Genomic DNA, 71,775 nt, shown 5'->3' with positions numbered 1-71,775 from the left:
TGTGAACTGCTCGGAGATACGCTTGAACAGCTCCTGGATTGCTGTGCTGTTGCCAATGAAGGTGGCGGCCATCTTGAGGCCACGCGGGGGAATGTCGCAGACGGCGGTCTTGACATTGTTGGGGATCCATTCAACGAAGTAGCTGCTGTTCTTGTTCTGCACGTTCAGCATCTGCTCGTCTACCTCCTTCATGGACATTCGCCCGCGGAAGATGGCAGCCACTGTAAGGTAGCGTCCGTGGCGGGGGTCGCAGGCGGCCATCATGTTCTTGGCGTCGAACATCTGCTGGGTGAGCTCGGGAACAGTGAGGGAGCGGTACTGCTGGCTTCCCCTGCTTGTGAGGGGGGCAAATCCGGGCATGAAGAAGTGGAGGCGGGGGAAGGGCACCATGTTGACGGCCAGCTTGCGGAGGTCAGCATTCAGCTGTCCTGGGAACCGCAGGCAGGTTGTGACGCCGCTCATTGTGGCCGACACCAGGTGGTTGAGGTCGCCGTAGGAGGGAGTAGTGAGTTTCAGGGTACGGAAGCAGATGTCGTAGAGAGCCTCGTTGTCAATACAGAAGGTCTCGTCAGTGTTTTCCACTAGCTGGTGGACTGACAGGGTGGCATTGTAGGGCTCCACCACAGTGTCTGATACTTTGGGTGAGGGCACCACGCTGAAGGTGTTCATGATGCGGTCGGGGTACTCTTCACGGATCTTGCTGATGAGCAGGGTGCCCATGCCAGAGCCAGTTCCACCTCCCAGGGAGTGGGTGAGCTGGAAGCCCTGCAGACAGTCACAGCTCTCTGCCTCCTTCCTCACAACATCCAGGACTGAGTCCACCAGCTCAGCTCCCTCTGTGTAGTGGCCCTTGGCCCAGTTGTTTCCAGCACCACTCTGGCCTGCAAAATAAGAGATGTGTAAATCATCTCTCCTTTCTTTGGTGACGTCATCTACAGTATCTTGCATCATATTCAAAAAGTAAAATAAGAAGCAAAGGGACCTACCAAACACAAAGTTGTCGGGTCTGAAGATCTGGCCGAAGGGTCCGGATCTCACAGAGTCCATGGTCCCTGGCTCCAAGTCGACAAGCACAGCGCGGGGCACGTATTTACCACCTAGACAACCATGAGGCAAAGAAAGGGAAATGTCAGAACCACACATATATTAAATTGAGAAGTATAACAGAACGTAATGAATGTGGTAATAAATTAGACAAACAAGGCTTACCTGAGGCTTCATTGTAGTACACGTTAATCCTATCTAGCTGGAGGTCACTGTCCCCATGGTATGTACCAGTTGGGTCAATGCCATGCTCGTCACTGATCACCTCCCAGAACTGCAAGAGGAGCATTAGGTTTAAGTCTAGAGCGCACAATATTAGCTAAGCTAATATGCCATTCAAAGTGGGATCCATCCATCAAATGCATGTAAACAATAAATACCATTACACTGGTAGGCCTATGCCATTATTACATAGGTTCAATATTCTGATTTGATCACCTCGTTGGATCAAATCTACTTTATTGCATTTAACGTTAGATAGGCCTACATACGTTTTTGAGTTAGGAGGGAGGTTTTCATTCCAGATGCCTATACAATTCCGCGCGCGCGGCATGACCTCCGATTGGTTGAAACGCATCAGTTGTAGTTTTGAAATTCTCAAATACGTCACTTGCTGAAACGCAGCCCACATCCGCCAGAAAAACGGGCGGGGCACGCGCTCAATGAATCGAAAAAAGTGTAGGCCATAATGTATCGTTGAACAAATGTCAAATTCGTTCCTTTTTAGGAGGGTAAGAATTCTTATGTATATTAAGACAACCGAATTGTATTCACTACTGAAGCGATTAGTTATAATATGGCCATGTTATTTGGCATCTGAACTACTTCCCATTTTGCGCATTGCAGTAGGTCGGTAAATTATGGTAATCCATAGGCCCACGTATATTCATATGTAATCGATCATTTTGATATCGTTAATACACATGTTTAAAAATGAAATTTCTTAATACCCATTCTCATGTGTATTGACGTCCTCGCTAATACAGTGTCAAGATTATTTCGAGACCAAATAAAACCGGTCGAATAAAAATATACAGAAGTGCATAAATAACACCAAAGCTCTTTTCATTTGTACACAACAAACAAACCAATAAATAGGTTAGGAATATAATTAACAGTAATTTTCATTAACAATACAGTTCTTTGGGTGGGGTTAACTGGACACATACAAAAGAACCGGCGATTTTACGCACGCCTATTTATCGCACGAGTTGCACCAATTTCATAAAAAAAAAAAAAATTGTACAAACCTTAGCTCCGATCTGGTTTCCACACTGTCCAGCCTGAAGATGCACAATTTCCCTCATTTTTACTTTGACTGTAGAACAACTCTTATGCGAATAAAAACCAGTTCTATCCTTTCTTAGACTGCGCTGAAAGAATGTGCTCCCACACTATATAAGAAGAACTTTGTGCCCTCCCCTTAAATTCCATGTCACCAAATCTGAAACATTTATTGGCTAATGCTTATCAGACCCAGTTATTGACACACTTCTACACCAATCATATTCATAAAGAATGAGTTTCGTTGGCCTGTTCTTTCTGTCATTCAAACTGAACGCAAACGTGTGATTCTCACATAATCTTGAAGATAGGTCCTACTTCCTTTATGCCGGCGAAAATCTTATCTCCTTTTAAACTATAAATTCGAACTATATTTTGTCCAATAAACCGCACAGATTACATGATTAAGAGAGACATCCGTTAACTCCCAAAAAATACGTGAAACGTTTTCACATTAAATGGTAAAACTACGAAATACCTCACCAATTTATTCCAAGTCCACGTGGCTCATTGTTACTTTGTAACCATTCCTGGCATTATTATTTTTGCTTCGTGGTGGTAAAAGGCAGCTATTTCGTTTTAAGATGTACATTTTGTTATAGAACATGTATCCAACTAAATATTATATGTGTTCTGTCAAGAAAGGGATCTAATATGTTATCGAACAGATGTCAGTTATTTTGTTATCTAATATAATAATCTAAATGCAAGAGGCTACAGCCTGTGGCACCAGGCCGGAAACATTCTATGAGATTAGTAACCCATAGTCATTTATTTCCCCAATTCTCAGTGTTATTGTTGTTACATATTTCTGATTATGGGCGACTCCCTTTTTGCGCACTGTTAAACATGGCTGCCTGGGCTGTGTCAGGTGCGACACACAGACATCTTGGCTGCTGCTCCTTTCCCTTTAAAGACCACAGTGAGAACTTCATCACAGGATTATCACACATAAAGCTAGAAGAAATCCTGCATTTACACAGCCTATTATTTGGAATTAATCCATGTCTGATAATATAATGTGTCTCTATGCAAATGCCAATGGCAGACTCTGACCTGTGAACCAAAGTATCCGGCTCCTTAGTATGTATTACTGTTCACAAGATAGTCTAGTCATAAAGTGACACAGTCCAGTAAAATGTTTAAGATGCCATGTTAAATTGTATAAATCATTGTATTGGCAAAGTCTCAATTATATAATATAAAACAACAGGTACATGGTGCAATGAAATAGCTCAATTCCAGTTTAGCATACACTATCGATCTCCTCACCCCAGGGAGACAGCCACAGTTTGGAAGGATGAACAGAACTGGGAGGGGTGCAGCAACAGGAGAGAGATAGTGGGCTTGGGAAGGGAGCAGTGCATGGCTGAGTCAGTGCTGGAATTAGGGCAGGGGGGCTTATTAATAGTTAAACTGTGTGCCAGGTGGAGAATGCTTCTGTGACGCCAGCACTCATCAACTGCATGGGCACAGAGCTGTGTGTTGGAGGACAGAGGAGCGACACCCTGTTTCTTTGTTAGTTATGAACGATATCCATTGAGCAGACCTTGATAGAGGACCTAGTTTGATGATAAAGGCCCACTTACAGCTCTTACCACTGTATGCATCACATGCATTTTCATGTAGATTAAGCCTTGAGATGGTTTGGGATGAGTTGGATCGTGGAGTGAAGGAAAAGCAGCCAACAAATGCTCAGCATATGTGGGAACTCCTTCAAGAATGTTGGAAAAGCATTCTTCATGAAGCTGGTTGAGATAATTTTTTAAATTTGATCTTTATCTAACTATGCAAGTCAGTTAGGAACAAATTCAGGGCAGAATGACAGATTTTTATTGGTGACAAATATGACCAACATGTAATCCGAATCTCAACCATAGTGTACTTTCAACTATAGTTTCATGGCCCCCTCCATTCTTCATACCCTGTTGTGGCCACAGTCACAGAGGACAGGGCACAGTCAGCTGGGTGTGTTAATAGTAACAAGGGGAAAACGGTGGGGCTTTCTTTGTTGGGGCTGACAGAAGAAGAGGAGAGACAAAAGTAATCAGTCACAAAGGCATTTCCATGAATAACATTCTACACAGTGGTAGCAGCTCATTATGGTTTCACACAATACTTCTCCCATACCATCCTCTGTCTGTCACACATATTATCCCCATTCTAGTTCTGTCTCAACCTAGCCTGTATCTTAGCCTTAGCTTCAATCTCAGTTAAAAGTAGCAGACAGAAAAGGGATGGGCCTATCCAACAATAGACAGCCTCAAGACAGGACTGCGGGAGTGACATTTCCTTTTCATCCAACCCATTTTTATCCCTCTGCAGTTGCTACTGCTCTGCAGTAAATTCATTATTCATCTGTTTGGAGGGGAATAGAATCTGACTGTACCCTGTGTGGTGTGCTGTCATTTGATGTGAGGCTGACAACAAGCTGAGTGTGTCTACTGTACATCCGCATAAAAGCCCCTCTGAGTCGAAAGGAGGGTATTTGCTGGCCTCTTTGTGGACTTGGGTAGCAATTTTCTCAAATTTGGCCATAATGATACCTCATTATCTGCTCACAGACAGCCTGGCTGTCCCACTAGACTAGAGCTCCCCAGAAGGTTGATGGTTAAATTGCCTTGTCCTGACTCTGCAGCTTTCCTGCATCTCCCCACCCTCTGCAGTATTGCACCCTATCCTCTCTGTGTACTGCCAGTTAGTGTTGCAGTGGTGCATTATGCTACACCCATAGCAAAAGGATTAGGACATTGTAGATATAACAGAATCCGTGTTATATCTTTATTACTACATTATTCTCAGGGTAGTGTGAGAAAGCGGTAGACAGAGCTGCACATCCACATGGTTTGCTCTTGTAATTGATCACCATAACAAAGAGACCATGACCATGCAAAAAAAAGACTCCCAGGCAGAATGCAAATGCTAGCTAGTCCACACTATTCGCAGTCGGAATGTCATGTTGCTATCCAAGCACTGCGTCCTGACCGTTTTCTACCAGTGCAGAACACGTACACCCAAGGCAATTTATAAATGGATTCTGATTTGCTACAGCTTGACAGTGGACATATATCTAAAAGATTGTAAAGCACTTGCCACTCCCAGTCCCGCCCAGCTTCAAGAGCTAGCCAGCATATTGGTACAGACAGATGGTTACTTGTTACAAGAGGGTTCTCCCAACAGTTATTTGGGTGACATTTAGTAGTCTAAAACCAAAAATCAGAGGTGGTCTGCCCTGGCCTGCACTATACACTACAATTGTGGGTGGAATGGGGGGTGGGACAAATATTACAGGGCAGGTGTTGGACAGGAACAGCTGTGTCTCACAATTATCATGTACTGCACCTTTGTCTCACGTCTGCACTGATCGGTTGAGGGACGGTCGTCGCGTAGGAGTGACGCCATCTGACGTGAGGCAGTGGTACTGTACAGTATGTCTACTCAGGGACCCCAGTGATTCAGCCACAACTCTCCTCAGTATTTACATTCACTCTGAGACACTGTTACAAGAAATAGATGTCTGATAGATGCCCTATCTCTAAGTGTAGTAAACTGTATCACCATATCTGTCCTTAATAGTTTCATTATTGTAAGAGAGAGGGAGGGCACTCCTTCAATGGTGGGGGAGTAGGCTAGGCTGCAGTATGAATAATGGAACAGTGCCCAGACGCAGAGAGGGTACGTATCCTTCGTCCATTGATTTTCCAGAGATTGGCCATGCATGCTTGCCTTTAACTGTGCTACTTTATCTGTCTCCATAGCTGGTCCCCTGGGAGAACAGTCAGTCAGGAAGCACAGCTGATGCTAATGCTGACGGACATTCAGCCCTAGACTATGCAGCACATCCACTGAGCTCACTGACGATGATGATGCGTACTCAGAGAACATAGTCAGCTGTGGCCCGGGGAAGTCCAGCCCTCCACTATGACACTTACCAAAACAGGCTTACAAAAACATCACATTACGGACAATATACTATACTGGTTATGTAGCGGGCTATCACTGCCACTGGCGGACTGACTGAGTGGGATGGTGGCTGAGATGGAAGGTAATGGGTGTGATTGAGGATGAGCCGGTACACTGGATCCATCTGGATTTGTAACCTTCTGGAGGGTGCTAATGTAATGCTGCTGCATCTGGGATTTTGAGATTAGAGTGAAAATACATATTTTCATGACCTCTTGTAATAAATACTGGCCCACTAGAGGGCACTCAGAATAAGCCTCATATCTGATTTATGGTACAATAGGTTGTGCCAGAGCAGATGTTGAGATGGTTCAATACTGTCCATTCATTAATAAATCAATTGCATGTACACTCTTTCAAGTCACTCTTTAATCAAATGAATATAGTCTCCCAATCAAATGTATTTTTCTCTGTGGCATTTTTTTTCTCTTTTCTAAGGGCAGAGATTATCTCCAAATGGTTTAAATGATCTCTGTGATAGTGACATAGATTTGAATCAATCAATCAATGATTTCAATAAATAAATATTGCTTACCATTTATAGTGTTTATTGAAGCATATTGGACACAACTACATTCTCCCATAAGAAAAAAAATATCTGGGATAGTTTACAAACATGTACTCATTTGGTTTGATGATCTCTTTCAGAGGCCTGCCACTGGAGGCAGCTGCTAAGCAGGCCATTGTGTGTCCGAGTCCAAACCCCTCCCTTATTCCACACCCACTCCCAACACTCCCTGAGAGCAATCACATACCAACCATCTACTGCCATCTACTGGCTGTATTGGAAACCATGGCTTTTTGTGGATGATTGGAAGAAGACATCCCAGCACACTGGCATTCTTGTATGGGTGTATGGATTCATCAAAACAAATCCTAGGTTTGTTAAAAATCATGATGAGAAAGTTGAAGAGCATGTAGGAATGCCATTGTGTTGGACTTTCTTTGTTTAATATTGAGTCATTTTCTCTGTGTACCCGAAGCAGTAGAAGATGTCTGTTAACAATCCTCCTCTTTCATTAGCTTGACTATGCAAGTGTCCCAGATATGGCTCATTGAAAGCAGAACAGACCATGAGTATGAGCATGCTGGATCATTTGAATATGTTAGATGTAGGGTTTTACACCCCGTTTATCTGAGGAGCAGATCATCCCGGTTGCCTAGTGACTGTCATCTAGGTTTGGAATGAACAAAACTCCAACGGTCTCAACAGTGAATATTGTATGTTTAGCTTATGACAACATTACAATTCAATACGGATGTCTTGTAAAGTAAAAGCAAAACTTTATTTTTCATTTAAAGTACACAAAACCGTACGTCTTTCTTACAGTGAAGGTGATTGGGGATGGTTTGTGTCGATTGGTACGCCTGTTACGGAGTGAAGCAGCTGCAGACCAATATGACCAACGATGAGGGTCCGTCGACATGCAGACAGGAGAAGGCTGATCACTATGGCTCCTATAGCACAGTGCATGTTGCCTCGGAGCGAGGTGGTTGGCTTGAGGTGTCTGAACCAGAGGTTCTCTTCTCGCCGCCACCTAACAATGCACAGCCTTTTATTACACTGGAAAGAGACAACGGAGCATAGTGAAGCATGAGCCTGCTGACATGAGGGGTTAGTAAACTGGGGTAACATGCAAGAGCAGCATGTACTGTGTACCAACACTGTACCCCATGACACTACAGTTACTGTAACAGAACATGACTGGCTTAGTTATCAATTCAGGTGTAGATCATTGATTTTTGAATAGACAATCAGTTACCTTCAGGGAGGACGTTATCTATAAAGTATCCCTCCATGTTCATGTTTCCTGCTGGGTTGTACTGGCCTACCACAAAGACAGTCTCGCCATTAATCCCCAGGCCCACCCCCACCTCAGTACTCTCCTTCCACACCACCTGGGTGAAATGGCCTATTGGAGAAATGCCACAATACATAAGGTTACGATTAAAGCGGCATCTCTGGGTCTTGGCTTTGTTATATCCAATATGGTTGAAAGCTTTCTGTTTAAGTTTGACAGAATTTGCGTTCTGAACACCTGATCTCAAACCACACATTTTCCAGAAAGATGTGTAATAACAGTGTACTAGTGTTTGAGGTGAATCCAGGTTCGCTGAAGTTGTAGTCTTTGATCTCGCTGTACCAGTTGTCGACAGCCTCCTTCCCTAAAACATGCAGTCAGGTACAAATGTAAGGACCCCTCCTACTTGACATGGCAAATACACACTGTAATCTGAATGAGTATTAGCACATCTACGGCGAGAGTACTAGTATCAAAGACCCATGAGCCCTCAAATTCTAAAACCCAACTTGACAGTGTCAAAGTGAAATATTGTAACCCACCTGTTAGAGTATTGGGGGCAGAGCTCCATGTGTAGTAGAGGTTCTCTCCATTGTTCGTGTTGCTGTGCTGCATGGTATTGATTGCTACCAAATGGTCTGCCCATTCCTGAGCAGAGTTGCACAGGTCTCTGCTCAGGGTCAGTTCAGGGGTGCCATGCTTTCTCCTGTATGCATTGTGGGTATCCAGAAACTCCTGCTCAAAGCTCGCACCTAATAAAATATGCCAATTTAGATGCCACTTTTTCTATTTTTTTAAGGATAGTTAGCTAAATACAGGGACATATTTTGAATTCATATATTTATGTTTATTTTATTCAGCAATACTTTTTAGTTATTTTGTCAGAATTTTGGAATTACACAGTCACCATAGACATCTTTCTTGAATATAGACCAGAGTAGAAAGAGGCAAATACTGACCTGCCATATTGCTTTTTATGTGTTAAGAGTTGCAAGACAAAAGTAGATAATGGTAAGACTCATTCAGCTGAAGAACACCAACAAATAAAGAGTAATAATGTTTTAATTCTGTGTATAATTCCATTATCAACGTCATTAAATTAATTCCATTATTGGATGTTGACTGTAAGAGGGATGCTCATAGTAATAATACATGCATTATTCTCTAACTGTATTATCCAAACACTCACCTGTATATCATGCAGCGGTTGTGGTCTGTCTTCTTTACCTCCGTGTCTCTATATGTTGAGACAGAGAAAGCACTTATATAGTTCAGCTGGATCATCTAAAACTGTATGTAGGAGACACCCTCTCTCCTCCCTGTAATTATCTGAACCATTTTGCATTTTGGTGACATCCAGGGAGGGACCTGCTCTTCCACTATGTTGCTGCTCTTCCACTATGTCCACTATGATGCTGAGAGACCAGAGACATGGCTGTTGATTTCACCGCTGAAACACAATAGCGAGACAATAATAAGATGTTCTGAGAAGGTTAATGATGCTTAGTGAATGTCCTTGATTCTGCCCCTCCTAATTATTTATATTATTATTATTATTATTCTAATCCATATTATTATTATATGATTTATATTATACTTGATGAAAGACAAGACAAAGACATTGAACATAGTCTTTGATCAAACCAATAACCAGTTCCTGATGGAATCATGCCTTGTGCTCTTTATTTCTTCTAATCCCTACATAACAAACAGATTAAGAGGCTCTTTTACCATTGTTCAATCTAGGTACCACACTGGTTGATTAACAACGGGGTGGGTCTAATCCTGAATGCTGATTGGTTAAAATCACATTCCAGCCAGTGTCTATTCCACAAGTTACCACCGGCTAAATCTATGATGTTAAAATGCCTATTTACTCTGTTCCATCTGACTGCGCAATCAACTGTCTCAGCCCAGCCAGGCAATTTATAAACTTGATCTCCACTATAAAAAGCATCTCGACATTATCTCACATTTTTTTAGACTAACATTTAGTTTTCAACGGTGGAGAATTGTATAAACCTTGCTCTCTGTCTTTCCGACATTTGCAACATTGTTTCAATATTCAAATCCGATCTCCAGCAATCTCATAATAATGAACGTGTTGGGAGTCGGAACGAGACAGCGTTTCTCAGACAGTCGAAATCATGAATCAGCTATACAGGTGAAGTCGGAAGTTTACATACAAATAGGTTGGAAAGAAGAAGCCACTGCTCCAAAACCGCCACAAAAAATAATATGGTTTGCAACTGTACATGAAGACAAATATCGAACTGTTTGGCCATAATGACTATCGTTATGTTTGGGAGGAAAATGGGAGAGGTTTGCAAGCCGAAGAACACCAACCCAACCATGAAGCACGGGAGTGGCAGCATCATGTTGTGGCGGTGCTTTGCTGCAGGAGGGACTGGTGCACGTCACAAAATAGATGGCATCATGAGGAGGAAAATTCTGTGGATATTTTGAAGCAACATCTCAAGACATCAGTTAAAGCTTGGTCGCAAATGGGTCTTCCAAATGGACAGTGACACCAAGCATACTTCCAAAGCTGTTGCAAAATGGCTTAAGGACAACAAAGTCAAGGTATTGGAGTGGCCATCACAAAGACCTGACCTCAATCCTATAGAAAATTTGTGGTCAGAACTGTGCGAGCAAGGAGGCCTACAAACCTGACTCAGTTACACCAGCTCTGTCTAGAGGAATGGGCCAAAATTCCCCCAATTTATTGTGGGATGCTTGTGGAAGGCTACCCGAAATGTTTGACCCAAGTTAAACAATTTGAAGGCAATGCTACCAAATACTTATTGAGTGTATGTAAACTTCTGACCCACTGGGAATGTGATGAAAGAAATAAAAGCTGAAATAAATCACTCTCTCTACTATTTTTCTGACACTTTACATTCTTAAAATAAAGTGGTGATCCTAACTGACCTAAAACAGGGAATATTTACTTGGATTAAATGTCAGTAATTGTGAAAAACTGAGTTTATATGTATTTGGCTAATTTTTATGTCAACTTCAACTATATATGCAAAGAAATGTCAATTGAAAAAAGGTCAAACGAAACGATGTGCAGCTAGTTTGTAGTTTTGTGCTGGTGGCTAGCTCCTCTGAACAACAGTGTCCTGACGAGAGAGCACATATTCTATGGATGTTTTCAAATAAATGTCACTAGAAAACAGCTTAAACATATGCAAATGCAACTACTTTGTTGTTATTCTGGCTGCACTTGACCGTAAGTTAGCTGTAGTTTTGCTAGCAAGCAACGGATAAGAACTTTGGAATGGAACATTTAGAACGAACAACTGGGTCGCATCCATAGCTACAGAACAAAAAGAATGAACAACTGGGTCACGTCTCTGGCAACCGAACCAATAGAACGAAAAACTAGCCGTCTTGGGTAGCAATCCAAGATTTGTTGTGGGACAATATCTTATGGAAGGATGAAATGGTGTGAATAAATTAATAAAAACAATGCCTAATATATCCTAATAATCTCAGCAAAAAAAGAAACCTTTTTCAGGACACTGTCTTTCAAAGATAATTCATAACAGCTTACAGAAGGTAGGCAATTAAGGTCACAGTTATGAAAACGTAGGACACTAAAGAGGCCTTTCTACTGACTCTGAAAAACACCAAAAGAAAGATGCCCAGGGTCCATGCTCATCTGCGTGAACATGCCTTAGGCATGCTGCAAGGAGGCATGAGGACTGCAGACGTGGCCAGGGCAATAAATTGCAATGTCCGTACTGCGAGAAGCCTAAGACAGCGCTACAGGGAGTCAGGACAGACAGCTGATCATCCTTGCAGTGGCAGACCACGTGTAACAACACCTGCACAGGATCGGTACATCCAAACATCACACCTGCGGGACAAGTACAGGATGGCAACAACTGCTCGAGTTACACCAGGAACGCACAATCCCTCCATCAGTGCTCAGACTGTCCCCAATTCGCTGAGAGAGGCTGGACTGAGGGCTTGTAGGCCTGTTGTAAGGCAGGTCCTCACCAGACATCACCGGGAACAACATCGCCTATGGGCACAAACCCACCGTCGCTGGCCCAGACAGGACTGGCAAAAAGTGCTCTTCGCTGATGAGTCGCGGTTTTGTCTCATCAGGGGTGATGGTTGGATTCGCGTTTATCGTCGAAGGAATGAGCATTACACCGAGGCCTGTACTCTGGAGCGGGATCGATTTGAAGGTGGAGGGTCCGTCATGGTCTGGGGCGGTGTATCACAGCATCATCGGACTGAGCTTGTTGTCTTTGCAGGCAGTCTCAACACTGTGCATTACAGGGAAGACATCCTCCTCCCTCATGTGGTACCCTTCCTTCAGGCTCATCCTGACATGACCCTCCAGCATGACAATGCCAACAGCCATGCTGCTTGTTCTATGCGTTATTTCCTATGCAGGTGCCTTGGTGGATGAGTGGGGTAACATCTCACAGCAAGAACTGGCAAATCTGGTGCTGTCCATGAGGATGAGATGCACTGCAGTACTTAATGCAGCTGGTGGCCACACCAGATACTGACTGTTACATTTGATTTTGAACCCCCCCTTTGTTCAGGGACACATTATACCATTTCTGTTAGTCACATGTCTGTGGAACTTGTTCAGTTTATGTCTCAGTTGTTGAATCTTGTCATGTTCGTACAGTTATTTACACATGTTAAGTTTGCTGAAAATAAACGCAGTTGACAGTGAGAGGATGTTTCTTTTTTTGCTGAGTTTATATCTGATAAACACTGGCTTCTCTGGCATTATCACTTAATTATACATACCAACACATTTGCCAATTGGAATGATGGTAAACGTTTCTAACCCTGTTCATTCCATTCCATCATCCTACCATGTTTGTGTTCAGTTGAATGAGCTTAATGTGCTTGAATCAAATGCAGACAAACAGAGCACTCCAATAGCACACGTCTCATTCGATGGCTGGTGAAAGTCCTGTGTAAGGTCATAATGTTTGGTTCAGTTACCACATATTTGCTTGCCTCACGACACATGTCTCATGATGACAGTATTCAAAGCAGCTGATTACATATCCATGGTTTATCCATGACAGACAGGTCAGTTATATAACATAAGCTAAAGTGGGGTTATCCGAGGATGGCCACGTTTACATGGCCCTATAGACTGATTTGCATAAAGTAGGCTGATCGTTGTGCCCTGTCGTGGGATGTTTTTTAATTGTCATCATATCTACTAGTCTGGTTTAATCATGAGACATACCTAGTGGGACAAAGGGTTTGAACCTACAATTACAAAGGAACCTTTTCTGAATGGAAATGATTTAGGCCTGTAAGTAGGTCTGTCAGTTTTTGTACTCCAGGCAAGTAACATCAAGTAAGTATCATTATACTGCACCTTAACTTAAATTATATGAATCAAACTGTACCTGCCCAAAGCCTAGAATGCCCTCAGGCATGCAAGTAAACAGGCACAAGCATGCATACATACAGTGGTGTCCGATAATATCGTCACCCTTGATAAACATGAGCGATACTGACTGTTTAACATAAATAATACAAATATTTAGCTGTATTGTATGCTCAAAAATATTTTTGATTTAACTAGGCATCAGTTAAGAACACATTTTTATGTACAATGACAGCCTTGAAACAGTGGGTTAACTTGCTTGTTCAGGGGCAGAATCACAGACTTTTACCTTATCAGCTCAGGATTTGATCTAGAAACCTTTCAGTTACTGGCCCAACACTCTAACCACTAGGCTACCTGCCACCCTGAAATATAATTATATTTTTTTACTAATACAATTGCTCAGAGAAAGAGATTTTGTTGAACAAGTAATATTTCTTTTCGCAAAAAGGTAGGGTTCAAAATGATTGACAACCATAAAGATTCTTGTAATTAAAGTAGTCAAAAGTTTAGTATTTGGGCCCATATTCCTTGCACACAATGACTACATCAAGCTTGTAACTCTACAAACTTGTTGGATGCATTTGCAGGTCGTTTTGGTTGTGTTTCAGATTATTTTGTGCCCAGTAGAAATTCATGATAATGTATTATGTCATTTGGGAGTCAGTTTTATTATAAATAAGAATAGACACTTCTACATTCATGTGGATGCTACCATGATTACAGATAATACTGAATGAATTGTGAACAATGATGCATGAGAATGTTACAGAGGGTGAAAGATCATATCCCCAAGACATGTTAACCTCTCACTACTACTGTACCAATAACAGGGGAGGTAAGCATATCTTGGGGGTATGATCTTTGACCCTCTGTAACTTTCTTACTCATTGTTATTCACGATTCATTCAGGATTATCCATAATCATGGTAGCATTCACATTAATGAAGATGTGCCCTGACCTTAGAGATCCTTATTATTCTCTATGTTTGGTTAGGTCAGGGTGTGACTCGGGTGGGAAAGACTATGTTTTCTATTTCTTTGTTTTCTGCCGTGTGTGTGTGTGGTTCCCAATCAGAGGCAGCTGTCTATCGTTGTCTCTGATTGGGGATCATATATAAGTTGTCATTTTCATTTGGGGTTTTGTGGGATCTTATTTTCTGTTTAGTGTCTGTGCCTGACAGAACTGTTCGCTTTCGCTTTTGTTTGAGAGTTTTTTGAATATGTTGAAATCATGAACACTTTCCACGGTGCGTCTCGATTCACTCTTCAAATGAGAGCCGTTACACATCATCTATTCTTATTTATAATACAAGTATTTGACTATGACTTGCACAATGTGTATCCCATGGCAGGTTGTGAGCATGTTGAGAAATATGTCAGTCTTACAGTTTCATTGTTCTTATACAGTACATATGTTGGATAAATCATCAGAAATAGGGGTATTGTAAAGCAGTTGGCTACTGTAAAAACGTAGCACAGTGTTGTATGCCATTTCTGTCCCATGCAGCATGTTACATGATCACCTCTGCTATCGCCTGTCTCTCTGCTTGAAATTAATCAGCTTGCAGTGTATCAATGAAATTCAGATAATGAGTGAAATATACTGTTAAATACAACCCAGGTATTTCAGCAGTGCATTGTATACTACACTATAATTCCAAATAGATAGATTGAATATTTATCCAAATTAAAAGAGTGATTTGTGACTTTGTGAATTTGTTTGTTGTACTCAGGCAATTGGTTGATATTTACTTTAAACTGTAATTATTATTCATCTTTATAAAGGGTGTCAATCATTTCGGACCCTACTGTACACACACACACACACACACACACACGCATGCACGCATTCACACACCACATACACACAAGACAAGCAGAAAAGGGATGCTTATTTTTCTTTTCTGCTTTGAATACAAGAGAACAGAAGTTTGTCACATCTCGTTCAGAGTAATGATTGTCATGGTAATTTCCTGTATTACTAAATGATGAGAGTTACAAACCACACACCAGTCAGAGTTATACTTAAACTTCATATTTTAATAATATGAGCTTCACCCTGTGACTCTCAGATCAATTCAGTGTCTATAAATGAATTCTTTGAGAGTCCTTACAAAATAATACTTAGTATCTTTTATAGCCAAGATACACCCCTCTCAACTCACATGACGAACCACAGATCTTAGGAACTTCACAAAGGGCCTTTTACTTGAGAGAGGAGTATCCCATAGCCAGATAGCATTAGCTATAAATGATCGTTCAGTTTGGTCACTTAGACGAGGTTCTACTTCTCGATCTTGGTACTTCATAGTACCAAAACATTGCCTCATCCAATGGCATAAATCAATTGTCAATTCTAGATACTTCCATCTCAAATACACCTCCTCCTGGGCAAGCTCACGGAGGGGAGTGAGCCTCTAGGTCATATACTAGGTCAAGATTCATGCAACATCAGAGGAGTAATAAAATGGTTCCAGACACTGCCATACTCCTCCCCCCAATGGGAAAAGGAGGGAGTGACTGGAGTATAGACATGGTGGAGCCCTTCACATAGTTTAGGAATAGTTACAGACACATTAAAATATAAAGACAATCCTGACCTCTCTGGGCCCCAAGTGACTATCTCACATAAGCATATTATGAAAGTAAATAAAACATCTTATTTTGTCACGTTCTGACCTTAGTTCTTTTGTTATGTCTTTGGTTTAGTATGGTCACGGCGTGAGTTGGGTGGGTTGTCTATGTTAGTTTTTCTATGATTTGCTATTTCTGTGTTTGGCCTGGTATCTTTTTTATTTTTTATTATTTTTTATTTCACCTTTATTTAACCAGGTAGGCTAGTTGAGAACAAGTTCTCATTTGCAACTGCGACCTGGCCAAGATAAAGCATAGCAGTGTGAACAGACAACACAGAGTTACACATGGAGTAAACAATTAACAAGTCAATAACACAGTAGAAAAAAAGGGGAGTCTATATACATTGTGTGCAAAAGGCATGAGGAGGTAGGCGAATAATTACAATTTTGCAGATTAACACTGGAGTGATAAATGATCAGATGGACATGTACAGGTAGAGATATTGGTGTGCAAAAGAGCAGAAAAGTAAATAAATAAAAACAGTATGGGGATGAGGTAGGTGAAAATGGGTGGGCTATTTACCAATAGACTATGTACAGCTGCAGCGATCGGTTAGCTGCTCAGATAGCAGATCTTTGAAGTTGGTGTGGGAGATAAAAGTCTCCAACTTCAGCAATTTTTGCAATTCGTTCCAGTCACAGGCAGCAGAGTGCTGGAATGAAAGGCGGCCAAATGAGGTGTTGGCTTTAGGGATGATCAGTGAGATACACCTGCTGGAGCGCGTGCTACGGATGGGTGTTGCCATCGTGACCAGTGAACTGAGATAAGGCGGAGCTTTACCTAGCATGGACTTGTAGATGACCTGGAGCCAGTGGGTCTGGCGACGAATATGTAGCGAGGGCCAGCCGACTAGAGCATACAAGTCGCAGTGGTGGGTGGTATAAGGTGCTTTAGTGACAAAACGGATGGCACTGTGATAAACTGCATCCAGTTTGCTGAGTAGAGTGTTGGAAGCAATTTTGTAGTTGACATCGCCAAAGTCGAGGATCGGTAGGATAGTCAGTTTTACTAGGGTAAGTTTGGCGGCGTGAGTGAAGGAGCTAGGACTTGACAACGGTTAATCAAATCTCTTCATTCTTGCTCAATTTTGCATGCCTTCTCAAACAGCTACAACTGTATATGCATTCGCACATCAAGTCTTCTCTTGAGTTGGGCTCAGGGATGGAACACCTGTTGAACATCTGAGCTTGTGGTTGTTTGTGGGGGAAGGATGGGGTGTGTGTGTGTGTGTGTGTGTGTGTGTGTGTGTGTGTGTGTGTGTGTGTGTGTGTGTGTGTGTGTGTGTGTGTGTGTGTCTGTGCGTGCATGTGTCTGTGTGTGTGTGTGTGTGTGTGTGTGTGTGTGTGTGAGCATCTATGCTATGGGGTAATGATGTTAGGGACAACACAGGATGAATCACAATAATTGCTTGTCAAAATAGTAATTGCTTACCAAAAATGTAGTTGTTGTAATGCCAATCCTGGTTATAGGTAACAATCATGGTTATAGGTAACAATCCTGGTTAGAGGTAACAATCATGGTTATAGGTAACAATCCTGGTTAGAGGTAACAATCATGGTTATAGGTAACCATCCTGGTTATAGGTAACAATCCTTCATATGAACTCCCTACATTATTACACATTTTATAAGCTTTTTTAATTGATACATTTTCAAATAATGCAATCGAGGTGAGGGTGAGGGAAAGGCTTTTGGCAGTTAATCTGCTTCTGTTCTGTGGGTGGCACTGTGTGCTCTTGTTAAAGTTATGGGCCCCAGTCTCAAAGGCCCTAGGATACAGGTGGACAGGGGTGGTCTGCCAGTCACTGGGACGACAATCCAAATTGGGATGGGGAGAAGTTTTAGCGGGTGGAATAGTGGAGAACAATTGGAGGTTTACTCAGTAGCAGTGTAAATACCATGGTATCGCTACATGGACACAATCATTATGGTCATTTTTAATGGTAAGTTTACCAACATATTATGATAAATAGAGTTTAAACTTCTATCTCAATATGGTAAATGGTTAAATAAGTTTAGCCAGTTATAATCGTAATGGCTTAGCAGATAATAAGAAAAGATTATCAGTATTTACCTGGCTAAAAGAGAAGGAATATAATATCTATTGTTTACAGGAAACTCATTCAACAATTGTAGATGGATGGAAAATGACTTGGGGTGGGGGGCAAAATTTACTTCTCCCATAGACCAAGAAACTCAAATGGGGTGATGATATTAATTAACATTCATTTTGATTAGAATATACAAATTCTTCAAACAGATCCGATAGATAGATGGATTCTATTAAATATGTTCTTGGACCATAAACAGATTTGGCTCCTTAATCTCTATATGGCTCAGATAATGATGATCCACGCTTATTTGAAAATATATATAATCATTTATCAAGCCTAAAAAGCAATACAAAACTCTATTATTATGGTGGGAGATTATTATATGTTTTTAAATACCTCAACGGACTGTAAAGGAAATTACACTGAAATTATCATCCTTTTGCACTTAAGGAAATAAAGAATATCATGGATATATTGGAACTCCTGACCTAGTGAGATACATGGTGGAGGCTCAATCAAGCTGGTCGTCTTAACTACCTCTTTATGTCATTATCGCTGGCACCAAAAGATTCAAGTGTTGATAGGGGACTGAATGCGGTCAGAACGTGACAGTCACTATTTTATTGGTCACATACACATGTTTAGCAGATGTTATTGTGGGTGTAGTGAAATCCCCTTATTGTATGGGACACTTTTAAATGTGCCTTTAGAGGCCATGCAATTCAATACTCATCTTTAAAACAAAAGAGATTAAGGTCAAATAATTCATATTTACCAAAGAAATAGAGGGACAAACAGTACAGATAGATAGCAATAAAAACTGTACCATAGAGGCACAGAATACGTTAGAGGAAAAACAAAAAGAAAAGGAGGAACTTATTCAAGAAAGATCAAGTGTAATATATTATAAAAGTAAAGCGAACTGGATAGAATATGGGACAAATGCAACATTTTTTTGTTTTATCTTCGTCATAGAGATTCTACCAAAAATAATTTACAGAAACTTGTCAAAATGATGCAGTCACCCATGATTCACCAAACAATATAGAAAGTACTTTAAGCATATGTTTTCATTTCAGTCTCCTCCATCTCCATTAACCAAAGTTAATTGTAGGGATTTGTTTTCTATTAATAACGTAAAATCAACAGCTGTACAGAAAGACTCGTGTGAAGGCCAAATTACAGAGGACGGACTTCTTAATGCAATTAAAGCCTGTAAGTCTGGTAAAACTCCAGGGCTGGATGGCATACCAGTTGAGATATACCACACTTTCTTTGATGTGCACAAAGGTCCATTATTAACATGTTTTAACCACTCCTTTAAAAATGGTAGATTATCAGATTCTCAACAAGAAGCTCTGATTTCATTATTCCTGAAACAGGACCCAAGTGGTAAATATAAAGATCCAGTCCGTTTAAAAAATTGGAGGCCCCTTACATGCAAAAATTCTAGCAAAATGCATAGTGCATAGAGTTAAAAAGGTATTGTCGAATATTGTTCATCCTAATCAGACATTTCTTTTTACATGGAAGACACATTGGAGATAAAATAAGACAAGTACTGGAAACAATAGAACACTAAGAAATCTCGGAAACCAGGCCTGGTATTCATAGCTGACTTTGAAAAGGCTTTTGATAAAGTACGACTGGAATTTATTTATAAATGCCTGGAATATTTCAATTTTGGATAATCTCTTATACAATGGGTTAAAGTTATGTATAATAAACCTAGGTGAAAATAGTAAATAATGGCTACGTCTCAAAAAGTATTCAACTGTCCAGAGGAGTTAACAAGGTTGTTCATTATCGGCATATCTATTTATTATGGGCTATTAAAACCAGATCCAACGGTAATATCAAGGGGCTAGAAATGCAGGGCATAAAAACAAAGGTGTCATTGTACGCTGATCATGTTTTCTTTAAAATCCACAATTTAGATCCTTCCACATCAATGGAGGCTGTTGAGGGGAGGATGGCTCATAATAATGGCTGGAATGGAGTAATTGGAATTGGAAACCATGTGTTTAATGTATTTGATACCATTCCACTGATTCTGCTTCAGCCATTACCACAAGCCTGTTCTCTCCAATCTCACCAACCTCCTATGCTCCATATCCTCATTCATGATCTAGATCATTTTTCTAACCTCTGTGGATTACAACCAAGTTATGTGTACTATATTACGTATTGGATAACCAAAAAATACAACTTTTATATTACCGTGGAGTTTACCAATGAAATGGTCTGATGGTGAAGTGGACATACTTGTTATTCATATCACGAAAGAAAGAAATTATCTCACTACAATACATTTTAATAGACATTTTGCAAAAATAGATAAGATCTGGCTGCCATGGAAAGGAAAATACCTGTCTATTTATGGAAAAACCACTCTGATTAACGCTTATGGTTTTGGTTTTACACCTAGCGACTTGTTTAAAAAAATATTATATCAGCAAAAAATATTATATTTGATTTGGAACAGTAAGCCAGACAAAATTAAACAGCATATTTCTGTAATGAATATGAATTCGGAGTGCAGAAATGATTAAATATTAAAGCATTAGACCTCTCACTAAAGTCTTCAGTGATACTATCACATTTCAGGTAAGACCCAAATGCAGACTGTGCTGAAGTAACAATGTTTATTACAGCAACACGGGCAGGCAAATAACAGGTCAAGGCAGGCAGGGGTCGGTAATCCAGAGTAGGGGCAAAGGTACAGGACGGCAGGCAGGCTCAGGGTTAGGCAGAGTGGTCAGGCAGGTGGGCTCAGAGTCAGGACAGGCAAGGGTCAAGACCAGGAGGGGGAGACAAAGAGAGACTGGGGAAAAGCAGGAGTTTAGACAAAACACTTGACTTGACAAACCTGACAAACTGGCAGCAGACAAACAGAGAATACAGGTATAAGTACCCAGAGGATAATGGGGAAGATGGGCGACACCTGGAGGGTGCATGTTATAAAAATAGTTATTCTTAAATCTGAACTGGTTCTCTAGCAGATTAGTAAGAACGGCCTTTTTTTGCTTTATTCAGATTACAACCTCTCACTTTTGGTTATTTGAAAATGACATTTTCTCCAAAATATTGCTATTTTTAAAACAAGCCCTAGAAAGTTGGTTGCAAATAGGACTGGTGGAGATATGTCACACATGCAGCTAACAAAAACATATGAAATGTCTGCTCTACTCAAAATTACAAGCAACTAATTGTAGCATTATCACAAAAATGGAAGAGGCAAGTAGAAGGGGGAGAAAGTTGGCCCTGCATTAAAGACTAAATTGGTTCAAGAAAACTGTAATAAAAAAGTATACCAGTTTCACTTAAGGACCAAAAAATGTACAGCTGGGCCATATGATTGCAAAATAGTTGGGAAGAAATGTTCGATGTACTGATTCCATGGCACATGAATTATGAACTGATACACAAAACTATGCTCAATTCAAATGTAAAGTATTATACAAAATTCTTGCAACCAATAGATTGCTATATATATATTTATGTGACAGACCACCTCGAATTCGGTCTTATGTAGAAACATTTGAAATTGTGTTTTTTACATTGGATAAAGGTAGAGACTCAGAGCTATAAAATTATATATATCATATACTGCAGTTGTAGAACAATGGGAAATGAATTCTGCTTTGAAAGTTAATAAACTTGTAATCCCACTTTTGAGTTAATACACCTACTCGTACACCTACTGGAGAGCTCTTCTTTCTCTGCACCTTTTCAGCATCATTCACACCTTCTTAAGCTTTAGCCCCACCCATCTCTTTAAGGATTCACATGTGAGGCCATGTGCTAAACAGAGTAAGTAGTTTAGTAAACAACCAAATATTTTATGACTAAAAGTCAAGAGCTAACCAACTAGGTTCAAGGTTAGCGAGCTAACATTAGGCTATAGCCAGCAGTGCAATGCATTTCTGACTTGAATAATATTAGTACACAGATCTGTCAAGAGAATTTAGTTATCGTGTTCATTAATCAATTCAATTAAACTACTCAGTAGTTACTGATAGAAATGAAGACAGACAGAGGCCCAGTCTACAATAGTACAATAGTTAAATGTTTATTCACGGGAACGTTCTCACTATCATTTCCGGTACATTGGTCTATATACCTCACGTTTCATCATAAATGTCCCTCCTCCTCTCAGATACTATGGCAATATAGTTCACAAGCCTTCTCATATTGTCTGCCACCTGTTAAACAATCTACTACAAGCCCAAGGTCTCGCCCCTCCCTGGGTGGGGACAGAATGTCCTGTAAGGAACACAGTATTCCAGCCGGTCTGACGATAGCTCCATTTGTTTCTAACAAGGAACAGAAAGTCCTTGTTCTAATTCAGAACTAAAACTACCCACATTATATTCAGTGTTGTGATTATAATAAGATTCATACATTCATACAGTAACAGAGTAGTATTTTGTTTAGTTATAATTCTAAGCTAAATGTATACATCATTTAGTCATTATTCATAAAAATCCCATAACAAGATAATACACATAACGTTAGCTAGCAAGCCATCAAGCGGACGTTCCCAAGCTACTGTAGCTAACAGTATGCTTTAACGTCAAATAAAATAAAATGTTATTAGTCACATGCTCCGAATACACCTTACAGTGAAATGCTTACTTACAAGCCCCTAAGCAACAGTGCAGTTTCAAAAAATATGGAGAAGAATAAGAGATAAATGTAACAAGTGATTTCAGCTTTGATATCTTTCATCACATTCCCAGTAGGTCAGAAGTTAACATACACTCAATTAGTATTTGGTAGCATTGCCTTTAAATTGTTTAACTTGGGTCAAACATTTTGGGTAGCCTTCCACAAGCTTCCCACAATAAGTTGGGTAAATTTAGGCCCATTCCTCCAGACAGAGCTGGTATAACTGAGTCAGGTTTGTAGGCCTCCTTGCTCAAACACACTTTTTCAGTTCTGCTCACACATTTTCTATAGGATTGAGGTCAGGGCTTTGTGATGGCCACTCCAATACCTTGACTTTGTTGTCCTTAATCCATTTTGCCACAACTTTGGAAGTATGTCCATTTGAAAGGCCAATTTGTGACCAAGCTTGAACTTCCTGACTGATATCTTGAGATGTTGCTTCAATATATCCACACGATTTTCCCTTCTCATGATGCCATCTATTTTGTGAAGTGCACCAGTCCCTCCTGCAGCAAAGCACCCCCACAACATGATGCTGCCACCCCCGTGCTTCACGGTTGGGATGGTGTTCTTCGGCTTGCATGCCTCCCCCCTTTTTCCTCCAAACATAATGATGGTCATTATGGCCAAACAGTTCTATTTTTGTTTCATCAGACCAGAGGACATTTCTCCAAAAAGTACAATCTTTGTCCCCAAAGACTACAGTTGCAAACCGTAGTCTGAACTTTTATGGTGGGTTTGGAGCAGTGGCTTCTTCCTTGCTGAGCGGCCTTTCAGGTTATGTCGATATAGGACTCGTTTTACTGGGGATATAGATACTTATGTACCTGTTTCCTCCAGCATCTTCACAAGGTCCTTTGCTGTTGTTCTGCGATTGATTGATTTGATTTGTAAACTTCTGACCCACTGAAATTGTGATACAGTGAATTATAAATGATATAATTTGTCTGTAAACAATTGTTGGAAAAATTACTTGTGTCATGCACAAAGTACATGTCCTAATCGACTTGGCAAAACTATAGTTTGTTAACAAGAAATTTGTGGAGTGATTGAAAAACAAGTTTTAATGACCTAAATGTACGTAAACTGTGTTGTTGGACTTGGAGAGCCATACATGTCTGACTCCTATTACTATGGTATGGAGAAACAGCCACTAATGAGGAAACCTGTTTCCTGATGTTGGTTTGCTGCATTCCAACAATCTCATGAAAGCATTGGAATCCAGAATATTATCTAACTTAACTGAGGGTTCTGGGTATATGCGCTATGAGGGATAATTGCTATGCCACTGTACATCTTAAAAAACACACAGGAGATATTTAACACTTCCTGTCACACACAACCCAACAACATAAGGTTTCTCACTCCTCTAAATAACACACATAAACACATGAAGTTAGATTCACCAACCCCTTCAAATAAGACAAAATATTATTTTTTTATGAATTCTTCTTGGTTTGATCATTCATCGCCCGACATACAGTACCAGTCAAAAGTTTGGACACACCTAATCATTCAAGGGTTTTTCTTTATTTGTACTATTTTCTACATTGTAGAATAATAGTAAAGACATCAACACTATGAAATAACACACATGGAATCATGTAGTAACCAAAAAATAGTTAAACAAATCAAAATATATTTTATATTTGGGATTCTACATAGTAACCATCCTTTGCCTTGCTGACAGCTTTGTACATTCTCTCAACCAGCTTCATGTGGTAGTCACCTGGAATGCATTTCAATTAACAGACATGCCTTGTTAAAGTTAATTTGTGGAATTGATTTCCTTCTTTATGCTTTTGAGCCTATCAGTTGTGTTGTGACAAGGTAGGGATGGTACACAGAAGATAGCTTATTTGGTAAAAGACCAAGTCCATATTATGACAAGAACAGCTCAAATAAGCAAAGAGAAACGGCAGTCCATCATTACTTTAAGACATGAAGGTCAGTCAATGCAGAACATTTCAAGAACTTTCAATGTTTCTTCAAGTGCTGTTGCAAAAACCACAAAGCATTATGATGAAACTGGCTCTTGTGAGGACCTCCACAGGAAAGGAAGACCCAGAGTTACCTCTACAGGACACTTACAGCACACGATGTCACAGGAAGGCCAAAAATATAATCAAGGACAACAACCACCCGAGCCATTGTCTGTTAACCCCACTATCATCCAGAAGGCGAGGTCAGTACAGGTGCATCAAAGCTGGGACCGAGAGACTGAAAAACAGCTTCCATCTCAAGGCCATCAGACTGTTAAATGGCCATCACTAGCACAGAGAGGCTGCTGCCTACATACGTACTTGAAATCATCGGCCACTTTAATAATTTCACTTTAATAATGTTTACATATCTTGCATTACTCATCTCATATTTATATACTGTTTTCTCTACTCTGCATCTTAGCCTATGCCGCTCTGACATTGCTCGTCCACATATTTATATATTCTTATTCCTTTACTTGGATTTTTGTGTATTAGGTATTTGTTGTGAAATTGTTAGATATTCTTGTTAGCTATTGCTACACTGTCGGAACTAGAAGCACAAGTATTTTGCTACACTCGCAATAAAATCTGCTTAACACGTATATGTGACCAATAAAATTGTATTTTATTTTATTTTATTTGCAGAGGATAAGTTCATTAGAGTTACTAGCCTCATAAATTGCAGCCCAAATAAATGCTTCACAGAGTTCAAGTAACAGACACATCTCAACATCAACTGTTCAGAGGAGACTGCATGAATCAGTTCCCACTGTGAAACATGGAGGAGGAGGTGTTATGGTGTGGGGGTGCTTTGCTGGTTAAACTGTCAGTGATTTATTTAGAATTCAAGGCACACTTAACCTGCATGGCTACCACAGCATTGTGCACCGATACACCATCCCATCTGCTTTGCGCTTAGTGGCACTATCATTTGTTTTTCAACAGGACAATGACCCAACATGCCTCCAGGCTGTGTAAGTCTATTTGACCAAGAAGGAGAGTAATGGAGTGCTGCATCAGATGACCTGATCTCCACAATCACCTGACCTCAACCCAATTGAGATGGTTTGGGATGAGTTGGACTGCAGAGTATAGGAAAAGCAGCCAGCAAGTGCTCAGCATATGTAGAAACCCCTTCAAGACTGTTGGAAAAGCATTCCAGGTGAAGCTGGTTGAGAGAATGCCAAGAGTGTGCAAAGCTGTCATCAAGGTAAAGGATGACTACTTTGAAGAATCTAAATTATATTTTGATATGTTTAACACATTTTTGGTTACTACATGATTCCATATGTGTCATTTCATAGTTTTGATGTCTTCACTATTATTCTACAATGTAAGAAATAGTAAAAATGAAGAAAAACCCTTGAATGAGTAGATGTGTCCAAACTTTTGACTGGTACTGTACTATACATTGAAAGTCGTAACACTTGAAATCTATTTTTACATTGGTCCCATTACAAGCTCTCTTCTATGTGTCCTTATGTTGCACATACTATATACTTAAACTGTAGTATTTGCGGTGTATGTTACAGATGGTAAACATTTGCGACCCAGATGGTGGTATGAAATATGTGTCGGTGCCATGTTTACAATCAACCTGATTCCTGTTAATCATTCAGGGGTCCAATAAATTACGTAACGTTAGATAATATTTTTTTCTGGGGAACATAAGGCCTTATAAAATGGAAGCAATATGGCTTCAATTGATGTGGCATTTTTCAGATGCAATCACCAGATATTTTTTTCTAATTACAGTTAAACACATGGCTTCCTTAAAAATGTCTTCTTCTATATAAATATCAATTATCTCTGTAATGACTGATTTAGCCATATGCTGTGGGCATTAGCTAGTCTTTTCCACTATACAGTACTGTAAACAGGAGTAGCCTGTATTATCTCTGTAGTTGAGCAAAACATAAAACATGGCCTTTCATAAATACCCATTATTTTCCATTTGCCCATACGTAGCGCATCATAGAAAGGAGTTTCTAGTAATACAAACTGTGTCACTTGTAATTGGAGGAGTTGCCCACCTTTCACACAGACCCAAATTGCAGGTTTTATTACCATAAAACTATTGAAGTGTTATTGTCTAACCCCACCAATGAGTACCAATGTAAAAAGCATTCTTAGCTGCAAATAAAACAAACCTATAATTTACAACATATTTTTAACTGGCGATGTTGCAACTGTAGCCTGTTGCTTGTGTAACATATCACCAGGATTTAGGGCAGGGTGTTAACCATGCAGGCACACATGAAGCAGGCGGACTGTCACAACAACAGACTGTTGCTGTTGTTCTTTTATTAATCAGGGTTTCAAAAAGGTATTCAAATGCGTGATATCTTAGAGAGATATGTTTACCCAATGAGTTCCACCTTACCACTGGCGTGTTTTGGACTTTAAACCCCTTTTAAACCTTCAAATCAAATCAAATAAAGCCCTTATAAAGCCCTTCGTACATGCTGATATCTCAAAGTGCTGTACAGAAACCCAGCCTAAAATCCCAAACAGCAAGCAATGCAGGTGTAGAAGCACGGTAGCTAGGAAAAACTCCCTAGAAAGGCCAAAACCTAGGAAGAAATCTAGAGAGGAACCAGGCTATGGGGGGTGGCCAGTCCTCTTCTGGCTGTGCCGGGTGGAGATTATAACAGAACATGGCCAAGATGTTCAAATGTTCATAAATGACCAGCATGGTCAAATAATAATAATCACAGGCAGAACAGTTGAAACTGGAGCAGCAGCACGGCCAGGTGAACTGGGGACAGCAAGGAGTCATCATGCCAGGTAGTCCTGAGGCATGGTCCTAGGGCTCAGGTCCTCCGAGAGAGAGAAAGAAAGAGAGAATTAGAGAGAGCATACATGAATTCACACAGGACACCGAATAAGACAGGAGAAGTACTCCAGATATAACAAACTGACCCTAGCCCCCCAACACATAAACTACTGCAGCATAAATACTGGAGGCTGAGACAGGAGGGGTCAGGAGACACTGTGGCCCCATCCGATGTTACCTCCGGACAGGGCCAAACAGGAAGGATATAACCCCACCCACTTTGCCAAAGCACAGCCCCCACACCACTAGAGGGATATCTTCAACCACCAACTTACCATCCTGAGACAAGACCGAGTATAGCCCACAAAGATCTCCGCCACAGCACAACCCAAGGGGGGGCGCCAACCCAGACAAGAAGATCACATCAGTAACTCAACCCACTCAAGTGACGCACCCCTCCTAGGGACGGCATGGAAGAGCACCAGTAAGCCAGTGACTCAGCCCCTGTAATAGGGTTAGAGGAAGAGATTCCCAGTGGAAAGAGGGGAACCGGCCAGGCAGAGACAGCAAGGGCGGTCCGTTTTCCGTTCACCTTCACACTCCTGGGCCAGACTACACTCAATCATAGGACCTACTGAAGAGATGAGTCTTCAGTAAAGACGGTTGAGACCGAGTTTGCGTCTCTCACATGGGTAGGCAGACCATTCCATAAAAATGGAGCTCTATAGGAGAAAGCCCTGCCTCCAGCTGTTTGCTTAGAAATTCTAGGGACAATTAGGAGGCCTGCGTCTTGTGACCGTAGCGTACGTGTAGGTATGTACGGTAGGACCAAATCAGAGAGATAGGTAGGAGCAAGCCCATGTAATGCTTTGTAGGTTAGCAGTAAAACCTTGAAATCAACCCTTGCCTTGACAGGAAGCCAGTGTAGGGAGGCTAGCACTGGAGTAATATGATCACATTTTTTGGTTCTAGTCAGGATTCTAGCAGCCGTATTTAGCACTAACTGAAGTTTATTTAGTGCTTTATCCGGGTAGCCGGAAAGTAGAGCATTGCAGTAGTCTAACCTAGAAGTAACAAAAGCGTGGATAAATTTTTCTGCATCATTTTTGGACAGAAAGTTTCAGATTTTTGCAATGTTACGTAGATGGAAAAAAGCTGTTCTTGAAACAGTCTTGATATGTTCGTCAAAAGAGAGATCAGGGTCCAGAGTAACACCGAGGTCCTTCACAGTTTTATTTGAGACGACTGTGGTTGAGCTACAGACATCTGGATGTACCATTGGATTTGTCTATTTCTTCTGCATCCGTTGGTAACAACCATTAGTCTGATTAATGGGGTGAGACAAGGGCGGATCCCGAAGGGGCCCGTGCCGGGTCTTTTCTTTTTACAAAAATGTCTGTAGAGTCCTAATATTTTGCGCTACAACGTTAAAATCTATCTATGAAAAGCTAAGACTCACGAACACGAACAATGAGTGACTACTTCAAGCATTTGTTGGATGCATTTTCTGTTTGTTTTGGTTGTGTTTGAGATTATTTTGTGAATTAATCATGAATAATGATGAGTGAGAAAGTTACAGATGCACAAATATCCTACCCCCAAGATATTTTTGGGGGGGTATGATATTTGTGCATCTGTAACTTTCTCACTCATCATTTCACGTTTAATTCAGGAAACATATAGAATATGTTATTCTTTACAAAGTGACTCCAAAATGACACAATACATGATTTACCATTCATTTCTATTGGGCACAAAATAATCTGAATCACGACCAAAACAAACAGCAAATGCATCCAACAAATGTGTAGAGTCACAAGCTTGATGTAATCATTGCGTGATATGAATATGAGACTAAATATTTAACTTTTTACAACTTTACACATACAAGGGAATTTGTCTCAATACTTTTGGTTCCCTAAAATGGGGGGACTATGTACAAAGAGTGCTGTAATTTTTAAACAGTTCACCCGATATGGATAAAAATACCCTTCAATTAAATATCACAGTCTGTACTTTAACCTCATAGTCGTTGTATAATTTCAAAGTCCTGGAGTACAGAGCCAAAACAACCAAACATGTGTCACTGTCCCAATTCTTTTGGAGCTCACTGTAAATAAAAACAAATCAGGTTTTTGCTTTGGCTGACTTCATTTTATACAACTCATGAAGACAAATATATTTATGTCAAATTGTTTTGTATTCTACTTGTAGCCCTGGTTGTCATGAAAAGAAAATAGTAATTCAAACTTGAACTTCTCAAATATGATGGTCAACCTGGTGTGTTTGAATACTTAGTTCTATCAAGCTTTGTGGGTTAATTATCACCTTACTAAAAAAATCTATCAATAAATTCACCAATAATTGACTTGGCAGAGACTACCACACCATTGCATAATGCCTCGTGCTGCTGCTGACTGCAAGTTTCCTAATCATGTCTGTCATGGTTCACTACTCTCTGGTCACACTGTCATTCTTACTGCACACTAAGGACCAGGCAGGACTACACTTCTCAACCTCATCTACTGGGCTTTTCAGAATGGATTATGAGGTATGTGGATTGTATCTTACTTACTTTTCTACAATATAGCCTGGGTGACTGAAGGTGCGCTTTCTGTAAGCCCCTTTGACATCACACTTTACGAGGCTGCAAATCGTATGCCAACAATTGGCATGCTGCATGCTGAAAAAGTTGAGAACCTGGCCACTCCACTCCACTCCAGTATTGATGTCTCGGGCCCAAGTGGCATGCCAGTTACACTCACAATGTTGCAGGGACTATAGCAGTCGTCTACTTCATGGCTTCAATTTCAGCTTCTACTGGGATTTGATGTAGCAGACAGCCTTATTATACAGCTGCTGACATAACACCATGGAAATATCTGTCGCCTTGAGGAGAACTAAAGGTTTTTATGTGCGTATTCTATATTTTGTGAAAAAATATCAGACAGAGATGTATTGTCAGATAATGTGTAAAAGGTAACAGATTTTAGTAGTAGACAATTGATTATTGATTCAAATCGGTCACTTTTTAGTTGCCAGTTCGGTAAATTATTGTACACGGTGAATAGGTTGTTGACATTCACTGCATGCCAGTTGTATCTGGTTCTGATTGGTTGCTACAGTTCCATAGCTGCTGCATTCGAACACATGTTGTGAGACATTCTGTCATTAACTGATAGATCACTCCTTTCTTTGTAATTTCTTTCAAATCTTATGAATATGTTATCACATAACAATATGTACTTATTGGTGTGTGTGTGTGTGTTTGTGGATGCATGTGTGTGTGGTTTGGTTTATTATCCTTGTGTGGACCAGGAGTCCTCACAAGGATAGTAAAGCAAGGAACTTTCAGACAAGTGGGGACATTTCAAATCAAATCAAATTTTATTTGCCACATACACATGGTTAGCAGATGTTAATGCGTAATGAGTGTAGCGAAATGCTTGCGCTTCTAGTTCCGACAATGCAGTAATAACCAACAAGTAATCTAACTAACAATTCCAAAACTACTGTCTTATACACAGTGTAAGGGGATAAAGAATATGTACATAAGGATATATGAATGAGTGATGGTACAGAGCAGCATAGGCAAGATACAGTAGATGGTATCGAGTACAGTATATACATATGAGATGAGTATGTAACAAAGTGGCATAGTTAAAGTGGCTAGTGATACATGTATTACATAAGGATGCAGTCGATGATATAGAGTACAGTATATACGTATGCATATGAGATGAATAATGTAGGGTAAGTAACATTATATAAGGTAGCATTGTTTAAAGTGGCTAGTGATATATTTACATCATTTCCCATCAATTCCCATTATTAAAGTGGCTGGAGTTGAGTCAGTGTCAGTGTCAGTGTGATGGCAGCAGCCACTCAATGTTAGTGGTGGCTGTTTAACAGTCTGATGGCCTTGAGATAGAAGCTGTTTTTCAGTCTTTCGGTCCCAGCTTTGATGCACCTGTACTGACCTCGCCTTCTGGATGATAGCGGGGTGAACAGTCAGTGGCTCGGGTGGTTGATGTCCTTGATGATCTTTATGGCCTTCCTGTAGCATCGGGTGGTGTAGGTGTCCTGGAGGGCAGGTAGTTTGCCCCCGGTGATGCGTTGTGCAGACCTCACTACCCTCTGGAGAGCCTTACGGTTTAGGGCGGAGCAGTTGCCGTACCAGGCGGTGATACAGCCCGCCAGGATGCTCTCGATTGTGCATCTGTAGAAGTTTGTGAGTGCTTTTGGTGACAAGCAGAATTTCTTCAGCCTCCTGAGGTTGAAGAGGCGCTGCTGCGCCTTCTTCACGATGCTGTCTGTGTGAGTGGACCAATTCAGTTTGTCTGTGATGTGTATGCCAAGGAACTTAAAACTTGCTACCCTCTCCACTACTGTTCCATCGATGTGGATAGGGGGGTGTTCCCTCTGCTGTTTCCTGAAGTCCACAATCATCTCCTTAGTTTTGTTGACGTTGAGTGTGAGGTTATTTTCCTGACACCACACTCCGAGGGCCCTCACCTCCTCCCTGTAGGCCGTCTCGTCGTTGTTGGTAATCAGGCCTACCACTGTTGTGTCATCCGCAAACTTGATGATTGAGTTGGAGGCGTGCGTGGCCACGCAGTCGTGGGTGAACAGAGAGTACAGGAGAGGGCTCAGAACGCACCCTTGTGGGGCCCCAGTGTTGAGGATCAGCGGGGAGGAGATGTTGTTGCCTACCTTCACCACCTGGGGGTGACCCGTCAGGAAGTCCAGTACCCAGTTGCACAGGGCGGGGTCGAGACCCAGGGTCTCGAGCTTGATGACGAGCTTGGAGGGTACTATGGTGTTGAATGCCGAGCTATAGTCGATGAACAGCATTCTCACATAGGTATTCCTCTTGTCCAGATGGGTTAGGGCAGTGTGCAGTGTGGTTGAGATTGCATCGTCTGTGGACCTATTTGGGCGGTAAGCAAATTGGAGTGGGTCTAGGGTGTCAGGTAAGGTGGAGGTGATATGGTCCTTGACTAGTCTCTCAAAGCACTTCATGATGACGGAAGTGAGTGCTACGGGGCGGTAGTCGTTTAGCTCAATTACCTTAGCTTTCTTGGGAACAGGAACAATGGTGGCCCTCTTGAAGCATGTGGGAACAGCAGACTGGTATAGGGATTGATTGAATATGTCCGTAAACACACCGGCCAGCTGGTCTGCGCATGCTCTGAGGGCGCGGCTGGGGATGCCGTCTGGTCCTGCAGCCTTGCGAGGGTTAACACGTGTAAATGTCTTACTCACCTCGGCTGCAGTGAAGGAGAGTCCGCATGTTTTCGTTGCAGGCCGTGTCAGTGGCACTGTATTGTCCTCAAAGCGGGCAAAAAAGTTATTTAGTCTGCCTGGGAGCAAGACATCCTGGTCCGTGACTGGGCTGGATTTCTTCTTGTAGTCCGTGATTGACTGTAGACCCTGCCACATGCCTCTTGTGTCTGAGCCGTTGAATTGAGATTCTACTTTGTCTCTGTACTGACGCTTAGCTTGTTTGATAGCCTTGCGGAGGGAATAGCTGCACTGTTTGTATTCGGTCATGTTACCAGTCACCTCGCCCTGATTAAAAGCAGTGGTTCGCGCTTTCAGTTTCACGCGAATGCTGCCATCAATCCACGGTTTCTGGTTAGGGAATGTTTTAATCGTTGCTATGGGAACGACATCTTCAACGCACGTTCTAATGAACTCGCACACCGAATCAGCGTATTCGTCAATATTGTTATCTGACGCAATACGAAACATGTCCCAGTCCACGTGATGGAAGCAGTCTTGGAGTGTGGAGTCAGCTTGGTCGGACCAGCGTTGGACAGACCTCAGCGTGGGAGCCTCTTGTTTTAGTTTCTATCTGTAGGCAGGGATCAACAAAATGGAGTCGTGGTCAGCTTTTCCGAAAGGGGGGCGGGGCAGGGCCTTATATGCATCGCGGAAGTTAGAGTAACAATGATCCAAGGTTTTTCCACCCCTGGTTGCGCAATCGATATGCTGATAAAATTTAGGGAGTCTTGTTTTCAGATTAGCCTTGTTAAAATCCCCAGCTACAATGAATGCAGCCTCCGGATAAATGGATTCCAGTTTGCAAAGAGTTCACCGGCCCCCACAAGGAAAAGGGCTATTTTAGGCTTATGGGTTAGGTTTAGGGTTGGGGTTACAGCTAGGGTTAGGGGTTTAGGATTAAGGATGGGTTTAGGATTAAGGTTAGGCTTAGGTTAGGTTAAGGATTATGGGTTAAGGGTTAAGGTTTAGGTTTAGGTTTAGGTTTAGATTTAAGAATTTGGGAAAATAGGATTTTGAATTGGAATACATTTTTGTGTCCCCACAAGGATAATAAAACAAACGTGTGTGCGTGTGTGCGTGCAGGAAGCAGTGTGTGCTCTGAACACCTTGCAGACCAATGTGAGTGTGTTGGATCAGGTGCAGAGGGAGCGGAGTGAGCTACCTGAGCTGCAGCTCCAGGCCATGCGGGGCTTCCTCCATCGTACAGGCCTCACAGTGAGTGACCAATAGACACACTAAAACCAGCATCTAGACTGCCACCACACAATATGCACACTCTCAAATATATATATATATATATATATATATATATATATATATTTATATATTCTGAGCATCATTACATGCTAATCTCTATTTCCTCACTGGTGACTCCTGTTACTTGATCTGTTGACTGCCTCTCTTGGCCCGTTGACTTATGAGACATAGGGGCCGCTCTCACTACTCCACGGCTGGATGTTGTTTTAGGTAGACAAGCTGGACCACCTCAATATAATCCATGTGACAGGCACCAAGGGCAAGGTAAACATGGTATTTTTTCTGTGAAAAAATGACAAGGCTTTTCTAAAATATTATTTTGACATGTGTATGAAGTACAATAACACATGAAATACAATACAAGTAATGTAAGACTTACTTACTCTCTCTTTCTGCTCTTTCAGGGATCAACATGTGCCTTTACTGAGAGAATCCTCAGGGACTATGGCTTTCGGACTGGGTTTTACAGGTATAGTATATAACTGAAGAAGACAGGTGTTGGTGTGTTCTCCCTCAGTATGTGCGTTCAAGCTTAAGTTTCGTTTGTAGTTTTTTTAACCTGTTGCATCGGGAAGTTTAGTGTCAGGGTTTTTGCGCATGGAGAAGCACTGGTATCCCTATACTGAACTTTGACTTGTTAGGTCTTTGCCCAATTAATTATTAACCTGTGTTGTTACAAGTGAGCCTGCTTTGAAGTGCTTAAATTATGAAGAAAGCTTAACTGTACTATTGGGAAAATATGGCCAAAATATGACCTGTTGGCTTGCTTGTACAATGCTATGTGAACATTCTTATCACACACACACAATATTATGTCTAACATACAGTCAGAGTTGTGGTGGCACATTATGAATGTCATCTGTTCCTTACAGCTCACCACACCTGGTACAGGTCAGAGAGAGAATACGCATCAATGGACAACCAATCAGCAAAGAGCTCTTCACCAAATACTTCTGGGAGGTGTTTTCCCAGTTAGATGCTACAAAGGTACAGTATGTCTTCATATAGACTCTCAGATAAAAGGTAACGAATTGTACTTAAAGGGGTACAAACACTTGTCACTGTAGTTGTATCCTGTAAGGTGCATCCATTGTAACATTAGTTATACAGTAGGTAGAGATGAAGTCGGAAGTTTACATACACCTTAGCCAAGTACATTTAAACTCATTTTTCACAATTCCTGACATTTAATCCCAGTAAAAAAATCCCTGTATTAGGTCAGTTAGGATCACCTCTTTATTTGAAGAATTTGAAATGTCACAATAATAGTAGAGATAATTATTTATTTCAGCTTTTATTTCTTTCATCACATTCCCAGTGGGTCAGAAGTTTACATACACTCAATTAGTATTTGATAGCATTGACTACATTGTATAACTTGGGTCAAACGTTTCGATTAGCCTTCCACAAGCTACCCACAATAAGTTGGGTGAATTTTGGCCCATTCCTCCTGACAGTGCTGGTGTAACTGAGTCAGGTTTGTAGGCCTCCTTGCTCGTACAGACCTTTTCAGTTATGCCCACAAATGTTCTATTTTACCCCCACAACATGATCCTGCCACCCCCGTGCTTCATGGTTGGGATGGTGTTCTTCGGCTTGCAAGCATCCTCCTTTTTCCTCCAAACACAACGATGGTCATTATGGCCAAACAGTTCTATTTTTGTTTCATCAGACCAGAGGACATTTCTCAAAAAATTACGACCTTTGTCCCCATGTGCAGTTGCAAACCGTAGTCTGGCTTTTTTATGGCGGTTTTGGAGCAGTGGCTTCTTCCTGCTGAGCGGCCTTTCAGGTTATGTCGATATAGGACTCATTTTACTGTGGATATAGATAATTTTGTACCTGTTTCCTCCAGCATCTTCACAAGGTCCTTTGCTGTTGTTCTGGGACTGATCTGGCTTTTCTCACCAAAGTACGTTCATCACTAGGAGACAGAATGCGCCTCCTTCCTGAGCGGTATGACGTCTGCGTGGTCCCATGGTGTTTATACTTGCGTACAATTGTTTGTACAGATGAACGTGGTACCTTCAGGTGTTTGGAAATTGCTCCCAAGGATGAACCAGACTTGTGGAGGTCTACAATTCTTTTCTGAGGTCTTGGTTGATTTCTTTTGATTTTCCCATGATGTCAAACAAAGAGGCACTGAGTTTGAAGGTAGGCCTTGAAATACATCCACAGGTATACCTCCAATTGACACACATTATGTAAATTATGCCATGCACAAAGTAGCCGACTTGCCAAAACTATAGTTTGTTAACAAGAAATTTGTGGAGTGGTTGAAAAACAAGTTTTAATTCTCCAACCTAAGTGTAGGTAAACTTCCAACTTCAGCTGCACATAAGTGTACCCTTGCAGTTTGTACCTTAAAATAGACAAATTTGCCGTTTTAAGGTACCACCGCAGTGACAAAGCCGTGTTCCTTTTAAAGCTGCAATGTTTAACTTTTTGGGCTACTCAACCAAATTCACATATAAATGTGTGTTATAGATCTGTCATTCTCATTGAAAGCAGGTCTAGATTTTTTCTATGTGCGCTATTTCTATGCTTTGGTTCTTAAGTTTTTTTGTTGCGTCTTTTACTTTCTGTTTTGCATACCAGCTTCAAACAGCTGAAAATACAATATTTTAATCCTAATTTCTCATGTAAATTGCTCTGGGTAAGTGTGTCTACTAAATGACTAAAATGTAAAAATAATTATAAATATATTGACTGCAAGAAGCCCAAACAGTATGTATAATGTTTGACTAAAACCTAATAATTCCAAACCTTTCATACATTTGTATATACGATCATGTGTCTCTCTCCTTTGCGTTGGATTACTTGGGAACATATTCATTAAATTAAAATCACTTGGAGCTGATTTCCTGGTGTTTTTACAGTCTATTATATCTAACAATAATAACAATAAAAAAAATACATTTTTTTTCTCTGAAAACTTTGGGGGCCAAATAAAACCAACCGCGGAGCAAATTCGTCATTCAACAAAAAACCTCATATACCAACAATACATTGCGGCTTTGACGTCAAGAAAGGAACAGCCTGTTGGTGGCTTTGGTGATGGAGGCGAATCGTGTAAGTAGTAGGTACTAAAGTGCCCAAAGAGATGCGTAGTTTTATGTTGCTAGTAGATGATAAAATAAGATAGCCAGCTATCTAAGTGTACCGGGCCAAACAAAACGAACTGGCCCACTCAGATCTAGCATGGTGTTTGGGGATTGAATAAGCTAACTAGTTGGCTAACATTAGCAAGCAACAACAACTCCATCAACACTGCACGTTTTGCAGAAATTAATAATTTATTAATCAATCGGATTAATGTAATTGTTTATGTCTATGTATGTACTGTATATATGTTGTATATATGTTTCCTGCAATTAGTATGATCTGTTACAAACGTCAATTTGTACAATTTGTTATGAATTTGTAAGTGCTTAAGATCCCGATCAATCTCTTTGGACCGCTTAAGCTGGTACAACACTTCTGTTACAACTCTTCTTGTACAACACCTCTGGTACAACACTTCTGGTATAACACCTCTGGTACAACACTTCTGGTACAACACTTCTGGTACAACACCTCTGGTACAACACTTCTGGTACAACACCTCTGGTACAACACTTCTGGTACAACACTTCTGGTACAACACCTCTGGTACAACACTTCTGGTACAACACCTCTGGTACAACACTTCTGGTACAACACCTCTGGTACAACACTTCTGGTACAACACTTCTGGTACAACACCTCTGGTACAACACTTCTGGTACAACACCTCTGGTACAACACTTCTGTTACAACTCTTCTGGTACAACACCTCTGGTACAACACCTCTGGTACAACACTTCTGGTACAACACCTCTGGTACAACACTTCTGGTACAACACCTCTGGTACAACACCTCTGGTACAACACTTCTGGTACAACACTTCTGGTACAACACTTCTGGTACAACACCTCTGGTACAACACTTCTGGTACAACACCTCTGGTACAACACCTCTGGTACAACACTTCTGGTACAACACCTCTGGTACAACACCTCTGGTACAACACCTCTGGTACAACACTTCTGGTACAACACCTCTGGTACAACACTTCTGGTACAACACCTCTGGTACAACACTTCTGGTACAACACCTCTGGTACAACACCTCTGGTACAACACCTCTGGTACAACACCTCTGGTACAACACCTCTGGTACAACACCTCTGGTACAACACTTCTGTTACAACTCTTCTGGTACAACACTTCCATATTCAAAATATTAGGTACAAAAATGTACCATTATACTAGATTATTCTCACATGTACCCTAAAATGTACTGAACAGTACATACTGTATGTGCACCTCTGAAGGTACATTATGTGTATTTTGATATTTTTGTACCCCAGGGAACAATAATGTACCCTAACCATACCCTTTCTTTCTGAGAGTGTAGTGTTGAAGAATGAACCCTGATGTAGCCCACCAGCCTCAAAGAAACTCTGACCCTTCCCTGTTATGACTGTGTCACTGCACTGATCCTCAGGACTCCCATGGAGTTAATATGCCGGCCTATTTCCGCTTCCTCACCATCCTGGCGTTCCATGTCTTCCTACAGGAGAGGGTAACATTCACATACCCTGTCACATGTACAGTTTGTTTACAAATGTACTAATAACCAAATCAAGGGTGAACATTGTAAACCATTCTGAGCAGTATCTCTTCATACAACAGGTTGATTTAGCTGTTATTGAGGTTGGGATTGGAGGGGCCTATGACTGTACGAACATCATCAGGTAATTTTGCTGCATATCATAGAGGATGTACTATCAAAGTCAAACATACGATTGATTAGTTACAGAATCTGTTATCACTTCTTTTTCTTCCTGACATTTGACGTACAGGAAGCCGTGGGTTTGTGGGATATCCTCCTTAGGAATTGATCATACAAGTATACTAGGAAACACCATAGAGGAGATCGCCTGGCAGAAAGCAGGCATATTTAAGGTGAGAGTAATGCATGTTGTGTTGGTGAGGTCAACCTACTATATACACTGTGTACAGTACTTACTATCTATAGCCTGTCTGCAGGGGGTGAATGTAGTTGAATAAAGTATTATTCCTCCCCAGCCAGGGGTGCCCGTGTTCACTGTCAAGCAGCTAGATAGGCCCATGACTGTTCTACAGGACAGAGCCAAAGAGATAGGGGTGAGTGACTGGGGCCTTTTCTCCTCCTGAATGTGCATGGATTTGCTATGTGTTTGTTTGAACGTGATCATATTTCAGATGCTTTTTCTGACCCCCTGTGTTGTGTAGTGTCCTCTGTGGGTTTGTCCAGATCTGGAGCAGTATGAGTCTGGGGCTGGCCCTCTGAGTCTGGGCCTGGCTGGACAACAGCAGCGTTGCAACGCATCACTCGCCCTGCAGCTCAGCAAGACCTGGCTACAGCGCTACAGACAGTCTGGTGTGTGTGTGTGTATGTGTATGTGTGTTATATTATAACTCACAAAGAAGGACAATGTTATTCTAGCTAGTATAGGAAGATATTGCTCAAGATAACAGTACACATTCCAATCGTGATGAGGTTCAGTAAGTTACTGTGGGACTCTACTGACTTTCAGATGATCAGCTTGCTGCCCCGATAGTGGAGAATAGGCTGGTCTCCCAGGCAACAGCCTTTAAGCCCAGCCCCATCATGGTCAAAGGTCGGTAGCATACTCTCACCCATGAAACATCCAGATAATTAAACACCTGTGCCTGAAAGCACAACATGAAAAAGGATCTGTCTCACACTTCCCTTACTTCTCCACTCATCTCCCTCCCTCTGTCTCCAGGCTTGAAGGTGACAGAGTGGCCTGGAAGAACTCAGACTCTGAGGCATGGTCCTGTCACCTACTACCTGGACGGAGCCCACACCACGGGCAGCATGCAGGCCTGTGTACACTGGTTCAGCCAGGAGATCCAACAGGAAGAGAGTAGCAACAGGTTAGTCTCTGCCTGGCCTCTAGGGGGCCCACATACTTCTCTACAGTGGCCTTAGTTGGTCAAATGATTGTAGAAAACTGTAGGCCTATATGACTGTGAGAAATAGTAGCATGCACGCAAACATCAGCACACACCATCTCAGAATTTCTGTGAGATTTGACACTCATATAGATTCGATACTACATTTTGTGTCAAATTTACCGTCCATTCATTTCACGGTCAGATTTGATGTCATTATTTGATAGACAGCATCTCTGTGTAGGCCTACTCACTGTGTGTGTGTGACAGGGGCCCTGTGATCCGAGTACTGCTGTTCAACACCACAGGAGAGAGGGACTCTGCTGCCATGCTCAAACTCCTAGAGGTGAGTACTACAGGTCTGGGATCAGATACACAGATACTGCTGTCTGCTGCTCTATTCTGTAGGTGTACAGCACCTAAAGAAGCACAAACAGATCAAACCCTGAAATAGAATAAATGTCTAACATCGTCTCCCTTTGTTGTCCCTGCAGCCATGCCAGTTTGATTTTGCTGTGTTTTGTCCCAACATCACTGAACCTATTACAGAAAACAATGCAGGTGAGTTTACTTCTATGTTTGGGGTTTTAACAGACAGCTGCAAAGACATTGCAATTTTCTGGCACATAATTGCCACAAAGAATATGAAACATATGATTACATAACTTACATAACTTTTCTTGGCTGTGTAAAAAAAATGCTACCACATTCATTGTCCAGCTGTGAGAAATGTATGAGAGGTGTGTGTGCAGTCCTTCACTTTCTTTGCTTGCTCTGCTCTTTTTCAGATCAGCAGAATTTCAATGTGTCTGTGGAGAACATGCTGACCCGTTGCCTTGACAACCAGATCAGCTGGCAGAGCCTGAGCGGAACAGAGACTAAGCAGGGGTCTGAGTCTGAGCTGCTGATAAAGGGCAGGCTCCCCTTGCTGGCCAAGACCAGGACCCACACCATGGTCTTCCCTTGCATCCTCAGCGCCCTCCAGTGGATCAGCCAGGGAAGGGACGCTGTGCTGGCTGCTGCAGGGAGCCCCTATCTCCCAGTACAGCCCAGTATCACGGCAAAAGCAGAACCATTGAGAGAGGCAGCCCAGGTCTCTGTCCTGGTTACAGGTAGTCTACACCTAGTAGGAGGGGTGCTGAAATACCTGGACCCCTCGCTAGCCTCCTAATTAACTATTGGCCCAACAATTGGCCCATCAGTCTGGCTTGGATTTTTGTAGGACATTGAGATACACTCAATGTTTGACAGGTATTATATTTGAGGTGTTTACAGCTTAGGGTCTTCTTGAATAGATGTGTGCTTCTTGTCCAGTGTGGTGCACTCAATTTGCTCTGTCCTCAGTGCAGGATCCCTGGGCTTTCATACTACGAAGTTGTGCTGTACTGTGTCAGCAAGTCAAGTTGAATGATTTTCTCAGGGTGATTGAATTACGATTGTTTTGAATTGTATTTTCTCTTTGAATTATCGCTTTGACTAATGTACATAATGAAAATCAAAGCATGTATAAATTTGTACATAGTTGTGAATGAAGACTTTAACAGTACCAGTCAAAAGTTTGGACACCTTCTCATTCAAGGGTTTTTCTTTATTTTTACTGTTTTCTACATAATAGTGAAGCCATCAAAACAATGAAAGAACAGATATAGAGTTATGTAGTAACCAAAAAAGCATTAAACAAATCAAAATATATTTTGGATTCTTCAAAGTAGCCACCCTTTGCCTTGTTGACAGCTTTGCACACTCTTGGCATTCTCTCAACCAGCTTCATGAGGAATGCTTTTCCAACAGTCTTGAAGGAGTTCCCACATATACTGAGCACTTGTTGGCTGCTTTTTCTTCACTCTGCAGTCCAACTCATCCCAAAACATCTCATTTGGGTTAAGGTTGGCCGATTGTGGAGGTCAGGTCATCTGATGCAGCACCATCACTCTCCTTGGTCAAATAGCCCTTACACAGCCTGGAGGTGTGTTGCATCATTGTTCTGTTGAAAAACAAATGGTAGTCCCACTAAGCCCAAACCAGATGGGATGGCGTAGCACTGCAGAATGCTGTGGTAGCCATGCTAGTTAAGTGTGCCATGAATTCTAAATAAATCACTGACAGTGTCACCAGCAAGGCACTCCCACATCATCACACATCTTCCTCCATGCTTCAAGGTGGGAACCACACATGCGGAGATCATCCATTCACCTACTACGCGTCTCACAAAGACACGGCGGTTAGAACATAAAAATGCACATTTGGACTCATCAGACCAATGGACAGATTTCCACCAGTCTAATGTCCATTGCTCGTGTTTCTTGGCCCAAGCAAGTCTCTTCTTACTGGTATCCTTTAATAGTGATTTCTTTGCAGCAATACGACCATGAAGGCCTGATTCACACTGTCTCCTCTGAACAGTTGTTGTTGAGATCTGTCTGTTACTTGAACTCTGAGAAGCATTTATTTGGCCTGCAAAAGAGGCTGGTAACTCTAGGGCTGCCAGCATCTCAAATATAAAATGTATTTATTTAACACTTTTTTGGTTACTACATGATTCCATATGTGTTATTTCATAGTTTTGATGTATTTTTCTATTTTCTATTATTCTACAATGTTGAAAATAATACAAAATAAATAAAAACCCTTGAATGAGTAGATGTGTCCAATCTTTTGACAGGTACTGTATATTAATTGGTTGTTTTAATTTGTAAACTAGCCTAGCATTGACTGTTCATAGATACAGACTGCCACATATTCAAGGACCTTTTCCAGAGTTGCACTGAAACAGAACAACATGCCTGTGTGTCTCTGTCTGCATGCCACCTCAGTGAATGAATTCCCGGTAATGTCTTAGGTAAGCTTACAGACAAACACAATCTTAAAAGCTAAATGGACTGCAATATTTTGCCATTAGCATTACCTTCAAAATATAATGAGAGGAAGTTTGCTCAAATCCCCTTATCCTGGATGAATCTTTTCATTACTTCAGCATCTGAGGGGGTTAGCACGATGGCCAAGTCTGGGAGAGAAGGGGTTGAAAGTGGGACGTTTGTGTGGGTTCAGGGCCTCGCTCCTGCTTATTAGCCTCTCATCAAGATGACCAGAGACAGAAGGTCATAAGAGAGGAGCCCTACAATCTGCTTCAACTTTAAAGGGACCACATGACTGGTGGCATTTAATGAAACTGTTCTACGAATCAGTAAACATTTTTATGCTAAGGTCAGAGATATAGCCATACTCTCAGGTGCATTGGATATTGCTGCTGGACTGAACGTTTCAGTAGATTGAAAGCCTTTGTGACAACCACATTGAAGAAAAAAAACATAATTTACACCAAACAAACAATGAAGCTAAAAAGATGGCCCAATAGGCTGTTACATTGAACATAAATTACAATATATTTAGTCAATAGGAATATAGAGGCAACAGACGAATTCTGAAGTTTTGATGAGGATACTATCTGGTGCTAGCAAATTGACAGAGGACTCCTTTTCCCCTTCAATGGAATACTGCAGCACCGCTGCTGTTTAAGAAGATTGTACTACTTAGAATCCGATTACAGCAGGTACTCCCAGGACAGGTCCTTGTCTAAAGCCCTGGTAGTGGCAGTGAGTGAACTGCAACGCTGCACTTATACTGTATCAGAGGCTCATTACACTGTGAGGTGGCAGCACTGCAACTACTGCAGTGACTTAGGAGACAATGGAAAGTTGGTTTTAATGCAGATTTTTAAAATTTATTCAGTGCTGTGGACGCAGTCAGATGAATATGAGGCAACAAAGGTAACTGGTGGATTATCTGTCCAATGGAGTCTGAATGCCCTCCAGTCCTCTGCTCTACCCACATTTAAAATGCGAGAGAAAACTGTGAGCCCAGTAGAGCTGTGGGTCACAAGGCATTGTCAAATAGTTTGAATTGAAGTTCAGCAGCTTCACTAAGGTTTTGCTCAGAGTGCGTCTCCAACAAATCAAATTGCAATTGTTTACATGCGCCAATACAACTCATGTAGACTTTACTGTGAAATGCTTGTTACAAGCTCTTTCGAATAATGCAGAGTTTCCAAATGAAAACAAAAATAGTAGAGGGGAATAAAATAAATAAACGAGAATGGACCTACGGTGTGCTCGGAAAGTATTCAGACCCCTTGACTTTTTCCACATTTTGTTACATTACAGCGTTATTCTAAAATGGATGAAGTAGTTTTCCCCCCTGATCATTCTACATGCAATACCCCATAATGACAAAGCAAAAAACGTTTTTTTTATTTTCTTTTTAATGTTTGCAAATGTATTAACAATAAACAACTGAAATATCATATTTACATAAGTATTCAGAACCTTTACTCAGTACTTTGTTGAAGCACCTTTGGCAGCTATTACAGCCTCGAGTCTTCTTAGGTATGACGCTACAAGCTTGGCACACCTGTATTTGGGGACTTTCTCCCACTCTTCTCCGCAGATCCCCTCAAGCTCTGCCTGGCTGCACAACTATTTTTAGGTCTCTCCAGAGATGTTCGATCAGGTTCAAGTGCGGGCTTTGGCTGGGTCACTCAAGAACATTCAGAGACTTTTCCCGAAGCCACTCCTGCTTTGTCTTGGCTGTGTGCTTAGGGTTATTGTCCTGTTGGATGGTGAACATTTGCCCCAGTTTGAGGTCCTGAGTGCTCTGGAGCAGGTTTTCATCAAGGATCACTCTGTACATTGCTCCGTTCATCTTTCCCTCAATCCTGACTAGTCTCTCAGTCCCTACCCCTAACAAACATCCCCACAGCATGATGCTGCCACCACCATGCTTCACCGTAGGGATGGTGCCTGGTTTCCTCCATACGTGATGCTTGGCATTCAGATCAAAGAGTTCAATCTTGGTTTCATCAGACCAGAGAATCTTGTTTCTCATGGTCTGAGAATCCTTTAGATGCCTTTTGGCAAACTCCAAGCGGGCTGTCATGTGATTTTACTGAGTAGTGGTTTCCATCTGGCCACGTTACCATAAAGGCCTGATTGATGGAGTGCTGCAGAGATGGTTGTCCTTCTGGAAGGTTCTCCCATCAGAAGAACTCTGCAGCTCTGTCAGAGTGACCATCGGGTTTTTGGTCACCTCCCTGACCAAGGCCCTTCTCCCGAATTTGCTCAGTTTGGCCGGGTGGCCAGCTCTTTGAAGAGTCTTGGTGGTTCCAAACTTCTTCCATTTACGAATGATAGAGGCCACTGTTCTTGGATTCATTCAATGCTGCAGAATTGTTTTGGTACCCTTCCCCAGACACAATCCTGTCTCGGAGCTCTACGGACAATTCTTTCGACCTCATAGCTTTGTTTTTGCACTGTAGGGATGCAGCCAGCCAATATGCTCTCGATGATGCAGCTAAAACTTTTTGAGGATCCGGGGGCTCATGCTAAATCTTTTTAGCCTCCTGAGGGGGAAGAGGTGCTTCTGTGCCCTCTTCATGACTGTGCGGATGTGTGTGGACCATGTTAAGTCCTTAGTGATGTGGACGCCAAGGAACTTGAAGCTCTCGACCCGCTCCACTACAGCCCTGTCGATGTGGATGGTGGCGTGCTCTCCCCTCTTTCTCCTATAGTCCATGATCAGCTCCTTGGTCTTACTGAAGTTGAGGGAGAGGTTATTGTCCTAGCACCACAATGCTATGTCTCTGACCTCCTGCTTGTAGGCTGACTCATCACCGTCGGTGACCAGCACTGTGTCGTCAGCGAACTTGGTCACGCAATTGTCGGTGAACAGGGAGTACAGGAGGGGACTAAGCGAACACTCGAGGAAGTCCAGGATCCAGTTGCAGAGGTAGGGGTACAGTCCCAGGGTCCCGAGCTTGGTGATGAGCTAGGAGGGCGCTATGCTATTGAATGCTGAGCTGTAGTCTATGAATAGCATTCTCACATAGTTATTTCCCCTCTTGTCCAGGTGGAAGAGGGCAGTGTGAAGTGCAATTGAGATTGCGTAATCTGTGGATTTGTTTGGGCTGTACGCAAATTGGAATGGGTCTAGGGTGTCTGGGATAATGGTGTTGATGTGTGTCCTAACCAGCCTTTCAAATCACTTCATAATTACATACGTGAGAGCTAAAAGGCAATAGTCATTTAGGCATATTACCATGGCGCTCTTGGGAACAGGGACAATGGTGGTCAGTTTGAAACATGTTAGGATTAAAGACTGGGACACGGAGAGAGGTTACATGATCTGGAGAAACAGGGGCTTTCACGCAAGGCATAGTTTTATATTCTTCGAAGCGAGCATTAAAGGCATTTAGCTCGTTTGGGAGATCTGCATCGCTGCTCAACTCATGGCTGGGTTTCCCTTTGTAATCCATCATTGTCTGCTTTCCCTGCATATACATATTACGAACGTCGGTGTAATAGGATTCCACCTTCCTCCTAACTTGTCCTTTTGCATGTTTGATGTCTCGTCGTCGGTCGTAGCGGAGGGCTTTCTTGTATGCGTCCATGTCCGTGTCCCGTTCCTTGTAAGCTTTAGCTCTAGCTTTTAGCCCAGTGTGCATTTTGCCTGTAATCCATGTTTTTGATTTGGATACGTTCGTATAGAAATTTTGGGGATGATGTCATCTATGCACTTATTGATGAAGCTCATGACTGTCCTGGATAAATCCCGGAACATATCCCAGTCTGAATTTGAAGGCATTCAGTTGTACAACTGACTAGGTATCCCCCTTTCCCTTACGAGCAAAACGGTTTTATAGCTTCGCGTGTCCTTCATCTGACCTCTTCCATATTGAGCGCATCACTGGTACTTCCATGTGTGTGTGCATACTGTATGTGTGTGTGTGTGTGTGTGTGTGTGTGTGTGTGTGTGTGTGTGTGTGTGTGTGTGTGTGTGTGTGTGTGTGTGTGTGTGTGTGTGTGTGTTTTAGGGAAGACATTGCAGAGTGTGTGTGTTGGAGCAGGCAGATAAAGCTCCAGTCTGGGCCTTTATAAGAAGTCTCATAAATCCTGCGGGTCCCCCCAATCTGTGGGCCGTGTCGGATGACATTTGGCCTGTGAAAGCCCAGCCCCAGAAAGGCCATCGCTCTGTCACTAAGGCTCACTCATGCATGCTTTGATTCCGTCTCAGTGGTAGCGGTAGTAAAGGTGTTAATAGATGCACATTCAGTATGCTGAGAAAGACTGCCTTAAACCCCTATTATCTGCCAATGACAGAATTAGCATTAGTGGCTCCTCATCGCCCCACACCCCTGTAAATGACACACCGTTAAAACCTGCTCGTTATAGCTGCAAGCCAGCACCCAGACACAGGCCTACCTACCTGTTGATTCCTTTTATCATAGTGCCAGTGCCACCCATGTGAAGGGCCAGCCTCTAGATAGAGAGGAAGCCGTCATTGGTTCACCACATTTCCATACAATGCTGCTGTAAAGTGTGTGGTTCAATGGGCTTCCTGTCACAATGGTAATCGAAAAGGCACAGAGGGCATGTCATGTCACATGGCATGTGTGTGTTTTATTCATGGTCTTATGGTCATGTTTGTTTGCCCACGGACTACTTAGCTTAAAGGCTCTTAAAGCCTCTCCTAGATCACTGGCCCAGCATGGCCCGTATGGTATATCACTGGTAAGCTGGAAACTCCATAATGGGCAGACAGATTTGTTGTGCTGTTAGCACTAATCTGGGTAGTATTTTTGTTTTATGGCGTAGGATAACTGCCCTTATCATAGCAATCCTCCATTCCCGGAGCGCCCCGGATTTGTTGTCATAGCTTTTCCATAGTACATCACTTCTCTGTAGTAGATATTGTTTCACTACTTTATTATGTCTGATTATTGCAAGCTAAACGCTAATAAGCTCTTGCCTTATCAGTCAGATAATTAGCTTTTTATGTTAATCCATAACATCGTGTTGACCCTATGTATGACCAATTTTCATAGACTTTGAATAATAACCTAATCAACTTCATATAATTATTCTGAACGTGTTTCCCGGGATTTTACCAGTTTCATAAAAATGTGTCTTTTTACTCACACTGGTGAAGAAGATAACCTCATCAATCATGTCTGCCCACAGACCGTGGACCACTTATAACAAACACCAGTTTGTCTGGGGTTTTGCCTATGTCTGAGGACAACCCACCCAGACACAGCTTTAAATCTGATCAGGGTCCTACAATAATATACATCCTCTTAGATAGACAAAGCATCTCCTTTATCTCTCTGAAGATGGCTGAAGATTAAAAAGAAGTAACAGAGGCAATGTAAAAGAAAATATTCAAAACGCTCCAATTGCCATAACAACTATAAAGACACATCGTTTTTCAAAGATCCAAATGGATGATCAGTGAAGGGATCTTGTAATTGTTTCCACTATAGAACATCCATTCTAACAGAACAAATATATATTCAAGTACTTTAATTGTCTTCTCTTGTTTTCTGCCTGTGCTGGCTGTTGAGTTGGCCCGAACATCTGACTAACTGCGACAGCCTTTAGGTCCTTCTCTCTCTTTTGTCTTGGTGCTTAATGAAAGATGCAACTGGGATCCTGCCAGGCAGGAATGTTGAGAGGTGCTCTGCTCAGCACTGACCCCGTCTGTCACTCTGCCACTCTCAGGTTCACAGACTGCAGGTAGGGTTTGTGTGTGGCTGTGTGGGTGGATGGAGATAGACTTATCTCTGACCTGAACAGATGCCAAGTGTTTAATTAAACTCAGTGTCGTTCCAATCCCAGCATGCTGTGGCTAAGCCAGGCCCGGGCTCAGGACTCTGTTCTGAGGGGTGGAGGGCGGAGAGGTGACCCAGCTGCCACCGGGGGCTCCGCTGTCCCGCTAGGTGTTAGAGTGCTCCAGGATAAGCCCCCCACTCACAAAGGACCCGGCTAGCCGTTGATGGACCCTGCTTACACTCATTAAACCTGGACTGGACCTCTCACCACCACTCCTGGGACTGTTGTAAGGCAGGAGGGTAGTGTGATATCAAGGTCTGGCTTAAAATGTTTATAAGAGAGAAAACTCAAATACATTTGAGAGAAAACTCTTGTAAAGTGAGTTCAGTTTCATGGTCTATTTTTGACACATATCAGCAGTTGCGTTTGTTGTTGGTACCCACTGATATATAACTATTTCGATATTGTTTCAGAAAGTTAAATACAATCAAGTAGGAGAGATGAATGAAGAGAAAGATGAACATCAACATTATTAAGTGAGAGGGATAGAGGAAGGAGGGATGTAGAAGAAAGAGAGGGCACTAGAGAGACAGACAGTCCGTGTCAGTGAATCCAAGCCATGTTTTCCTGGCCGCTCTCTGCAGGGGAGATTACTCGGCCTTACTCCAGCCAGGCAAACTCTGTCCCCAGAGAGCTCAGTACTGACTACTGACCACGCATGGAGGTCCTGCAGCACACTTCCAGCTAACTTCAGAGCAGAGAGCTGATCGGCTGGACCAGTATGCTGGGAGGGGATCCTGTGGAGGAGTGACAGGCAGCAGTTCTCAGGCTGGACGCTGTGTGAGACAGTGGGTCCCTTCACCGCCATGGAGTTTGGGAGGTTTCATTCAAAGTACCAAAAACCTTTGCTGCTCATCATGATGACATTCAAACTGGGTAGGACTCATTGTCTAGGTGTATCAATGTAGGTTATAAAAGGAACAGAAAACCTGTGTGTGCACTTACATGTGTGAGTATTGATGTGGAAAGTAGTAATGTGAAAATGTGTGTAGACCATGTGTGTGTGTGTGTGTGTGTGTGTGTGTGTGTGTGTGTGTGTGTGTGTGTGTGTGTGTGTGTGTGTGTGTGTGTGTGTGTGTGTGTGTGTGTGTGTGTGTGTGTGTGTGTGTGTGTGCGCGTGTGTGTGTGTGCGTGTGTGTGTGTGCGCGTGTGTGTGTGTGAGTGTAGGGGCGATGTGGACAGAGCTGTAATAGGGCATTAGCAAGGCGGGAGGATGTTACAGGAGGACAAGTGGTGGTAGCCAGCTGGCAGACAGGTTGTTGTAGTTGGTGATAATCTGAACATCTCTGAGTGCAGTATCCCTTCAATAAGTTATTTATTATTTAATGATACGGCTGGTCCTATTTAGAAATTAATTTTAAAGAACCAAGAGAGACCTGCCCGAAGTAGGCACCAGTCAAACATTTGTTACATATCATACATAACAAAAACAATGGAAACGTATGATGTCACTGTGATATGTCACTGTGATATGTCACTGTGATATGTCACTGTAATTGACCATCTATTACTAATGTAAGACAATAATATAATAATATAATAATAATATACAATAATATAATTGGCTTGAGCACTTATCATGAAGTCATTCATAGATCATAATGAACTATCATAGTGAGATAAATGTTTGGGTGGGGGATGTGGGGTGTGGTGTCATGGGGTACAGTATGTTTGGGTGGGGGATGTGGGGTGTGTTGTCATGGGGTACAGTATGTTTGGGTGGGGGATGTGGGGTGTGGTGTCATGGGGTACAGTATGTTTGAGTGGGGGATGTGGGGTGTGGTGTCATGGGGTACAGTATGTTTGGGTGGGGGATGTGGGGTGTGGTGTCATGGGGTACAGTATGTTTGGGGGATATATGTGGGGGATATTTTGAACCCCACCTAATGATGCGTTGACCCATTTTTCCCGCGGCCCTCTGGGAAGTGTCTGAACCTCGTTAAATTGGAAAGACTGACAGGACGGGGTGGCTAGGGCGGATCACATGCAGAGGTCATTGTTTCCCATCACCATGGTGACGGGCTAAGAGTCTGGCCGTAACAGCTTTTTGTCTTAACTTTGAACGGAGGGCCAAGTGTTCTGAGAACTGTGAAAACGAACACAGTACTTTTAGATTGCATGGCTGATGGAAAAAACAACTGCAATATTGGATCAACCATTGTTGATAGAAAATACTGGATATACTATACTATAAATAATAATACGTGAAACCCACATGAAACACAGACATTTACATCTCTGACTAACATCAGAGGATAACTATGACTAAACGTGTCAGAATGTGTGCTTTTTAAAGCCAAGTGAGTCACCGCAGTTTAGCCTTTGAGTATGAATACAATTTTGGACAAAGCACAACACTGGCATGGTGTGACTGACAGTCCCCTGTGGAGATAAAATAGAATTCCTCTGCCTAAAACATTCTTTCACCTTTATTTAACTAGGCAAGTCAATTAAGAACAAATTCTTATTTTCAATGACAGCCTAGGAACAGGGCGTTAACTGACTTGTTCAGGGGCAACAAAGTTGTACCTTGTCAGCTCAGGGATTTGAACTTGCAACCTTTTGGTTATTTACATTTTACCTTTATTTAACCAGGCAAGTCGGTTAAGAACAAATTCTTATTTTCAATGACGGCCTAGGAAGAGTGGGTTAACTGCCTGTTCAGGGGCAGAACGACAGATTTGTACCTTGTCAGCTCGGGGGTTTGAACTTGCAACCTTCCGGTTACTAGTCCAATGCTCGAAACCCTAGGCTATCCTGCCTCCCCACATGAGTCACGTCATGCCACAAAGTGTGGGTCTCAACTGACATTTGACTTGGAGTATATGTAAAGATTATGTTTGGGTAACTTTAGTTTTGGTAACTGTTATCATAGGGCAGAGGAAACAAATAATCCTTATTCAGGACAAACATTAAGCATAACAACTATTAATCATCTCTTATCTACCTCGCTGCTTTCTTCCACACTGTTAGAGTGATGCTCGGACATACTGTTTCATGGCACAGGAAGCAGGAGTGACATCAGCACAGTGGAATGTTTCAGGGATGAGTGGTCTGGCTGCAGCAGGATAGACCAGTCAGAGACCTCCACTGTCTCAGCCAATCACCACGCTGCTACCTAATCTGATATGGGGTTCAGGTAGTACCAGCTGTTAGCGTACACAGTGCATTATAGTGGGTATACAGCACAGTGCATATTAACAGTTTAGGTAGGTACCATGTCTGGACTGAAGTATCTCTGGGTCTTGGAAATCACAATACTGTATAAATCCTATGTATTATGATGGTTTGGAGGATGAGAGTGTTTACATGTATCCATATTTAACACGAATATTAAGGAAACAGAAAACCTGGTCCTTTACACCATGAGTTTAAGGGAAGCTTGTGGGTTGATGGGTTGACAGTAGGAGGAAACTGATGAAACTGCGGGTTGCAACGGATGTTCCAGTGTATCTGGGGGTGTCAGGGGATTAGTGAAGAACATACAGTATATCACAAAAGTGAGTACACCCCTCACATTTTTGTAAATATTTGAGTGTCTTTTCATGTGACAACACTGAAGAAATGACACTTTGCTACAATGTAAAGTAGTGAGTGTACAGCTTGTATAACAGTGTAAATGTGCTGTCCCCTCAAAATAACTCAACACACAGCCATTAATGTCTAAACCGCTGGCAACAAAAGTGAGTACACCCCTAAGTGAAAATGTCCAAATTGGGCCTAATTAGCCATTTTCCCTCCCTGGTGTCATGTGACTCATTAGTGTTACAAGGTCTCAGGTGTGAATGGGGAGCAGGTGTGTTAAATTTGGTGTCATCGCTCTCACACTCCCTCATACTGACTGGTCACTGGAAGTTCAACATGGCACCTCATGGCAGAGAACTCTCTGAGGATCTGAAAAACATAATTGTTGCTCTACTTAAATATGACCTGGGCTATAAGAAGATTGCCAAGACCCTGAAACTGAGCTGCAGCACAGTGGCCAAGACCATACAGCGGTTTAACTTGACAGGTTCCACTCAGAACAGGCCTCGCCATGGTCGACCAAATAAGTTGAGTGCACGTGCTCAGCGTCATATCCTCATATCCAGAGGTTGTCTTTGGGAAATAGACGTAGGAGTGCTGCCAGTATTGCTGCAGAGGTTGAAGAGGTGGGGGATCAGCCTGTCAGTGCTCAGACCATACGCCGTACACTGCATCAAATTGGTCTGCATGGCTGTCGTCCCAGAAGGAAGCCTCTTCTAAAGATGATGCACAAGAAAGCCTGCAAACAGTTTGCTGAAGACAAGCAGACTAAGGACATGGATTACTGGAACCATGTCCTGTGGTCTGATGAGACCAAGCTAAACTTATTTGGTTCAGATGGTGTCAAGAGTGTGTGGCGGCAACCAGGTGAGGAGTACAAAGACAAGTGTATCTTGCCTACAGTCAAGCATGGTGGTGGGAGTGTCATGGTCTGAGGCTGCATGAGTGCTGCCGGCATTGGGGAGCTATAGTTCATTGAGGAAACCATGAATGCCAACATGTACTGTGACATACTGAAACAGAGCATGATCCCCTCCCTTCGGAGACTGGGCCGCAGGGCAGTATTCCAACAGGATAACGACCCCAAACACACCTCCAAGACGACCACTGCCTTGCTAAAGAAGCTGAGGGTAAAGGTGATGGACTGGCCAAGCATGTCTCCAGACCTAAACCCTATTGAGCATCTGTGGGGCTTCCTCAAACGGAAGGTGGAGGAGTGCAAGGTCTCTAACATCCACCAGCTCCATGATGTCGTCATGGAGGAGTGTAATTTCTTCAGTGTTGTCACATGAAAAGATATACTCAAATATTTACACAAATGTGAGGGGTGTACTCACTTTTGTGATATACTGTATATGGTGTTTGGAACATACACTAGATATTATAGCAGGGGAAGAAGACTGTGGCTCACAACAAGTGGATTGTGACACACAGCAACCAGTACTGTAGATCTATTGAGTGGAAATGAATGAGCAGTGGTCACTAACACTTGTCATGGAGAGCAACAGCCAGAGTGTGCTGGCTTTTGCCAACAATCAGACACCTGATTCAGCGAATCTAGGTAATGATCAGTTGATTCATTGAATCAATTGCTGGACTGGATCAAAAGCCTGCCCATCCTACAGCTCCCGAGCACTATGGGTGGTCACATTATATTAGGGAAACAGGTGTGAGGTGGAGGTATTAGGGGTGTGACAGGAGGGTTATAGAGGTGTTAAAGGGCCGGGGGCATGGCAGTAATAGGTACAGTGGGTGCTACAGTGGATAGAGGGACAATGTGACCTTCCCTTTAAGATAAGCTGTGAGTGAGTCAAGTAAGGAAACAACACACATGTAGACATATCGTAAAAATCCCTGCTAACACTCATTGTTAAATACTGTATAAACTATACTAGTATATTGAATAACTCAGAAGCTATATATCTGTGTTCATTAAGTAGAGCTTTAGCAATCTAATCAAATCAGGATTTAAGACAACATACACGTTCCATAAACGTAATAGGAACATGTATATTCAAGTATGAAAGCATTCCACAGTTTTATCCCCCTCATATTCAAATATTTTAGCACTGTACGCTTATTATTTCTACTTATGACAAAAGGAATATTCTTCAACAACTATAGCAGAAAATGTAACCAGCGTCAAACAGTCTGTGATTATTAAACTACCTGTTGCGGTGTGTATTAAGATGACCCATGGGGTCAAGTTTAGGTTAGATTAGTAGTGTTCAGGGTGAAGGGAACTGTCATTGATGAAGCCTCAGGTGACAACTGCTCACACAGTGAGTGTGCAATACGTTTACTCCTAACACCATCTGCTGTGTTCACTTTCAGTCCAGACTAGAGAGAGAGAGGGAAGTGGTTTTTTTCTTCTTTTTACTTTTCATTAAGAAAGTGCTCTGTAAGTGCCTCAGAAGCAGAGACAAAGGGAGAGGTCAAAGGTATATGGTGTATTGGCCTACTAATGGGCTCATAGGAAATAATTGGTAATCTCACTGGTAATACATCACCAGGGTAATGGACTGGTAATACATCACCAGGGTAATAGACTGGTAATACATCACCAGGGTAATAGACTGGTAATTCTTCACCAGGGTAATGGACTGGTAATACATCACCAGGGTAATGGACGGGTAACACTTCACCAGGGTAATGGACTGGTAACACTTCACTAGGGTAATAGACTGGTAACACTTCACCAGGGTAATGGACTGGTAACACTTCACCAGGGTAATGGACTGGTAATTCTTCACCAGGGTAATAGACTGGTAATACATCACCAGGGTAATAGACTGGTAATACATCACCAGGGTAATAGACTGGTAATACTTCACCAGGGTAATGGACTGGTAATACATCACCAGGGTAATAGACTGGTAACACTTCACCAGGGTAATAGACTGGTAATTCTTCACCAGGGTAATAGACTGGTAATACATCACCAGGGTAATGGACTAGTAACACTTCACCAGGGTAATGGACTGGTAACACTTCACCAGGGTAATGGACTGGTAACACTTCACCAGGGTAATAGACTGGTAATACATCACCAGGGTAATAGACTGGTAATACATCACCAGGGTAATAGACTGGTAATACTTCATCAGGGTAATGGACTGGTAATACATCACCAGGGTAATAGATTGGTAACACTTCACCAGGGTAATAGACTGGTAATTCTTCACCAGGGTAATGGACTGGTAACACTTCACCAGGGTAATAGACTGGTAATTCATCACCAGGGTAATGGACTGGTAATACTTCACCAGGGTAATGGACTGGTAACACTTCACCAGGGTAATAGACTGGTAATACATCACCAGGGTAATAGACTGGTAATACATCACCAGGGTAATGGACTGGTAATACATCACCAGGGTAATGGACTGGTAATACATCACCAGGGTAATAGACTGGTAATTCTTCACCAGGGTAATGGACTGGTAATACATCACCAGGGTAATGGACTGGTAATACATCACCAGGGTAATGGACTGGTAATACTTCACCAGGGTAATGGACTGGTAATACATCACCAGGGTAATGGACTGGTAATTCTTCACCAGGGTAATGGACTGGTAATACTTCACCAGCGTAATAGACTGGTAATACTTCACCAGGGTAATGGACTGGTAATACATCACCAGGGTAATGGACTGGTAATTCTTCACCAGCGTAATAGACTGGTAATACTTCACCAGCGTAATAGACTGGTAATACATCACCAGGGTAATGGACTGGTAATACATCACCAGGGTAATGGACTGGTAATACTTCACCAGCGTAATAGACTGGTAATACATCACCAGGGTAATGGACTGGTAATACATCACCAGGGTAATGGACTGGTAATACTTCACCAGCGTAATAGACTGGTAATACTTCACCAGCGATTTTCTCACCACAGTTTCATGAAGTTAAAGTTTGAGATTGCTTTCATATTTTGAGCTTTCTCATTCATGATAAATACTGAGTTTATTTTCTTTCTTGCCTATAGGTATACTGTGCACAGCAGCAGCAGACAAGTGTCTGTCGGCCCCGTGTCAGAATGGCGGTACGTGTCTCGACCAAATGGGCAACTACACGTGTCTCTGTCCCAGATGGCCAGTCCGCTATATGGGCAAGGACTGTAGGGAGCTGTATGACCCCTGTGTCCATGATGCGCCATGCACCAACTGTACCAGCACACTGGGCACAGAGGTCTACACCTGCCACTGCCCCGACAACTTCGCAGGGACCAACTGCACACTCAACATCAACATCAAGTGTGAGAGCAACCCATGTAAGGGTGTCAGGTCCCATTGTGTGGACAGGGTGGATAGCTACACCTGCCACTGTCCCCCTGGCTATGGAGGAGATCACTGCCAGGCGAGGGACTGCACTGAGGAGCCGTGCCACAATGGTGCCACCTGTGTTGACACATCGGATGGGTACCAGTGCCAGTGCGTCCCAGGCTTCCAGGGGAGGGACTGTGAGGAGAACATGGATGACTGTAAGTCACTCCCTTGTCAGAATGGAGCCATCTGTAAAGATGACGTCAACGGATACCAGTGCTTTTGTGTGCCTGGTTTCCAAGGCTACCACTGCGACCTGGACATTAACGAGTGTGTGTCGCGGCCGTGCAAGAACAATGGGACCTGTGTCAATGAGGTGGACCGCTATGAGTGCAAATGTCTGCTAGGGTTCAAAGGTGAGACAGTCTCTCTGTTTGGGTCAGTGCAACGTATCCTGCTGTCTTTAGAGTGTGAGGGAATTACCCTCTCTCTTTAACTCAGTGTCTTTAGTTCAGAGTTCACTACTTTGCCAACCTCATATAGACACTACAAAGTTTTAATCCACCATGTTCAATGTTTCTCTCTAAGCTCTGTAGTTGTTCTCATAGTGAAAACCATCATATATGAACCTGTGTCTGCGTTGTGTGGCAGGGGTGAACTGTGAAGTGGAGATCGATGAGTGTGAGGAGCAGCCCTGCCAGCATGGAGCCACCTGCCACGACCGTGTGGGCCTGTACACCTGTGAGTGTGTTTCTGGGTACGAGGGCCGTGACTGTGAGCTGGACATTGATGAGTGTGCCAGCGGGCCGTGTCTCAACGAGGGCAACTGTACAGACCTGGTGAACAGGTAAGGTGTCTCCAACTCTCTCTCCTCTCATTGGCTGAATCAGCTGCTTAACCCCAATGTGTCAGTGAGCAGCATGTCAGCCGAGGGATTCCTTCCCGACAGTAAAGTTTAACAGGGCAAGGATAAGGATTACACCGCTTATTCGGATGGTAATTAATCATGCGGTTGGGAAGTGGGGAAAACCTGATAGAGAGCTTCATCAGACCTGATAGAGAGCTTCATCAGACCTGGGTGGTGTATCTTGTTAATACAGAGATACGTTAGATTGAACCAATTACATTTGTTCATAAAAAAATACCACATAGGTGGCCTAAAGTTGTCTAGTGGTCTAAGCTTCTTTGAATCCGACCCATTGCTAGTTCACCACCCTCTCTCCTCTATCTTTCCTCTCTACCTCTGTCCTATCCAATAAAACTAAAAACATCAAGAGTGAGACTGCCCCACAACAACAACAAAAAATGTGTGAAGGTGGAATTCCACTTTCCATAAGAAAAAATGCCTGTAGATCAGAAATTATTCGATGTTAGAAACCTCACAGTTAAGACTGTTTAATGTTTCTACTGACTGCACTGAGGTCCCAGTGCGTTTTCATGCTTCAAAGATGTCCCAGTCTCACTGAAATGAGTAGGATATAAGGAGCCTCTCTAAGTCTCCTCCTCCTCACTCAGCTATGAGTGTGACTGCAACGGGACAGGCTTCACAGGAGAGCAATGTGAGGTGGACATCTCAGAGTGTGCTTCGGACCCCTGCCAGAATGGAGCCACCTGCCTAGAGGGGGTCAACCAATACGACTGTGTCTGCTGGACAGGTACACACACACACACACACACACACACACACACACACACGCACACACGCACACACGCACACACACACACACACACACACTTCTCACCAAATGAGGGAGTAACAGTCAGCTGTCTGTCATACAGTATCTGCCAAGCCTTCTCTGCACCACAGGAAGTATTACACACGCAGCAAAGGAGGCTGGTGGGAGGAGCTATAGGAGGACAGGCTTACTGTAAAGACTGGAATGGAATGAATGAAGTGGTGTCAAACACAACAAACAAAATATAGAAACCCCATGTTTGACCCTGTTCCATTCATTCCATTTCAGCCATTACAATGAGCCCATCCTCCTATAGCTCCTCCCACCAGCCTCCTCTGACACGCAGTGATTGTTGTACAAGAATATTTGATACGCTGTCTGGCATAAAAACAGAGAGAGAGTGAGAACATCCTAGGTGTCAGGAGTATTTTGAAAAGAAAAGCTGCAGGCGCTTCCATGTAGCCTTTTACAGGCAGGCAAAACCCTTATCTTGGTAAGATTTGGTTCGTCGAGTTTCCCAGACGTAAATCACAGAGATAAAGGGTCAAAGGTATGATACAAGTCTGTAGGAGACATAGCGAGAGACCTATTGAGAGACCTGTAAAGTGTAGTACTGACCGTGGTGTTACACCACACTGCCATCTAGTGTAGAACTGGTGCAGCTGCAGGGCCATGAGCAATAGGAAAACAAAGATGATCCTCAGTACAGAGGATGGAGAGCACATTATAAACACCACCGTTCAAAAATGTTGGGGTCACTTAGAAATGTCCTTGTTTTTGAAAGAAAAGCAATTTTTTTGTCCATTAAAATAACATCAAATTGATCAGAAATACAGTGACATCAGATTTTTTTTTATGGAATATCTACATAGGCGTACAGAAGCCCATTATCAGCAACCATCACTTTGTGTTAGCTAATCAGAGTTTATCATTTTAAAAGGTAGATTTATCATTAGAAAACCCGTTTTCAATTATGTTAGCACAGCTGAAAAGTGCTGTCCTGATTAAAGAAGCAATTCAACTGGCCTTCTTTAGACTAGTTGAGTATCTGGAGCATCAGCATTTGTGGTTTCGATTACAGGCTCAAAATGGCTAGAAACAAATAACCCCCCCCCCCCTGTTATAATAATGGTGTGTGTGTTGCAGGTTATGAAGGGAAGAACTGTTTAAAATAATGGTGTGTGTGTTGCAGGTTATGAAGGGAAGAACTGTTTAAAATAATGGTGTGTGTGTTGCAGCTTATGAAGGGAAGAACTGTTTAAAATAATGGTGTGTGTGTTGCAGGTTATGAAGGGAAGAACTGTCAGGTGGATATTGATGAGTGTGAGCTGCAGCCCTGTGAGAACGGAGGAGAGTGTTTCCAGCGCTCAGAGCTGCTGCACTACGGGGTGCTGTCTGGACTGGATGACAGGGAGTTCAACTATGAGGAAGCAGCTGGGTTCCTCTGCCACTGTCAGCCTGGGTTTGCTGGTAAGGCAAAGCACTGAAATTCATAGTTGGTGACCTCTCACCCCACTTTAAGTATAGGATCTGATTGAATAGGAATCCTCTGTAATTGCAGTCGATGTTCATTTGACTTGAGGGTAAGTAATGGAGTAAGTACGTAATGTGTCCTGTCTCTTGCAGGTGAGAGCTGTGAAGAGAATATAGACGAGTGTGAGTCTGCTCCATGTCAGAACGGAGGGAGCTGTGAGGACCTGGTCAACTCATACCAGTGTGACTGCCCACCTGGGTTCACAGGTAAGACTGTCTGTCTATTTCACTGCTCTTAATATACTGTATATCAGAAGATACAATAGAGAGAAGAAATCAATCCCATGCAGTGATATACAGTATATCTCTTTGGATTCACTTGCCTAGCAGTGAGCAAAACAATAATAGGTTAATCCTGCCCCTGCTGATCATTCCTGCTTGTACTGGTCTGCTTGGACATTAGACATCAGTCAAAACAGAGATAAGGAAAAGCAAAGGAAAAGTAAAGGTGGGCTGGAAAACCACCCATGAATAACTCTGAATAACAGATATATTAACTCTGAATAACAGAGTTATTAACTATGAGTAACAACTGAAAATGAACGCTGCTGCTACTCTCTGTTTATCATATATGCATAGTCACTTTATCTATACATTCATGTACATACTACCTCAATTGCTCCTACCACCCAGTGCTCCCGCACAGTGGCTAACCAGGCTATCTGCATTGTGTCCCACCTGCCAACCCCTCTTTTACGCTACTGCTACTCTCTGTTCATCATATATGCATAGTCACTTTAACCATATCTACATGTACATACTACCTCAATCAGCCTGACTAACCGGTGTCTGTATGTAGCCTCGCTACTTTTATAGCCTCGCTACTGTATATAGCCTGTCTTTTTACTGTTGTTTTATTTCTTTACCTACCTATTGTTCACCTAATACCTTTTTTCCATTATTGGTTAGAGCCTGTAAGTAAGCATGTCACTGTAAGGTCCACACCTGTTGTATTCAGCGCACGTGACAAATAAACTTTGATTTGATTTGATTTGAGAGCATATCTCCAGTTCTTTGGGTGAGTCTCTGTGTACAGTGGCTTTGACAGAGAGGGTAGGTGTCCATACGGAGGGGCATGACAGTAGAAGAACAACAAAGACCATAAAACCTGGTGCCATATGTCGGTCGTCCTGGCTGGGTATTTAACAGGGGTCTTTCCTCCAGTTTACCAGGGGGAAGAGAGAGATTTACCACAAAGCCGCTTAAGTCCCATGAACCACTAATTAATAAAAGCAAGCTTGAAAGACCCTCTCATCACAAAAACAAAACCTGTTATCAATTAACACATAAGGTATTGCGATACTCTTCGTCCTAGGCTATTTGCACAGTAAGCATACTTCCGTATACTGTATCCAGGCACCCGTCAAAATAGAGGGGAATAACACATAGGTGCACAACAAGATCATATGACTACATATTCTCTGGGAGTTCTCTTCGCACATACAGATAGAGTACCCAGAAACTGGTTAAGCTAATTAAATTGAGCCCCCCCCTCAACCCAGCCACCTTTGACCCCCCATTTCAACCTATGTCATACTGAGGTTACTCCAGCATAGTCAAGCTCAGTACAGCCCCTCTGCTCAGAAGCCCATCTCCTGTGATTAGAATGCCGTCTGCCACTAGCCGGCATCCATAACATCGATCAGGAGTGACTGCAGCCCAACATTCCTGTTGTCAGCAGTGACAGGAGCCAGCTGGGTGGTAGGCTTAGAGCCCTGGCTGGGCCTGGCTGTCGAGGGGAGGCTGTATGCAGGCATGAGGGAGGGAGGGAGGGAGAGAAGTAGGGTGGGCTTGGGCTCGAGTAATCACTTCTGCCTGCCTGGTACAAGTGTACGGACTGTGTGTACGTGTGTGTGTGCATGTGTGAGAGAGAGGGTGCACAAGTTTGATCTCATCCGTGGGACCTGTTTGGCTATATGTGTGTATTTACGGCTCTGGGAGAATGAGGGGGCTACTGCTACTACTGTTGCTAGCTGAATGGTGTGAGCCATGGGGACTGACAGGTAACAATCAAAACATACTGTGGAGAGAAGGGCTGCTAGGACAGGCTGTGTGTTTATGTGGGGGAGGTAGAGGGCTGGAGGAAGGCAGAAGGAGATGTTCTTGTTTTTAACTTGTGGAGAGAGGAGTTTTAGAGGATTTTGCTGATGTGTAAAATTTCATTGCTTACTAAGCATATTGTAGTCCCATTGATTTACTATATACCGTGAATAATCTAGCGACATACTTCAAAGCATTTGTTTTTTTAATACAATTTGACTGTGAACAGAGAGAAGTAGAAACTGGGCTCTCATCCATACCGATATTTAAACTTTCATCAGTCATTTCCTCATTAGTAAAAGATATAGTCTAGTCAAGTGCTTCCTGGAGAGCCACGTGCTTGCCAGTGTACTTCCATATCTGATAACTCATTTGGTTTGGTTAGGGAGACTCTGATAACTCATTTGGTTTGGTTAGGGAGACTCTGATAACTCATTTGGTTTGGTTAGGGAGACTCTGATAACTCATTTGGTTTGGTTCGGGAGACTCTGATAACTCATTTGGTTTGGTTAGGGAGACTCTGATAATTCATTTGGTTTGGTTAGGGAGACTGATAACTCATAAGGTTTGGTTAGGGAGACTCTGATAACTCATTTGGTTTGGTTAGGGAGATTCTGATAACTCATTTGGTTTGGTTAGGGAGACTCTGATAACTCATTTGGTTTGGTTAGGGAGCTCTGATAACTAATTTGGTTTGGTTATGCAGACTCTGATTAACTAATTTGGTTTGGTTAGGCAGACTGATAACTAATTTGGTTTGGTTAGGGAGACTCTGATAACTCATTTGGTTTGGTTATGCAGACTCTGATTAACTCATTTGGTTTGGTTAGGGAGACTCTGATAACTCATTTGGTTTGGTTATGCAGACTCTGATTAACTCATTTGGTTTGGTTAGGCAGACTCTGATAGCTCATTTGGTTCGGTTAGGGAACTCTGATAAGTCAGTTGGTTTGGTTAGGCAGACTCTGATGAACTCATTTGGTTTGGTTAGGCAGACTCTGATTAACTCATTTGGTTTGCTTAGGGAGACTGATTAACTCATTTGGTTTGGTTTAGGGAGACTGATTCACTTATTTGGTTTGGTTAGGCAGACTCTGATGAACTAATTTTGTTTGGTTAGGGAGACTGATTCACTTATTTGGTTTGGTTAGGCAGACTCTGATTAACTCATTTGGTTTGGTTAGGGAGACTGATTCACTTATTTGGTTTGGTTTAGGGAGACTGATTCACTTATTTGGTTTGGTTACGCAGACTCTGATTAACTCATTGGTTTGGTTACGCCGACTGATTAACTCACTGGTTTGGTTAGGGAGACCCTGATTAACTAATTGGTTTGGTTAGGGAGACTCTGATTAACTCACTGGTTTGGTTAGGGAGATTCTGATTAACTCACTGGTTTGGTTAGGGAGACTCTGATTAACTTATTTGGTTTGGTTAGGCAGACTGATAACTAATTTGGTTTGGTTAGGGAGACTCTGGTAACTCATTTGGTTTGGTTATACAGACTCTGATTAACTCATTGGTTTGGTTAGGGAGACTCTGATAACTCATTTGGTTTGGTTATGCAGACTCTGATTAACTCATTTGGTTTGGTTAGGCAGACTCTGGTAGCTCATTTGGTTCGGTTAGGGAACTCTGATAAGTCAGTTGGTTTGGTTAGGCAGACTCTGATGAACTCATTTGGTTTGGTTAGGCAGACTCTGATTAACTCATTTGGTTTGGTTAGGCAGACTCTGATTAACTCATTTGGTTTGGTTAGGCAGACTCTGATTAACTCATTTGGTTTGCTTAGGGTGACTGATTAACTCATTTGGTTTGGTTTAGGGAGACTGATTCACTTATTTGGTTTGGTTAGGCAGACTCTGATGAACTAATTTGGTTTGGTTAGGCAGACTCTGATTAACTCATTTGGTTTGGTTACGCAGACTCTGATTAACTCATTGGTTTGGTTACGCCGACTGATTAACTCACTGGTTTGGTTAGGGAGACCCTGATTAACTAATTGGTTTGGTTAGGGAGACTCTGATTAACTCACTGGTTTGGTTAGGGAGATTCTGATTAACTCACTGGTTTGGTTAGGGAGACTCTGATTAACTCATTGGTTTGGTGAGGGAGACTCTGATTAACTCACTGGTTTGGTTAGGGAGACTCTGATTAACTCATTGGTTTGGTTAGGGAGACCCTGATTAACTCATTGGTTTGGTTAGGGAGACTCTGATTAACTCACTGGTTTGGTTAGGGAGACTCTGATTAACTCATTGGTTTGGTTAGGGAGACTCTGATTAACTCACTGGTTTGGTTAGGGAGACTCTGATTAACTCATTGGTTTGGTTAGGGAGACTCTGATTAACTCATTGGTTTGGTTAGAGAGACTCTGATTAATTCATTGGTTTGGTTAGGCAGACACTGATTAACTCATTGGTTTGGTTAGGGAGACTGATTAACTCATTGGTTTGGTTAGGGAGACTCTGATTAACTCATTGGTTTGGTTAGGGAGACTCTGATTAACTCATTGGTTTGGTTAGGGAGACTGATTAACTCATTGGTTTGGTTAGGCAGACTGATTAACTAATTGGTTTGGTTAGGGAGACTTATTAACTCATTGGTTTGGTTAGGGATACTCTGATTAACTCATTGGTTTGGTTAGGGAGACTCTGATTAACGTATTGGTTTGGTTAGGAAGACTCTGATTAACTCATTGGTTTGCTTAGGGAGACTCTGATTAACTCATTGGTTTGGTTAGGGAGACTCTGATTAACTCATTGGTTTGGTTAGGGAGACTCTGATTAACTCATTGGTTTGGTTAGGGAGACTCTGATTAACTCATTGATTTGGTTAGGGAGACTCTGATTAACTCATTGGTTTGGTTAGGGAGACTCTGATTAACTCATTGGTTTGGTTAGGGAGACTCTGATTAACTCATTGGTTTGGTTAGGGAGACTCTGATTAACTCATTGGTTTGGTTAGGGAGACTCTGATTAACTCATTGGTTTGGTTAGGGAGACTCTGATTAACTCATTGGTTTGGTTAGGGAGACCCGTAGGCTCCTGTTGAATCTCACAGTGTGGCTGTGGGACAGTCCTGTGTGGCAGAGAAATACATAACCATACCCCTATCCAACATGAAAAAAACGAATGGTGTGTTATGTTGTCATTCCAGGTATGCACTGCGAGGTAGACATTGACGAGTGTGAGAGCGAGCCCTGTCAGAATGGCGGGTCCTGCAAGGACGCCGCCAACTCCTACACCTGCAACTGTGTGACGGCGGGTCCAGGGGAGGAGCCATGGGGTGGCCATAACTGTGACGTCCGTCTGATTGGCTGCAGGGAACACCTGTGTGAGAACGGAGCCACGTGTGTGCCCATCCTAAGCCAAAAAGAGCACAGTGGGGAAGATGGGGATGAACAAGAGCATGACCACACCTGCCTCTGTCACCCTGGCTTCACTGGGAAGCACTGCAGCATTCCCACCACCTTCTCCTTCAACAGAGAGGGGTATGTCCTTATCCAGCTCCCTCCTACAGCTAACAGGACCAGTAGAGGGATTGACCCCCAGCACCACCACCTCCACTATGGGATCCACGTCCAGCTGCGCTTCAGGACCACCCTGGCTGAAATGCTGCTGTTCTACAGAGGGGCTGAGGACTACAGTGTGTCCCTGGAGATTGTGAGGGGCCATATCCATGCTAGAGCTGGATCAGGGAAGGAGCTACAGGCCACCTACCATCTCCCTGTCAATGACGGAGACTGGCATGAGGCCAAAGTGACCATGGATGAGAAGCTGGTGCTGATGGTGAAAGGACCAGGCTGTGACAATGACGGGGGTTGCACAGTGGAGGACGAAGGACACAACCAACTGATCTTCTTCCAACCTGGATCATTCCCCCAGGTCTATGTGGGTGGGGCCCCCCAGAAGTATCTGGACAACACAGAGAGTAGGAAGGGTTTCATTGGCTGCATGGAGGATCTACAGGTTGACCACCAGCTGCTACTGCCTCAGGATATCTCTCCAGAGCACGTCCAAGACATGGAGCTGGGCTGCAACAAGACCGACTGGTGTCATCCTGATCCTTGCCATCATCGTGGGCATTGTATTGACCTGTGGACTAGCTTCAGCTGTGCGTGTGATCGACCCTATCACGGCTCCCTGTGTGAAGAAGGTAAGAACTGTTATACCTTTTGAAACATTACTTTGCTTTACATTTTCAAATATTGCTTTTCAAATATGACAACTGCAGACACCAGGCGCTGACAATGTATTGTCATTTAAAGGGGGTTACGTGTGTCTCCTCAACTTACAGCCAGTTCCCTTCAGCGACACAGGTTTGTACAGGTTTTATTGTTCACACTGAAAGTATTGCTTTTTGTTGCTTGCATCAGAATACCCCTCATGGACATTCAGTAATGAAGACACTGTGAGCTATGCTACCTTCAACATCAACCAAACGGACGGGGAGAACTTCAACATCTCCTTCTTCCTGCGCTCTCTGAAGCCTAGTGGCCTGCTCCTCCAGCTGCGGAGAGGGAGCAGGGCCTACCTCACCCTGTACCTGCGGGAGGGAACCCTGGTCTTCAACAGCCCCCCCACCACCCTGTTCTCTAACGGTACCTACATCACCAGCGGACAGAGGGAGCTGGTCACTGTGGTGGTACGCCAGGGTCAGGTAGGGTTCAGTCAGGGTGGGACACAGTTATCCCTGGGGCGGTTGAGGATGGAGCAGGGGGACGTGGTGTACATGGGGGGTCTGCCACCGGGGGAGTCCACTGCCCCCTGGGGAGGTCACTTCAAAGGCTGCTTACAGGACATCACTCTGGACCACATGCACCTGTACCTTCACCTCCCAGAGGAGTGCCACACCCACGAAGCGTTCGAGTGCTACATCCCAAAACAATCGGAGAACATGTTGGATGGCTGTGTCAGTGATGAGGCATGCAAGGTAACGTCAATAACACCTTTACACTTAAGAGATATTTTGCTGTAACTGTAGTGAACTGGTACAAGAGCTGTCTAGATTTCTCAGGTGAGGGTCCTGACAAAGACTTTTCAGTTCACTGTTTGTAACAGACACTAATATCTATGTCTTCCTCAGGCTGGTCCCTGTCAGAACGGAGGAACGTGCACAGTCACCTGGAATGACTTTGAGTGCACCTGTCCCATGAACTTCTCTGGCAGACGATGTGATACACGCGTGTGGTGTGTCAGCGACCCCTGTGTCGTGGGCAGCCAGTGTGTGGATCTAGTTGACGGTTACGAGTGTGAGTGGATTTTTTGGGATCGTATACATTATCTCTCTCCCTTTCTCTCTACTACAGTATCTTTCTCGGCACAGACACACGCACAAACAAAATAGCGAACACCTTACCAAAAGGTGTGTCACTGTATTCAATAGCCTTATTAATATACTGCTGTTCCACCAGGCCTCACCAACGCCACCTTTGAGAGCAACGCTCTGCAGTTCACAGCTAATGGCTCGCTGATTGCCACGGTGACCAGTGTCTCCATGGATATACGTACTCGGGAGGAGAACGGCGTGCTGCTGCGGGCCACTAACGGAGCAGAGGTCTTCTGTCTGGGTTTGCTCAACTCCTCCCTGCTGGTCAAACTACTGAGCGGCAACAGCCTGGAGCTACAGGCCTTCACCAGCAACCTGCCCATCTCAGACGGGGCCTGGCACCACCTCCACCTGGCCATGACAGACCCCCTGCAGCCTGTGTCCCGCTGGCGCCTCACTGTGGACGGGCGCAGGGCTGGCAGCACCATGGGCACGGCCGGGCACCTCAACTTCCTCAACAACACCACCGTGTGGCTGGCAGAGAACTACACAGGCTGTCTGGGAGAGGTGAGGGTGGGAGGAATCTACCTACCTCTGTTGGACAACCAAGATGCCCCCCAGGCAGCCCGGTTTATCAGACAGGGGGGGCAGGAGAATAAGATGGGGTGTGTTGCTACTGATGTGTGTCAGTACCAGCCCTGCCTCAACCAGGGCACCTGCCAGGACCTCTGGAACCTGTTCAACTGCAGCTGTTCCCCGGGCTGGGAGGGAGAGTTCTGCCAGAGGGACACAGACGAGTGTGTCTCAGGCCCCTGTGCCCACGGCACCTGCACAGACCTGCTGGCAAACTACCAGTGTGAGTGTCACAAAGGATGGGGGGGCAGGGACTGTGAGGAGGAGGTGGATGACTGCCTGGAGCACAGCTGTATGAACGGGGGCTCCTGCCTAGACGGGACGGGTACCTACCAGTGTGTCTGCCCCCCTGGATACACCGGCCGCCGCTGCCAGTGAGTACCACAAACTATAACCAGGGCATGTTCCTGTTCAAAAATCACTGTGTGTGTGTGTCTATGTATTCAGTATGTATAGACGTTGTAATGACTGTATTTTGTGTATCCTACAGATGGAGATTCCCTCCGCAGCAGTGTGATGAAGAGACACAGTGTGATAACGGTGGGGTCTGCGTGGATGGGATCTGGGGTACCAACTGCACCTGCAAACCTGGCTACACTGGAGACTGGTGAGATCACTAACCTATCCAATTTTCCATAGAAAATACATGGGCCGCGTTCCCGGAGACTAACATTTTATTGGACTAAGAAGGACTAAAAAGCATGCTAAATGGACTAGGCTTAACCTGTGTCCGGTAGCACGGCCCTATAAGTCTACAGTTTAAAAGCTGAGCATGTCAGTGGGACTGGAAAAGGCTCCTATTGTATGGACAGAGAGCTGTCGTTCCTGCTGGGGTGTCAGTGTCATGTTGACCCCCCCTGGTGTTCTCTCCCAGGTGTGAGGCAGAGATAGATGAGTGTGAGTCCAGACCCTGTCTCAACGGTGCTACCTGCCTGGACCGACTCAGCAGCTTCCAGTGTATGTGTGTGCCGGGCTTCAGCGGCACACAGTGTGAAAGCAATGTAAGGCACCTTATATCTCCACTGATCACACTCAGTAACTGACCGTCTGTGCGTGACGACATACTGTCAGTACATTTATTACAGTAGACTGTGTAGTGATAATATACGTTGAGTATCAAAAGCTTTTACACAGACCAGATTGGATCAAAGAGGCTGATGTATTAAAACAATTTAAGCTGCAGTTCGTCTAATCTGAGTATTAAGGTACTAATAAGTAATAACAAGGTCATAATAAGTCATAGTTAAATGTCCTGCTCTCACCCCTCTGTAGAGACAGGAGCAGAGGCAGCGTGTTCCCTGGCTGGTGGTGGCCATCCCTCTGGCCAGCTTGTGTTTGCTGCTGGCTGTGGTGGCCCTGGTGTTCATGGTGCTGACCGCACGCAAGAAGCGCCAGTCGGAGGGCACCTACAGCCCCAGCGCCCAGGAGGTGGCAGGGGCACGGCTGGAGATGGGCAGTGTACTCAAAGTGCCCCCCGAGGAGAGGCTCATATGAGCCCCACACACAACAGCAACACACACTACCTTCACTCGGCTACAGGTCGGACACCTAGCCTCCCTGGCTCAGACACACAACCAGACACAGGCGAGGACTGGTCAGACTCACTAAGAGGTGTCCAGCGTGTGAAAGGTCACCAGTGGTGTGGACATGTGCCCTCACAGTGATGCCACCGCCATACTGCTGCTGCTGGGTCATGGGGTTGGGGGTGGTTCAACCCGGAACTAATCTCTTTATAGAAAGAGGTGATGTGGTCTGTCTGAGCCGCAGAGAAGGGCAGGATAGAGGATGAAAGAGCTCTCGTCTCCCAAGACTTGGGCACTGCTGTCCGGTTGAGTCTAATCAGCTAGTCCCCTCCATGGAGCGATGAACCATACTGGACTCCAGTGTCTCTCTATACAATAGCTACCTGTGTACATTCTGTACCCCACATTGATTATGTGTGAGTTCACTCTAATGACCATTTTGATGGTAAAACATTGTATTTTTCTCTGGATGTGCACTATACCAATAATGTTCTTTCCGACTCCGTGTAAATACTGTAATGGTCTTATTTCTAAATCTATGATGTGTTTTTTGTTCATGTCATTGTCTGTGCAAATGTATGAGGTGCTCCTAAAACTCCTGGATTGAGACCACTTAAATGCTATCAGCCATCTCAAACTCTGATGCCACAGTATTCAGACAGGATACATTTACCCAAACCTACACTCCTGTCAGTCTCTTAATCTATCCTCACCAGAGCCACTACTTAACCAGCCAAGTGATCAATGGACGTTTTCACTGTCCACCGGAGGTGCTGAAGCTAGATATTGTGCTCTAGGTCATTTCTGTATCTATGGATGATGTACCACATGCATATACTGTAACTACGCTGAATGAAAGCAACACCTAATTAGCTTGAAATGAAGTTTATGCAACCCCACACTAAAGGCAAGTAATTGAAAGATAGTTCATTGTCATGAATTGACTTCCACATGACTTTATGAATGAGTTTGTATGTGCCTTCCTTACAGAATGGATGGAATGCTGAGAAACACAACATTTGACTCTTGTACATTCTACATTGGATATGGTATCTATCTATATGTTGATTTTTGTGTGGCCCTATCTAAAATATAGTTGACTGGAGGGAACTATGTGTTGTCTCAAAGGAAAACTCACTGTGATGATCGTGTTGACGTCTGTGTGGAGTGCTGTAGAGCAGTATGACAGACCGACAAAGAGACAGAGCAGGTTTCTGTTTGTGCTCTGTCGGTCCTCCCCCTCCCCTTCCTGCAGGGCTAGGTGATGCAGTACAATCCAGGGAGACATGTACTGACAATTCACTGATGTTAGCGCTGCTCCAGTGTTGGATTATACAGAGTACATTCCAGGGTTGGGATCAACTACAGTCAATTCACAAAGTGAACATTGCCCAGTGAATTGTCAATTGAAAACGGAATTGACCCCAACCCTGGTACACTCTGGATTCGCATCTACAACAGGGGATAGATTGGACTGATCTGGATTTGAGTTCTGAATAGTGTGGTAGGAGCTTACACTGGACGCACCTCGTCTCAGGCAGAACCAACTACAGTGTAACGAACAGCAAGGTATGCTGGGTAGGCTACACTGGTATGTATAGGGAGTATTCTGTGATTATTCTGGAAAATGTGATTGGGTAGCAACACTGTAACATGATGCAATTGTAAACAGTGTGATTTATTCAAAACTCTAAAGTTTCTATTGGATGTCAACAGTTAAACTGATGCAAAAGAGAATGATAATTAAAGCAACACCATGAAATTAATGACTGGACTTACTGTGCATGGTTTTGTTTGTAACTAGATCAAATGCGGTAAGAATTGTATCTGACAAAGGATAGCAAGTCAACACAGTTACCCTATAAGTGTTTGACTATCTGTTTATTCAATAGAATTTGCAATTCGGTGTCTTTCACAGTGCTTCTGAAGGGATCTCCTCCCACAGTCCCGTAGGAGCGTTCTGTCTGCGTACCACGAGGGAAGGAAGGAGTTTATGTTTGCAACGCCCGCATAGAATTGAAAAATAAACTGAATAGAAATACAGTATCTCACCAGACGACTTCTGTTTCTTCTCATAACATAACACACCCACGGGCTGGAAATCTCTCTCTCTCTCTCTCTCTCTCTCCCTCCCTCCCTCCCATAAGAATACTGTATGATTCCAGTTCTGTTATTAGCTCACTGATCCAAGGGAATGTGAACTGGCCTGTGATATTGAAACAGAGGGACCCATCCGGTCCAAGATGAGAATTCAAAATGAAATCTTCTCTGCTGAGATGATATGAGAACAAATGAGGGAAGGACACTAGAATGATTTCCCTCATCCTTCTGGAGTAGAAAAAAACCAAGGCTCTTACTGTCCCTCCCCAGGAGTGGGGCTGGCACAGAGGGTCACAGCCAGGATAAGGGCCAGACATAGAGGGGAAGCCTGAACAATACAAGCACTTCAACACCAAGAGAGAGAAACCCACAGGAGGGAGTGTTGAGCTAAGAAGAGATATTTTGGAA

At 43.0% G+C, this 71,775-nt stretch overlaps 4 protein-coding genes across 5 annotated transcripts in view; 2 read left to right on the top strand and 2 right to left on the bottom strand.

The window, feature by feature from the left end:
• Positions 1-2,475, bottom strand: part of LOC109895747 (tubulin beta-1 chain) — a 2,815-nt gene extending 340 nt beyond the window's left edge. The window contains exons 1-4 of the mRNA XM_020489705.2: positions 2,295-2,475; positions 1,210-1,318; positions 987-1,097; positions 1-881 (exon numbers count right to left, since the gene is read on the bottom strand). The exon at positions 1-881 is cut by the window's left edge and continues 340 nt beyond it. Of these exons, the coding sequence (XP_020345294.1) occupies positions 1-881; positions 987-1,097; positions 1,210-1,318; positions 2,295-2,351 (1,158 nt within the window). The 5' untranslated portion in view covers positions 2,352-2,475. The remainder of the gene's footprint in view (positions 882-986; positions 1,098-1,209; positions 1,319-2,294) is intronic.
• Positions 2,476-7,553: 5,078 nt separating this feature from the next.
• LOC109894882 (Golgi-associated plant pathogenesis-related protein 1) lies at positions 7,554-9,369 on the bottom strand. The gene is made up of 6 exons (XM_020488543.2): positions 9,283-9,369; positions 9,053-9,119; positions 8,636-8,845; positions 8,380-8,457; positions 8,055-8,204; positions 7,554-7,829 (listed from the first exon to the last, which is right to left on the bottom strand). Exons 2-6 carry the CDS (start codon positions 9,057-9,059, stop codon positions 7,750-7,752), a joined length of 525 nt encoding a protein of 174 aa, XP_020344132.2. The 5' UTR covers positions 9,060-9,119; positions 9,283-9,369; the 3' UTR covers positions 7,554-7,749.
• Positions 9,370-29,990: 20,621 nt separating this feature from the next.
• LOC109895745 (folylpolyglutamate synthase, mitochondrial) lies at positions 29,991-44,435 on the top strand. Of its 2 annotated transcripts, none has more exons than XM_020489702.2 (15): positions 29,991-30,152; positions 33,971-34,102; positions 34,355-34,408; positions 34,549-34,613; positions 35,017-35,131; positions 38,673-38,750; positions 38,861-38,922; positions 39,031-39,133; positions 39,257-39,334; positions 39,443-39,590; positions 39,748-39,831; positions 39,961-40,111; positions 40,400-40,475; positions 40,624-40,690; positions 40,918-41,821. In XM_020489702.2, the coding sequence occupies exons 1-15, from the start codon at positions 30,036-30,038 to the stop codon at positions 41,298-41,300; spliced, it is 1,713 nt and encodes a 570-aa protein (XP_020345291.2). In that variant the 5' UTR covers positions 29,991-30,035; the 3' UTR covers positions 41,301-41,821. The 2 variants fall into 2 exon arrangements, with proteins under 2 accessions (XP_020345291.2, XP_031686098.1); XM_031830238.1 differs by lacking the exon at positions 29,991-30,152 and adding an exon at positions 30,272-30,515 and having other exon boundaries at positions 40,918-44,435.
• A 1,546-nt stretch (positions 44,436-45,981) lies between these two features.
• Positions 45,982-71,033, top strand: LOC109895741 (protein crumbs homolog 1-like). Its single transcript, XM_020489692.2, has 13 exons — positions 45,982-49,668; positions 56,315-57,007; positions 57,243-57,438; positions 58,107-58,246; positions 59,552-59,737; positions 59,894-60,007; positions 65,000-65,998; positions 66,219-66,775; positions 66,929-67,094; positions 67,257-68,118; positions 68,235-68,351; positions 68,619-68,745; positions 69,017-71,033. The coding sequence occupies exons 1-13, from the start codon at positions 49,599-49,601 to the stop codon at positions 69,236-69,238; spliced, it is 4,449 nt and encodes a 1,482-aa protein (XP_020345281.2). The 5' UTR covers positions 45,982-49,598; the 3' UTR covers positions 69,239-71,033.
• The last annotated feature ends 742 nt before the right edge of the window (positions 71,034-71,775 follow it).

The sequence above is a fragment of the Oncorhynchus kisutch genome, linkage group LG8 (genome assembly GCF_002021735.2).
Source record: "Oncorhynchus kisutch isolate 150728-3 linkage group LG8, Okis_V2, whole genome shotgun sequence".
Lineage (NCBI taxonomy): Eukaryota > Metazoa > Chordata > Actinopteri > Salmoniformes > Salmonidae > Oncorhynchus > Oncorhynchus kisutch.
Note: the sequence above shows the minus strand (reverse complement) of the source record. Positions and strands in the feature narration are given on the sequence as shown.

What these genes read in the sequence shown, in the direction of transcription:
- LOC109895745 (XM_020489702.2), top strand. Translation starts at nt 30,036, where the DNA reads ATGTCTGTCATGGTTCACTACTCTCTGGTCACACTGTCATTCTTACTG. An exon ending in TTTCGGACTGGGTTTTACAG is followed by an intron (nt 34,614 to 35,016) that starts GTATAGTATATA and finishes TGTTCCTTACAG; the next exon opens with CTCACCACACCTGGTACAGG. An exon ending in ACAGCGCTACAGACAGTCTG is followed by an intron (nt 39,591 to 39,747) that starts GTGTGTGTGTGT and finishes ACTGACTTTCAG; the next exon opens with ATGATCAGCTTGCTGCCCCG.
- LOC109895741 (XM_020489692.2), top strand. Translation starts at nt 49,599, where the DNA reads ATGGAGTTTGGGAGGTTTCATTCAAAGTACCAAAAACCTTTGCTGCTC. An exon ending in CGACTGTGTCTGCTGGACAG is followed by an intron (nt 58,247 to 59,551) that starts GTACACACACAC and finishes TGTGTGTTGCAG; the next exon opens with GTTATGAAGGGAAGAACTGT. An exon ending in CGGCTCCCTGTGTGAAGAAG is followed by an intron (nt 65,999 to 66,218) that starts GTAAGAACTGTT and finishes TGCTTGCATCAG; the next exon opens with AATACCCCTCATGGACATTC.
- LOC109894882 (XM_020488543.2), bottom strand. An exon ending in TGCCCCCAATACTCTAACAG is followed by an intron (nt 8,458 to 8,635) that starts GTGGGTTACAAT and finishes TGCATGTTTTAG; the next exon opens with GGAAGGAGGCTGTCGACAAC. An exon ending in AGATAACGTCCTCCCTGAAG is followed by an intron (nt 7,830 to 8,054) that starts GTAACTGATTGT and finishes GTGCATTGTTAG; the next exon opens with GTGGCGGCGAGAAGAGAACC.